The following is a 71,534-nucleotide window of genomic DNA, read 5'->3' on the forward strand; positions in this document are numbered from 1 at the left end:
GGATGAATACCGTCTGATGTCTGTTATTGATGGAGCAGCCACTGCAAAACTAGTCAACTCCCATCTATAACTGTTACTTTTTCTAGTGCTGCTTTGTGCTGAGAGAACATTTTAGTTTACTGCACTTGACCTGTAAAAGACTTTGGTTCTTTGTAATTTTAGGGATAAATTAGGTGGTTAATTTAAAGAAGAAATTTCAATGTTGCCTTTACATCACATTAAAATATAACTTCTTTCAGAAGGATACTAGAAGCACTGATTCATAGTAAAATCTTGTTTTAGCTTTGACTTTTTTGTGGCTGTTTTTTTAAATTGTAAATTACTAGTAACATGTCATTTCTATAGGATGTTTTAAATTATGTACTTTCCATTGGATAGTTAAAATAATTTCATTTTATACGCCAATTTGAGTGGGAAAAATACAAAGCACACAGTTGTCTCCCCACATTAGGAACAGTAGTGTGCATTCGGAATTTTTGCTAGCAGTTGCGAGATGTTTCAGTGAATGAATTAAAACAAAGTCTATTTAACTGACGTGATCTATTTTGTGTCTAAAACAGAGGAATTTATCTTGTCCTAGAAGTTCATGAACTATAAGATCTAAGGTTTTTTTTTAAACAATAAAATGATTTTTTCTTAAAGTATCAAAGTTGGAATTGGCTAAAAGTTAAATAGCATAACTCAGATGTGTTGGAACTTGATGGTACTGAAGCAGCCTTTTTGGTAATAGAAATGACATTTTAAGGGGTAACTGTAAATCCTGTTTTTAGTTCTTTGCCTCTCAGATTCTGTTAACTTAAATTCACTGAATACCCTACCACTAAGGCGTTGCTCATTACAAAAGCATGTTAATTTCAATACAGGAAAACTCTTTTGTAGTTTTATATATGGATTGGGGAAGGTGGCTTTGTTTTACCTTTCCTTTTTATTCCCGCCCATCCTCCAAACTTCCAATTTATATTACTTGTAATGAGAACTTTGGTGGGGGAAAAAAATTATTAAGAGAATTTTGATGTAAAGGCATCTGGTATCTGATGGACCAGCAGGTAGATGTGGTTGGATTGAGAAATTCTGGGTAAGGTAGATGATAGAAGAAAGAGATTTTAGGAGACAGAGTTCTCTGTGGAACACTTTCTTTCATGTTCCTGTAACTAATTGTTCAGTTTTAAACGCTTATCTTTGTTAGTTCTGCTTTTGAAAACTCTGTTGCCCTAGGATTGTTTCTTCCATATGCCAGATGAAGGTTATTGGTTCAGTCATTTTCGGCATTATCGTCACAGATAAAAAGATTGGCAATTATCTCCTAAAAAATCTGAATTATTCCAGATTGCTGCCGAATTTTGCCTAAGAAACAATATGTAAGTATATTTTATAAACCAGAGTTTGTCAACCAAATCTTCTGTTGTACGTCTACCCACAGGCAACTTTGAATTTACTTCTCTAGTTCTAAATAAACATTTCAGCGATTTAATCCCCTAGCTTGGGGATGCGTTATGAAAAGGTTATCCTGGAGTCAAGGGGTTTTCTTTCTTGCTAGTTTTGTGAAAATTTTGTATCAACAGGCAAATCATTATAACTTTTTAGGGGTTGATGGTTTTTAAGTATATTGGAAATTGTGGTGTCTAAGGATGATGTTCAGTGAAGAAAAGGGATTCACTTTTAGAAACTGGCATTGTTTGCTTTCAACTTCCACACTGTATGCTAAGTCCTACATTCCAAAATGGTGGCATTTGCAGACAGGTATGCCTATATACATGGAAGTCTCAAATCTGAATTTTTATCCATCTTAATATGACCATTTCTCTGTGTTGTGAGGTGAACAGATTAAATATATATCTGCCAGGTTGGGAAATATTTTGGTCTACCTTTTCCTGTCATCAGAAGTTAAAGTAATTAAAAAAAATTATCAAAGGTCAAATGTGACTCCTACAGTAAGTTGGCTATCATCAAGAATATTCCATAAAATGTTTTATCTATTGTACAAAATTACTGGGTTTATGGCTGGACGTGGTGGCTCATGCCTGTAATCCCAGCACTTTGGGATTACAGGTTATATACAGGTTGTAACAACGGATACCAGGACATCAGAACATGTGATAAAGCAAATATTTATATGCTCATTTAAAATACCAAATTGCTACTGGACATAAAATACATCTGGAACTTGGGGTAAGAAGAAAGAAAAGTAGTGTTCCATTCTGTTTTCAACTAAGGGTAAACAAAGTCGCAGAGTGTTTTCCCTATAGGTCAAATTAAGGTAACTTGTTTTTATTTGATCATCTGTTGTACACCAGATACCTGGCTAAGGGCCTTCCTTTTTTCTCTTAATCTTCCAAATGTTCTTTGATAATTATCACTATATTATAGATGACAAAGTGAAGACTTAAGAGAAATTACTTTGCCCCAAGGTTACAACACTTAGATGGCTGTCCAAGGGAGGGGAAGAGCCCTGCAAATTCTGTGTCTTGAAGAAAGCAGTGGCCACGCAATAGTTCCGTGCCCAGGAACTCCCAGAACTAGACTTGGCAGCCATAGCCGGGCCAGCCTTTTTTGTTGGACCATTCTTCCTGACTCTTCCTCACCATCAGCACCCTTAAAATGATGAAATCAGGCTTAAGTTGCTTTTAGGTTACACAGACTGGAGTTTAGGCCCTCTCAGGCCAAACATCTTTCCTCTTGTGTGGTGCTAAAATTCTGTATCACCAGACAAGTATGGTAACAGGATTTTTTTGTTTTTGGTTTTGGTTTTTGTGCAAATGATTTCAAGTCTAGTAACATAATGGCTAAACAGACAGATCCATTCAAACACACAAATGTGGAAGGTACTGACACAGAAGGAAAGGCTTTGAAGAATTACTGCCTCAGGAAGCAGTGCCATGGATGTGAATTTAATAGTCTACTTCTTTCTTAAGGAATATCCCAAGGAATGTCAAAAATTAAAATCACCTTTTAATGTACTGGTTGTTGAGTATTTCAGCTTTACCTCAAGTCATTCTGACCACTCTACATCCTGCTTCAAAGTGTTCTGACACTTAGATTTGGAATGGCTCTAAGGATTCTTTGTACTTGAATGTGGTCTGTCAGGCCATGGGTGAGTGCCTTGCACATAGTAGACATTCAATAAATACTAAATGAAGGAATTGCATGCATCTTTGTGATGTTAGTAAAGGGTGCTTGACTACAAAAGAAAATTCAAAGGAATTCCTTTATGCTGTTACTTGAAACCAGGATTAACACTTAAGCAAGTGTCTTAACGTGTTTTATATGCAGTTACTTTTCAGAAGACATGATTTGACCTGAAGTTTACAAAATCAAACATTGTCATAACAGAGGTCTGGTGTTTAAAAATAAAGTGTTTTAGAAAAGCTGATGGGTATGTTTGACAGTAAAGAAAAAAATTTATTAGTATCCAACCAGTGTGGAAGCTGCTGGTTGCCTTAGGCTATTAAACGGATTTTTCCTTTTTACATCTTGTATTGGCATAAGTGACAGATGAGTAGAAACAAAGATGATTTATTTCTTCACTCCATGACTGCTGCTTTCTATTTTGTTGAAGAGATTCCACTGACCAAGTATTTTTTTCTGAAAACAACATTTGAGGCAAAACATAGCCTTAGTTCCTGCAGACTATATTGTTGTATCTATTGTACAAAGTTACTGGGTTTATGGCCGGACGTGGTGGCTCATGCCTGTAATCCCAGCACTTTGGGAAGCCAAGGCAGGCAAATCACTTGAGGTCAGGAGTTCGAGGCCAGCCTGGCCAACATGGCGACACCCCGTCTGTACTAGAAATAAAAATTAGCCATCGTGCCACACACAATCCCAGCTACTCAAGAGGTTGAGGCAGGAGAATCGCTTGAATCTGGGAGGTAGAGGTTGCAGTGAGCCGAGATTGTGCCAGTGCACTCCAGCCTCCAAAAAAAAAACACTGGGTTTACAAGTTTATTAAAGATAGCTTGAATGATTGTTGCCCCATTTCACTTGCATTTTGAAGGAGTTGTTTTCTCTCATTTTAAATTAATATAATCATTTCTATGATTGCTTTTTGCAGAAAGTAAAATTACTCATTTAATTCTTCATTCATATCCACTTAACCTGCAGAAGGCCAATAGAGTTCACTGGGAGTCCTCAATAAGGATCACTGCTTTACCCACCACTTGGGCCTGGCATCATTAAGACACAGTGATGGATAAGGAGAAAACAGAAACCCAAAAGACCATAGTGGGTGGTGAGAGAACGGGACCAGGTTTGAGAGAGACCTGCTCAGGCTGAGGTGTAAACTACCAGTGTGTGCAATGTTGCAAGATTAAGTTATGATTATGAAGAGTGTCCTCTTGGGAAGTCAAAAGTAGTAGTTTGCTGGGCACAGCCCCAGAGTTTACATTTGGAGATCAACTAACACCTGTGAATTATTTTACTGCCCCTTTCACTTTTAAAATGTCCCAGTTTAGATAATGTTATGTGGCCACTCCATATTTAGCCCAACTAGATTTTCATACACTGGCTAATGGTCTTAAGCAACTAGGTGTATACATAGTTCTATTAATGCTTGAGACTGGATTTGGTAGTCAAGAATTGCTATGAAGGAAGTTTGAGACATTCCTTAATGTGGGAATCACTACCACGCCAGTTTGGTCCAACACACATAAAAAAAAAATTGTTTTTAAATTAAGAAATTGCCCCATTTGTGGCAACACATCTGTTGAGATATTTACAGTACTGAGGGGCAAGGGAAACACACCTTTAAACTATATTAAGAGACTTTATTTCTAAGATGTCTATGGGAAATTTAAAGAAACCTAGTTGATTTCTATAGTGAGGAAACTTCCAAATCACGTAGATGGTAAAGATTAAGGGCAGCAGAAATAGAAACTGTTAATGAGACCATGTAAGAAATTCTGCTTGGCCAACCCTGGCAATGTAGTGAAACTCCGTCTCTACAAAGTTGTTTGTTTTTTGTGTTTTTGAGATTAAGTCTTGCTCTTGTTCCTCAGGCTGGAGTGTGATGGCTTAATCTAGGCTCACTGCAACCTCTGCCTCCTGGGTTCAAGCGATTCTTGTGCCTCAGCCCCCCGAGTAGCTGGGATTACAGGTGCCTGCCACCATGTTTTCAATTGGTGCAGTTTCTAAACTTCTCAGCAAAATCACTAATCCAGGCTAATGGGAAGAGAAAAGCAGCAGCAGGGTTTAGTTAGAACTGAACTTTAAGATAATGCTGAAGGAAAAAAAAGTTCTAAAAGTGTTAACAAGGGAAGGTCCATGGAGACCTTAATAGCTAAAAAAACAGTCGTAATTTAATGTATAGAAATAAACCATTTTAGAGTCCTTCTTATTCTGAGGACTACCTCACTGTGTTTATACAGTTAATATGCACTAGCTAAGACTAAAGTATTTGTCCATTCTTGTTTAAATTTCCCCCTAGACTGGTAGGGTCTTAAAGTAACGATGTTTTAACTACAGTCGGTTTATTACAGGTGACCTAAGGGTGCCTGTTGTGCCTTATAAAGGCAAAGACTTTCAATTATCCCTAATAAGTATACAATAGGAGACCCTTTGTTTCCAAGTGCTTTTAAATTCTTGACGCTGATGAGACATTTGCATCGTGACCGGCCAGCAGTAAAATCTTTTAAGCCACGCTTTTTCTGCTTCTCTTGGGCACTTTTTTTTTTCCCCAGACGGAGTCTCACTCTGTCGCCGGGGCTGGAGTGCATTAGTGGGATCTCAGCTCACTGCAGCCTCCACCTCCTGGTTCATGCGATTCTCCCACCTCAGCCTCCTGAGTAGCTGGGACTACAGGCGTGCGCCATCACGACCAGCTAATTTTTGTATTTTTAGTAGAGATGGTTGCGCCATGTTGGCCAGGCTGGTCTGGAACACCTGACCTTAAGTGTCCCGCCCGACTAGGCCTCCCAAAGTGCTGGGATTACAGGCGTGAGTGCTCGGCCTCGGGCACTCTTTATTGAGCAACTACAGGTTGGAGAAACTAGTAGGGCTTCCAGTTTTTTGGTAAACCTATTGTTTAAAAGTGTCTGGTTATCAGATTCCAGTCGTCTTGTTTCCGCCTCAGATGATAAAACTCTAAAATTATGGGATATGAGATCTGGAAAATGTTTCAAAACACTGAAGGGGTACAGTAATTATGTCTTCTGTTGTAACTTCAATAGCATGTATATTTTATACACTTTCATTACCATTAATCATCTCCTAAAACTGGGGAAAACTTCTAAAGCCTCCTTAAGAGTAACCTTACCCATCTATTACCTTATTGCACCAACCTCTTTGTCCTTTTCTGTTTCAAGCAACTTTGAGATCCCGACTTCTCTGTGGAAGCTTAAACCGTAGGTGGTAAAACGTCTGCTCGTTACTCCCAGCAAAACACCGGCTTTTAAAGGCCCCCAAAAGACATGTTTCTTAACCTTTACGAAACTTTTACAGGGGAAACGTAAACCAGGAATTTTACAATCTGGTATAAACTGTCACCCGCCCCCTGTGACTCTATCGCCACACACGCCACCAGGCTCCACACCACAACAAACAGGAGGCAGCGGAACCCACGCAAAGCAGGAGCTTCCCCCGTTTCCGGCGTTCGTGTGGATCTACGTTAGCTGCCATTTAGGCATCTTATGCGTCAAGTGTGGGCCTACGCCTGCAGCTAAGGTAGGCATAAGCAAATGTAGTCCTTCTCTGTGACAATTTCCAAAAAGAAACAGTCTTTGAAGTGACGATCCACTGCTTCCCACAGTAGCCAGTCAGGTCTGGCACAAACCCCGTCCAGCTACTGCACTCATCCAACAGGGCAGTGGCTTTCGCATTTGAAGGGCGGGGCGAAAGGGACCGGAAATGAACTTCTGCAACTTTTTTGCGCAGGCGCAGATGGCCGTCTCCCATTGGTCACCTTGGCTCGGTAGTGGTAGGAGGGACTTCCTTTGCACATGCGCCAGGCTGCTTTTCCGGCTTTGTTGGCGATTGACGCGGCTCTGCGCACCTGCTGTTACGTGCTGAAAAAGGTAGCCGGCGGGCCAGAATTTCCAGTTTCGGTGGCTTCGTGGGCTTTTAGCTTCTGAAATCCGCTAAAAGTGGCGGTTCATTCATCTTCAATTACCTAGTCTGACTGATAGGGTTGCTCAGCATTCTGAAACATTTCGACCTGGGGAGGGGGGCGGTGGTGAAAGAATGCTTTCTGTAGAGAGAGCCCCTCGCGTCACCCCTGCTTTGAAGGCTTTACATATTAACAGAATGCCGAACATTTGTGTCCTGCTTGCTGACAGCGCACAGGATCCTTGTAACAGTATTTCTCAAGTACTTAACAAAACGATGAAAAACTGAAGTCCAACCCGTGCTGCTGATTCCGTATATCTCACAGTTTAAAGACTGTCCAGAAACTTTAAGCTTTCAGAACCGTACTTTTTAAATCCAGTGCGTTTATCTTCATTTTGCTGGAAAGAAAGCCAAAGTACTGGACTGCCTTGTTCAGGGCTGGACGCCTAGCACACCTGCTAACTTGGAGCTTCAGAGCCATGGCAACAAAGGAGTCAGGAGACGCCAGAGCACAGTTGGCCCTCTCCTCATCGGCCAGTCAGAGCAAGGAAGTGCCTGAAAACCCAAACTATGCTCTCACATGTACTCTCGTGGGACACACGGAAGCAGTGTCATCAGTTAAGTTTAGTCCTAATGGAGAATGGCTAGCAAGTTCTTCTGCTGATAGGCTAATCATAATTTGGGGAGCATATGATGGAAAATATGAGAAAACACTCTATGGTCATAATTTGGAAATATCGGATGTTGCCTGGTCATCAGATTCCAGTCGTCTTGTTTCTGCCTCAGATGATAAAACTCTAAAATTATGGGATGTGAGATCTGGAAAATGTTTGAAAACACTGAAGGGGCACAGTAATTATGTCTTTTGTTGTAACTTCAATCCGCCATCCAACCTTATAATCTCAGGATCTTTTGATGAGACTGTGAAAATATGGGAGGTGAAAACAGGAAAGTGTCTCAAGACTTTGTCTGCTCATTCTGATCCAGTTTCTGCTGTTCATTTTAATTGTAGTGGGTCCTTGATAGTGTCAGGTAGCTATGATGGCCTCTGTAGAATCTGGGATGCTGCATCAGGTCAGTGTTTAAAAACGCTCGTTGATGATGATAACCCTCCTGTCTCTTTTGTAAGATTTTCTCCAAATGGTAAATATATTCTCACTGCAACTTTGGACAACACTCTTAAACTATGGGATTATAGCAGAGGCAGGTGCCTGAAAACATACACCGGTCATAAGAATGAGAAATATTGCATATTTGCCAATTTTTCAGTTACTGGTGGAAAGTGGATTGTGTCTGGTTCCGAGGATAACCTGGTTTACATTTGGAACCTTCAGACTAAAGAGATTGTACAGAAATTACAAGGCCATACAGATGTCGTGATCTCAGCAGCTTGTCATCCTACAGAAAACCTCATCGCATCAGCAGCGTTAGAAAATGACAAAACAATTAAACTTTGGATAAGTAACCACTAATCCTTTTGGAAATCAAGTAGTAGAGCCAAGTTGGCCAAAAAACTTAGATATTTAAAAAGATGGTTTCTTTTAATTTTGGCAGTTTTGTATTTTTTAAATTATCGATTGTTAAATTTTGAGATTCATATACTACATTTACAAAATGAGATAGTTGAAAAGAACATCTAGAACTCAGAGCTTCTGACTACCAATCTTTTTTGAGAAACTTTTTGTAATCTTTATAGATTTATACCCATGAAACTTTTTTTACAGGGATATATTGCGTAGTGGTGAAATCTGGGCTTAGTATACCCTCACCCAAATAGTATACATTGTACCCAGTAAATACTTTCCCATCTCTCACCCCACTCCCACCTTTGAAGTCTCTAGTGTCTATGATTCTGCTCTCCATGTCCATGTGTACATATTGTTTATCTCCCACTTATGAGAACATGTGGTTTTTGACTTTATTATTATTTCACTTAATGGCCTCCAGGTGCATCCATGTTGTTGCAAAAGACAAGATTTCATTCTTTTTTTATGGTTGAGTAGTATTCCGTGGTGTGTATGTGCGTGTGTGTATGTATATAAGTATACACACCACATTTTCTTTATCCAGTCATCTCTTGATGGACACTTAGGGTCGTTCCATAACTTTGCTATTACGAATAGTGCTGCGATAAACCTATGAGTGCCAGTGATTTTTAAATATAATTTCCTTTGGATAGATACCTACTAATGGGATTGCTGGATCGAATGGTAGTTTTATTTTAGTTGAAAATCTCCATACTGTTTTCTATAGAGGTTGTACAAATGTACATTCCTCCCAAGTGTATAAGCTCTGCCTTTACTCTGCATCCTTGCCATGACTTTTGAGACAGAGTCTCACTCTGTTACCCAGGCTGGATTGCAGTGGCACCATCTGGGCTCACTGCAACCTCTGCCTCCTGGGTTCAAGCAATTCTCATGTCTCAACTTCCCAAGTAGCTAGGATTACAGGTGTGCCACCATGCCTGGCTAATGTTTGTATTTTTAGTAGAGACAGGGTTTCACCATGTTTGAGGCTGGTCTCGAACTCCTGGCCTCATTTGATCCACCTGCCTCGGCCTCCCAAAATGCTGGGATACAGGCACAAGTCACTGTACCCAGCAATTTTTTGACTTTTTAATAATAGCCATTCTAACTGGTTTAAGAGAGTATCTTATTGTGGTTATATTTTGCATTCCTCTGATGATTAGCATATGTTGAGCATATTTTGTGTGTGTTTGTTGGCCACTTGTATGTCTTCTTTAAAAACTGACTTCTAATCTTGAGACCTATTATTAATTTCATTTGTCTATCACTGGACAATTTCCCATTCCTCTCAGTGACTATCCTAGAGGATCAGTGTATTTGAGAAATATTTGGAAATTGACAGGACAGGATGATTGATTAAAAGAGGGGAGCAAGGGAATTTAGAATAATTCCAGGGTTTCTGGTTTGGGAGTTCAGATGAACAAGTGCATAAGCCTGGGACGGTGGTGGAGGATTGGAAAGACATGCCAGATGCTACCTGCACACTTTTGGTAATATCCTGTGTGATGAGATATGAAATGGTCCATAGAATAAAAACCGGAAAAACACGCCAAGGTTAGGTTCATTCTAAGAGTCTAAAAATTTTTAGTTTTTTTCAAGAAAAAAACCAGAACATTATAAATGGTGTTTCTGAAGGACCTTTCACTACCTTTTTAGATTGTGCTTGTGATTTTCAGGCAAGCTAAATGTCTGATGAAGACTGCTCTTCTTGGTTATGTGTCTGACCTACTAATTCCTGCCCATGCTTCAAACTCAGTTCAGAAATCACTGATGGGGCCGGGCGCGGTGGCTCATGCCTGTAATCCCAGCACTTTGTGAGGCCGAGGCGGCCGGATCATGAGGTCAGGAGATCAAGACCGTCCTGGCTAACAGGGTGAAACCCCGTCTCTACTAAAAAATACAAAAAATTAGCTGGGCATGGTTGCAGGTGCCTGTAGTCCCAGCTACTCGGGAGGCTGAGGCAGGAGAATGGCCTGAACCCGGGAGGCGGAGCTTGCAGGGAGACGGAAGTTGCAGTGAGCCGAGATAGCGCCATTGCACTTCAACCTGGGCGACAGAGGGAGACTCAAAAAAAGAAATCACTGATGGAACCATCCACTGCCTGCCTGCCTGTAATCACAGCTGACAGCTGAGTTAGGTTTTCCTGTCCCTATTATTTATCAGTTTGTATTGAAATGCTTTCATGGGCTGTGTTTCCAGATTATGAGTTCTGTGGAATCAGGAAGTATGTCTCTGTATTGTATTCTTTGGCATTTTTGTATAGTAAAGGGACTCAAGTAATGTTTGAATGACAGTGAAGGATACAACTTCATTCCTTGCCTGCTTTGATAAATTTTAGTAATAAATTCCCAAAACTATCATGATGATTAAAAAGTAACCGTAACCTCATACATTAACTGTATTCAAATAGCACTTACAGGAAATATAAAGTAGAAAAATATTTCTGCCCACTTTACCTATGGAGACATGATAAACATGCAAAAAAAAAACTAGAAATTAAGCAAAAAATAGTACATTTAACTGAAAGCAACAAGGGCAAAACTGTCCTATTTTGTAGTTTATGGTACCTTATAGTGCTCATTAAATTTTGTTTTCTTGATACATTCTGAGGAATATGAGATATCAGAGTTACTAGTAGGGGATGAGTGCTATAAGGCTGGTATGTGAGGGTATTGGGAGAAGTAGGGTTAATTAGGGGCAGATCTTGAATTCTGGCCAAGAAACTGGTATATAACCCATAAAGAGATAGTCACTATACGTTATCAAATAGGAGAATGACACAGGAGAAATGACTGTGTAAATTCCTGATGCATAGTAACAGTTGTGAGCTTCAGTTTAATGAAATATTTGTAATAAGAACGTTTGGCCAGGCACCACGGCTCATGCCTGTAATCCCAGCACTTTGGGAGGCTGAGGGAGGCGGATCACCTGAGGTCAGAGTTTGAGACCAGCCTGGCCAACATGGTGAGACCCCCGTCTCTATGAAAAATACAAAAATTAGCCGGATGTGGTGGTGCACACCTCTAATGCCAGCTATGGAAGAGGCTGAGACACAAGAATCGCTTGAACCCAAGAGACGGAGGTTGCAGTGAGCTGAGATCATGCCCTGCACTCTAGCCTGGGTGCCAGAGCAAGACTGTCTCAAAAAAAAAAAAAAAGGTTTCATTAAATTAAAGCTCATCAATGTTACTACGTTTATAATGTAAATCTCCAAGATACAACACATTTTTGTTGTATTGCTCTATGAAGTGGATTACTTATTTTTAAAAGAAGTTCCGCATTAAAATGTATCCATATTTAAAACATTGGTGTAGGTGTCTCAAAGTAAGAGAAACTAATTTTCTAAAATGTACAAGAAACTATGCTTTTTGATAATAAATTTGCAAGTGATAACTTGATACCTACAAAGAAGCTAAGGCCAAATTAAAGTATATGGACAGACATCATAAACATCCTCAGATAGATTATCAAGCTATAGGTAGTATGTTACATTTTACTGGGTATTTTTATTTGGGAAAAAAGTGCCCAGCTGCATGTATTTTTAATCTCTCATAACTGAGAATCAGCATGTTGGTGTGGCTGTATGTAGTAGTCATCCCTTACCCTCTGGGGATATATTCCATGCTTTATGAAATGGATCCTCATACCACATCCTTTTTAATACAGGCTCGTTGCAACATAATTCCTGGATTTTCAAAATCCAGCAAACACGGATACCTCTGCTACTCTGTTTTGGCCTTCATAGCTGCTTCCTCTCTCAGACGAGCTTTCTTTTCTAAGTTCAAGCTTGTTAAAGTCTTGGAATATATCCCCAGATGCCTGAAACTGTGGATAGTACCCAACCCTGCATATACTGTTTTTCGTATACATACATACCTATGATACCGTTTATTTTATAAATTAGGCACAGCACAATGCACTTTGAGGCAATTATTAAATAAGAGTTACCTGAACACTAGCACTGATTCCACAACAGCTGATCTGATAACAGAGATGGCTAGCACATATGGTGTGAATACACCAGACAGAGGGATGATTCACATCCCAGGTGGATGGAATGGATTGGCAAGAGATTTCATCATGCTACACTGAATGGTATGCAATCTAAAACTTACGCATTGTTATAGGAATTTTCCATTTAATATTTTCAGACCTCAGGTAACTGAAACCACAGAAAGCAAAGCCGTGAATTAGAGGGGACTACTGTAATGACTTGTCATCCATGAATAATTAAGAAGCATGTGAGAATCTATGTTTAAAATAGAAACCTGTATTCATACCTAAATATGAAACAACTCGATATCCCAAGGTCAAACTGTAAATGAGATATACATGAGGTGCAAATACTTCTCTTTTAACAATAATAATACATGAGATTTTTGTAATTGAGAAATTTAGCTTCTCAGGTGGTAGGAAAACAGCCAGTTGAGAATTCTAAGGCATGAAGCTAAGAGGGTGACTTGTGTTGACCCCAAGCAACTCCATGATGCTGGGATTTCTAAGTCCTTAGAAATTCCTGGCTGGACCTTGTCAGGATGTTTAAAAAACTGTTCTCCTAAAAGCCTCTATTTGGCAGCATGTTCAAAGATTATAGAATGTGGTCTGCCTGCTTCTCAGGGCTTGCTCTATTAGGGAGCAGCCTCCCCACCAAATACACCAAGGCATTTGAGAAGGCTGGCCCTCCAAGCTGCACCTGGGCCATATACTCAACTGGCCTTCCTTATCTCTACAAAATGAGTTCGCCTGTGGAGAGGTTACTTTGGTAATGAGAAGAGAAGTAAGATACGGTACCTACTTCTCTAAAGAGTTGGTATTCAAGTTGAAATAAATTGTTTCATTTTTGTCCAAAAGGCTGAGAGGCTACACTTTACTTTGATCAAAACAATAAAACACAGACAGTCATTATTTAAGAAAATTTATTTCTACTTCTACAGCAGAAATACGGAAATGGTACAGGTTTGGGCAAACCATGCTTTATGAAATGGATCCTCATACCACATCCTTTTTAATACAGGCTCGTTGCAACATAATTCCTAGATTTTCAAAATCCAGCCAACACGGATACCTCTGCTACTCTGTTTTGGCCTTCATAGCTGCTTCCTCTCTCAGACGAGCTTTCTTTTCTAAGTTCAAGCGTGTTAAAGTCTCGTTTCTTTGGGCAGCCTAAAGCAAAAGAGATTTGAACAGCTGATTTGTATGCTGGTCAGGGGAGGGTATCTTTACCTTGCATTGACGACAGCAGGTTAACAGGGCAGTAGAGGCATGGAGTCCTCTGCTGTTTGGACACTGGGCATGGCAGTCTTCTCCATGTGCTTCAACTTCCTCGTATGCTTCAACTTCCTTGTACTTATCCATTCAAGCATAAGTAAGAAGTGCCACACCTCTCCTTTTTCTTCCCTTCTGGCCCCTTTCTTTCAATCTTTATCCTCTCCTTTTCTCTTATACTTTCTTCTCATTCCACCCCACTTCTCTTTTATACTAAATACCTTCTCATTGCCATTTCTATCCCATTTTTCTTCTTTCACTTTTCTTTGTTGCTACCATTTCTCCTTCCCCAATTTATCTGCATACTCAGACCCTTCTAGTTCCTCACTTCTCTTTTACCAAAAACATTCAGCTTTGCAAATTCCAGACTTTACCAAAATACTACCATTGACGATTTCCACGATTATCTGTACTACAATTCCATCCTTTGAGTGGGGGAGGCAACCGTCCTCTTCCCTCATTTCCCTCTCCATGTAAATGGTCAGATTTCTATGAAGCTTACATACAGGCCAGTTTCAAAACTTTTATACCAAATAAGTGAAACTAGTACCCTAAGCTGATATTTCCTCCTATTTGCATAATTTCATATGTAAAAGAATTGGGTATATGGAGGGGGAGGAGAAAGGAAAGTTGACGGTGAGAGCAAAATACACAATGGCTAATTTTTCTCTTCCAAATTACATTAAGTTAAAAAGTTCTCCATTCCAGTAGCATTTATGGAAATGGAAATTCCATAAAACTAAAATGTTACAATTTCATGGTAAAGAACAAGAGAAGAACTCTCTGCAGTACACAGCATGTAGCCCTGGATGATGCTAGAAGTGATTCCAGGTGAATAATTTGCTTCTGGAATATTTAAACTCAGCAGTACAATTGAGTATACAAAAGCAATGCAAATTTCTCAGAATCCTAGAAGTTTACAGTCCTGTCCACATGTTTCTGCTGGTTTTAACCTGAGAACTATGCATGAGAGGTCAAAGAGGGAGACAAGAAAAAATGAAGTGGGGTAGAACAGAGTTTTCAAGAGAACTTCACCCAGCTCAGCACATCTGCCCCTTTGTACTCCCATGAGGTCAGCCTAAAATGGTCAGTATTTTCATTTAACTACAAGACTGAAGACAGCCAAAAGTACATTTCCTTTTACTTTGGAATTACTGAGGATAAGAAAGTTAAGAGTGGGTATGTAGAAGAACATTTTTAGTATCTTAAAGTAGTTGTAAGACATCTCTTTCCACATGGAAGCTGTGATATACAGAATCATACATGGTATTAAAAGAAGAATTTGACCAAAGCTGCTGAATATAAAAATAACTATAGCTTAATAGCAAGATAGTATAATATGAGGTTTGGTATCCTGCAAACTTAGGTCTAAATTTTTATCTTGCCACTTGTTAGCTATGTGAGTTTGGGAAAACTATTTACCTCTTAGGGTTATGGGGGTGATTAAGTGCCTGTTACATAATAAGCACTCAATAAATGGGAGCAATTTTCCTATTACCTGAATTGGGTCTAGGTTCACATTGTGGCTCGTCATTAGGGACATGTGTGGCCTTGGGCAAGTTACTAAGGCTTTCTAAGCTATAGTTTTCCTCATCTACAAATGAGGCCCTAATAATACTTATCTTACAGTGTTTTTGTGAGGTTCAGACAAGGTATCAGCTAGAAAAGTACCTGGAATGCAGTGAGTGTTCAATTAGTGATAGCTATTAATTATCATAATCTGTGCTAAAGATTTCTGGACTTGCATTCCTATGTACTGCTTAGGAGCTATGGTCCTTAGACATATGGCCCTGTCTGGCTGAGCTTCAAATAAAGAACCCTGCTAGGAAAGCTCACCATGATGAAGGCAGTTATGGTGAGGGTAAATACACTTGGGTACCAAGAGCAATCTGGAAATATGCAATGGGTTATTAAATATGCCAGTGTCATATTTCTTAATTTACATTATGACATCTGTCATCAGAAACACTTTTTAAATTTACATTACACAAAATGAATTTAGTCCTTCTTCACCACGCCAAAGTTAGGATTTGCTATTTATCCCCAAGGATGACATTCCAGGCTGGTTCCCAATATGTCTTATTTTTTTGGCTTATCTTTTCTCATGTAATGTAGAAAGTAGGCTCCTCTTCTCAGAGGGTAAATACAAGGGTCAGTCCTTTAGTTATTCTAGGTTTTTGGTGGAGAACATACACACTGGATAGAGAAAAACCCCTTCTCACCCTCTTGCCCTCGATAATCATGGCGATGCATCCTATCACTGTCAGGGCAATCATGAGATAGCTGATCTTCACGCGGATCTTGTTCTTTGCAGCATCAAGCATCTCCAACCTAGTAATACAATGAAATCATGAGAGAAAGTTATTAACTTTTCCCTTTCAGAAGTTGTGCAGGAAAAAAGTTGTGTATAAATTCAAAATATTGTAGTGTCTATAAATATATATAGGGAGACCTAGAGATCTCTTTAAAAAGGGCCTAGAGATCTCATAGGACTTTGGGGAGGATAAAGCATTTTTAATAACCCATTTATATATAAAATACAAGATAGCACACAATTAAGTACAAAAGTAAGAATAAAAAGTGAAGTCATGAACAAAGCCAAAAAAAAAAAAAAAAAAAAACATGGGCAAGGCATATTAATCTATACTTGCTATGGTGGACCCCAATTTCAGCTCTCAGGTTTCCAACCAGCCTATAAATGCTGAAAGTGAAACAGGTAGCCATTTCTCCCTGAGGTTCTTGAGAAGATGTTATGTGATCTAGTCATCATCTGAAAACATCTTGACAACAGATACTACAATAAGATTCATATGTTTCAACACAAAGCACAATTCAGAAAGATCAAACATTGGAGAAAGTTAACCAATGTGCTCCATATACCCAGCTTTTTTCTGTCTTGAACCCTGAATAGATTTGAGAATATCTAAAATAGTAGGAAGGCCCTTTAAGCAATGCTCCTTAATATTTATGTTTTTAAACTAATGTCTTGCTAAAATTGAGTGACAGTGAACTTGATATTGTGGTCTTTGGCAGGTGCCAAAGTGCAGCTTTTCTAACCTATCCACTGAATACAGACCCATGTGCCTTAAAAAAAAGTTGATGGTTGGTTCATCATTCTTGTGTGAAACCTAAGAGGCTTAACATAGAAGAGCCTAAAGAGAAGGCCAATCTACCTTGGTGATTTTGCAAGCAGGCAGTGAGTCATGCTTCTATTTTTAATTTACTTTATTTAAAGAGATAGGGTCTCACCATGTTGCCCAGGCTGGACTCACAATCTTAGACTCAAACGATCCTCCTCCCTCAGCCTCCTGAGCAGCCAGGGCTATAGGCATGCATTGCCACACCTGGTGGTCACGATTCTGTTACCTCGGTGTCTGGCAGAACCTCAAGGCAGGGGATGTGGAGCCCTTATGGGGCCCAAGATTAACTTCTGGTCTTCTCAGTAGATGTGTAAATAGGAAGTGATTATCTCTAGATGATGGGATTGAAGTGCTTTCTTTCCCCTGAGATATTTAACATGTATTACTTTTAAAATGGGAGAGGATTACTTTAAAAATGCTTGGAAGGAGGCAAAGGATCTGGGATGTTGCAGGTGGAAGGAGGAAGATGAAAGCATGTACAATGTGATGTAGGAGCTGGGACCTGTGAAGCAGCACATGGACAGGGTTCTCCAGGCATTTAAGCTGGGCCTGCAGGCTGGCAGGAACCCAATACAACTGCTAAGGACTGTCAAATTGGTCAGTTAGGAGCACGTGAGATTCCACTAACCACAAACTGACTTCCCATGTTGATGGTATTTTATGGGATTTGAAGTGCCATGATCCTCATGAAAAATAATCCATCCCATAGGGAGTAACAGGAACGGGCAAGTTAAGCAGTGCCTGTTCAGAACTACCAGTGCAAGGATAAATGGCTGCCCAGGCCCAGAAAAGACCCTTCCAGAGTGATTCATGAGGCAGTATTTTGGGCCTGAGGGGATCTTGGAACCAACTATTAGGCAGACTGAGGAAGGTGTTCTACAACAAAGCCTATACAGCATCTGTTACGGCCATGGGTGAATACCAGCTTATTTTCTGTTGGTATAGGAAGAATGAGGGCGTAGGCAAGAACCTGATGTCATGGTTATTTCCAGTATTCTCTTATTACCCAGAAGAATACATGACTTGAGCTAAGAAAAACCAGGGCTTTCCTGCTGAAATAATTCTAGTTAAAGTAATGTGCTATCAACTTGACTGGCAGAAGCAGAAAAGCTCTATTAAAGTTGTTGTAAACAGAAACTAAATACTACATATTTCCCTGGGAAAGAAATCCTGAATGAGCTCAGATCATTTTCAGTCATGACTTGAAACCAGAGACCAGAAGATCCAGGAATAGTTTCTTGCTGACAGGGAACTTCCAGGAGCTTTGTCCAAAGTCCCTGTCCCTGAATAGGATGATGCTTCACAGGAGATGACATCTATTTCTCAGAATCTCTTTTTAGCCAAGGTGCCAGCCAGTCAGCGTCTTTAACATGAGGCTAGGGCACTGGTTCTCAACTAGGGGAGATTCCCACCCCCCTGGTGCCCCTTGGACATTTGGCAGTGTCTGGAGAAATTTCTGGTTGTCAGCGCTGAGGCAATGCTATGGGCATCGAGAGGGCAGAAGCCAGGGATGCTGCCAAACATCTTCCAACAAATAGGGCACCCCCCGCCACAAAGCATCATCATCAAGCCCCAAATATCAATAGTACGGAGTTGAGAAACTGAGTTGGAGGAACCTGCACTCATTATCTACAAACTCTGAAAAATTTCCAAGATCCCAGCCAAGATCCCTTCCCTTAGGTTTAAGGAAATTGGTGACAGGAAGCACTCCTTCCTGAATTCCAGAGTGTTGCAATTAAATACTTTTATGTCTAAGGTTGAGTACTTAAATGGATTTGGGGGAATATAGTCATTGTCAGTGGTACTTAATTTATATACCTAGATTAAAAACAAACTTTAGAAAAGTCACACTTCTGTAGCCGGGGGATGAAATCAAATAATCAACTGACTTCAGAGTACCTGACAGTTCTTCACTAGTCACTATGTAACATACCAATGATAAGACACAGGTTTTCTAGCATTGTTTATATTCCAAGTACTTACCAAAGATAAAACATTTGGAAAAGTGAAAACTGTTTTCAAATTTGGTTGAAAAGTTTTAAACAGCTGGAACTCAGAGACATTGTTTTTCCCTTACATTAGTGAGAAATGAAAGCTGCTTGTAATACTAAATTCAGCACTCACGAGACAGTCTCTGGGATTTCATCTTCCTTTTTGAAGCGACCTGACCATATCAGCATCTTTTTCTGCCAATCCGTAGGTTTGTGTAAAGGCACTCTGTGGCTGTAAGTGCCTACGAGAAAAACCAAACAAGGAATCTTACGTGTTTGAGATTATAACTCTCAAATTTAATAACAGAAAATGGTATTAGTGCTTTTAACTAGTCACTAAACAGAAACAGTGAGAAACTTCAAGTTAATTAGAGCTTTATTTGAATGGAATTTCTTAGGATGCTTCATTTTCCAAATAAGATTATAAAATCCCATGAGGTAAAATAAAAGCATTATTTCCCAATATAAGCCTCATCCATTGAAAACTGAAAGAACATCAAGAACAAAAATATGAAGTAAGGATGAACAAGGAGGGAACAGTGAGAAGCTTGTCTGACTTCAGTAGACTAAGAAAAAGTTTGTAAGGTACAATCAGATTTTACCAGAGCTTGAATGTCAGGCTAAGGGGTTTAGAGTTGATTGGGAACTACTGTACATTTTGAAACACGGAAGAAACTAATGTTTTAGGAAGGCTTACTATCTGTACAATGGATGGAGAGAGAAAAGGGGGACAGGGTAGAGTGGGCAAAAAGTCTAAATGGGAGACTGTAATACAAGGGTGAGGGGATATAGTCTGAACCAGAGTTGCAGCAGTGGGAAGAGAGATGAAGTCAGTCTGAGGATGACTGAAAGCATGTGGAGACTGCTTAAGACAAAGAGGAAGGAGTCACGAGAACATCAAACTTAGATTACTAAGACAACAGCAGTATTGTAACTAAAAGAAGATGGGAAAAGACCCAGATGAGGAAGGAAAGAGCATGAATACTACTTAAAAGATTTGTTGAGTCTGAAGGGAATATACGCCATCTGAGTCATTTCATTAATAAGTAGGGACTAGACTAGAGATAAAAATCAGTGCAAAGGGAGAGCCAGTGAGGGTAATAAGCAGAAGGTCCTACTTATATTTTACCTAACACATAGTATCTTAATTTGGTTCATCTTTGGAGTTCTTTAAAACATAATTTCTGGACTACTATTTACTTTGGTACATCCATTCTCCTAGAGAAAGCTCCAGTCTGGGCCGGGTGCAGTAGCTCAAGCCTGTAATCCCAGCACTTTGGGAGGCCGAGATGGGCGGATCACGAGGTCAGGAGATGGAGACCATCCTGGCTAACACGGTGAAACCCCGTCTCTACTAAAAAATACAAAAAAAAAAAACTAGCTAGGCGAGCTGGCGGGCGCCTGTAGTCCCAGCTACTCGGGAGGCTGAGGCAGGAGAATGGTGTAAACCCGGGAGGCAGAGCTTGCAGTGAGCTGAGATCCGACCACTGCACTCCAGCCTGGGTGACAGAGCGAGACTCCGTCTCAAAAAAAAAAAAGAGAAAGCTCCAGTCCAACCGTAGAGGCAAGATGAAAATGACAAATGGTGAAAATGAAGAAACCACTGTGCATGTGCCCATGACCAGTAGGAGTACAACACTGGAGGTCTGCTGTAGGAACATGGGCCTACATGTGAGTAAAACATGAGAAGTATGATGTAGGACATGAGCCTGCATGTGAGTAAAACATGGGAGGTATGATGTGGGAACATGGGCCTCCCTCAGGCCTCCCATGTTGTATGATGTAGGAACATGGACCTCCCTCAGGCCTCCCACACTGTGCTCATATTGGTCATGTGCACATGCACAATGTAAACACAATGTGTTCTCTCTACATGGGAGGGTATGATATAGGAACCTCTCTCTTTTGGGTTCTTTTGATTCCAAGTTTTCCTACTCCTTGGGAGCTATCTACTTCATAAATAGAAAAAATAAAAACTTACGGGATGGAGCTCTGGGACTTTCCTGTGGTTTTATGCAAAATCCATTTATTATCTTCAAATGAAAGCTTCTGGTAAGCCTTAGAGATGAGGAAACATCTCTTTCACATAACCTAAAACAGCTTCCTAAAAAAGAGAGAAAAATGCTTCAAAGAAAGAAAATGTGATGTTTTCTCAAAATAAGAAATACCTGCAAGTTACGTTTCATTTATAAAAATTAGTTCATTTAGGAAATGAATTTACTATATGTAAGATACACATACTATATTTAAAGTGCTATGCCTGATGCTCTTTTAAAATATAAATGTTTTATTGATTAGGAAATTAGGAATTTACAACATAAAAATGTTACCAGCTGCAAATTTTAAATAAGTACTTCCCACATGTGTCTTATCATAACAATGGCTCTGGTGGCAATATTGTGTATTATGGCATCAGGGCTGTTGAGGTGAAGATTAGTAACCTCCCAAAAGTGATAAACTAGGTCACCAAGTTGCCAATACTATGCTGATAAACTGGTTAGGGGGCTGCAGTGGTTAGCAAAAAGTAACTCTAGAAAGCCTTGCTCCTTGTAAGCCACAAATCCCTAATTAGAAATCAATTTTAGATGTAGTTTTGAACTAAATATAACTTTAAAACTATATATATAAGAATATATGTAGTTTATTTTAAAAATTTAAACTCAAAGCACAGATAGAGAGTAGTATTACGAACCCCTATATACTCCTCACCCATTTTCAACAATGATTGCTATATGGCTAATAAGTATCATTTAACCTCTATAAAAACCCTGGAAGACAACCTAGGCAATACCATTCTGGACATAGGAATGGGCAAAGATTTCATGATGAAGATGCCAAAAGCAACTGCAGCAAAAGCAAAAATGGACAAATGGGATCTAATACATTTAACTTTTACTGTGCAGAAACTAAACAGATTCTGCAGAGCAAAAGAAACTACCAACAGAGTAAACAGACAACTTACAGAATGAGACAAAATTTTTGCAAACTATGCATCTGACAAAGGTCTAATATCCAGCTCTATGAGGAACTTAAACAAATTTACAAGAAAAAAAACACCAGCCCATTAAAAACTGGGCAAAGGACATGAGCAAATACTTTTCAAAAGAAGACACACATGCAGCCAACAGGCATATGGAATAACAAGTAACATCACCGATCACTAGAGAAATGCAAATCAAAACCACAATGCAATGCCATCTCATAACCAGCCACAATGCCTATTATTTATTTAATTTTTAGATATATACTATTTTAATCAGACTACACTTTCAACATTTTACAGATAAAATTATAATCACCTAAGCTTTTAAAAAATAAAAATTAGGCACAAATACACATATTCATAATTGCACTGGCAAACAGTTCCTACGAGATATTTAAATCTTTGTGAAAAGATAGCCCCCTTCTTTTCCCATGTGCCCTCAAGTCAAGCCTGATCTCTCTCCCTGTCACCCATAAAATCTCACTTTATGTTCCATGAACCAGGATCGCATGAACTAACCTGAAAGAAAAGGAGTTCTCTGTCTATATAATAATGTTGGCAAAATAAATCAACATATGTTTAACAAAAGCACACAAAATAAGAGATGCAATCAGGCGAATATTATTAAGTCACTCATCATGAACATAAAATTGTAATTCTACTTTTGTAAATTTTATCAACAGATTCTCAAATGCCACACTTGATGTATACATATAAGAAGAATAAGAAAAAATAAATGAAAAATGCATTTTCAGATATATTAAACAAAATCAGTTTTATGAAAATAAGCAAAGTAGTATTACAGTTATTACTCAACTTTCAAAAGGTCACACAAATATAAGACTTGTTGGCAAATATTAGGATAAAACATTTTCATATAAATATCAAGTATATATGGAAAGCAAAACATATTTAAGATATAAGATGTATTTATGATTTAAAATAATCTGTGCACATCATGAGAATATTCAAGACTCTATTGAATTTTTCCCCAAACAATGAACATCTGTATATAGTAACTATATTCTCAGTCTTGCTTTTTTTTTGAGACGGAGTTTCGCTCTTGTTGTCCAGGCTGGAGTCTAGTGGCACAATCTTGGCTCACCGCAACCTGTCTCCCAGGTTCAAGCGATTCTCCTGCCTCAGCCTCCCAAGTAGCTGGGATTACAGGCACCCGCCACCATGCCCGGCTAATTTTTTCGTATTTTTAGTAGAGATGGGGTTTATCCATGTTGGTCAGGCTAGTCACAAACTCCTGACCTCAGGTGATCCGGCCACCTCAGCCTCCCAAAGTACTGGGATTACAGGCGTGAGCCACCGTGCCTGGCCATTCTCAGTCTTTATTTATTTACTAAGTTCTGGGATACATGTCCTGAACGTGCAGGTTTGTTACATAGGTATACACATGCCATGGTGGTTTGCTGCGCCCACCAACTCGTCATTTACATTAGCTATTTCTCTCAATGCTATCCCTCCCCTAACCCTCCACTCCCTGACAGGCCCTGGTGTGTGATGTTCCCCTCCCTGTGTCCATGTGTTCTCATTGTTCAACTCCCATTTATGAGTGAGAACACGTGGTGTTTGGTTTTCTGTGCCTGTGTCAGGTTGCTGAGAATGATGGTTTCCAGCTTCATCCATGTCCCTGCAAAGGTCATGAACTCATCCTTTTTTATGGCTGCATAGTATCCCATGGTGTATATGTGCCACATTTTCTTTATCCACTCTATCACTGATGGGCATTTGGATTGGCTCCAAGCCTTNTAAACTAGCTATTTCTCTCAATGCTATCCCTCCCCTAACCCTCCACTCCCTGACAGGCCCTGGTGTGTGATGTTCCCCTCCCTGTGTCCATGTGTTCTCATTGTTCAACTCCCATTTATGAGTGAGAACACGTGGTGTTTGGTTTTCTGTGCCTGTGTCAGGTTGCTGAGAATGATGGTTTCCAGCTTCATCCATGTCCCTGCAAAGGTCATGAACTCATCCTTTTTTATGGCTGCATAGTATCCCATGGTGTATATGTGCCACATTTTCTTTATCCACTCTATCACTGATGGGCATTTGGATTGGCTCCAAGCCTTTGCTTTTTTTTTTTTTTTTTTTTTTTTAATGGAGTTTTGCTCTTGTTGCCCAGGTTGGAGTACAATGGTGTGGTCTCAGCTCACTGCAACCTCCACCTCCCAGGTTCAAACAATTCTCCTGCTTCAGCCTCCCAAGTAGCTGGGATTACAGGCACCTTCCACCATGCCCAGCTAATTTTGTATTTTAGTAGAGACGGGGTTTTACCATGTTGGCCAGGCTGGTCTTGAACTCCTGACTTCAGGTGATCCTCCCACCTCAGCCTCCCAAAGCGCTGGGATTACAGGCGTGAGCCACCGCGCCTGGCCAGAATGGCTACTATTAAAAAGTCAAAAAATAAGGGATGCTGTGGAGAGGTTTCAGAGAAAAAGGAACACTTATATGCTGTTGATGGGAGTATAAATTAGTTCAACCATTGTGGAAAGAAGTATGGCGATTCCTCAAAGACCTAAAAACAGAACTACCACTGGACCCAGCAATGCTATTACTGGGTATATCTCCAAAGGAATATAAATGTTTTATCATAAAGACACATGAATGTGTTTGTTCATTGCAGCACTATTCACAACAGTAAAGACATGAATCAACCTAAATGTCCATCAATGGCAGACTGGATAAAGAAAATGTGGTCTTTTCTTTAGGCCGGGCACAGTGGCGCATGCCTGTAATCCCAGCTACTTGGGTGGCTGAGGCATGAGAATTGCTCACTTGAACCTGGGAGTTGAAGGTTGCAGTGAGCCTAGATCATGACAGTGCACTCCAACCTGGGCAAGAGTGAGACTGTCTCAAAAAATAAATTAAAAAAATAAGAAAATGTGGTACATATACACCACAGAATACTACGCAGCCATAAAAAAAGAATGAGAGCATGTCCTCTGCAGGAACACAGACGGAGCTGGAGGTCATTCATTATCCTTAGCAAACTAACACAGGAACAGAAAACCAAATACTGCATGTTCTCATTAATAAGTGGGAGCTAAATAATGAGAACACATAGACAGAAGGGAACAACAAACACTGGGGCCTACCTGAGGGTTGTGGGTGGTAGGGAGGAGAGGATCAGAAAAAGTAATGAATGGGTACTAGGCTTAGTACCTGGGTGACAAAATAAACTGTACAGCAAACCTCTGTGACATGAGTTTACCTATGTAACAAACCTGCACATGTACCCCTGAACTTAAAAAATTTTTAAAATATCATTTCACCTAAACTCTAGCTATTATCTACCCCTACTGGATTGTTTTAAAGCAAATCCCAAATATTAGTTCATCCATAAATACTTCAGTATGTATTTCAAAATCATATCTGAAATATTAATATAATTTTAAAATGTTCCTTAATATCAGTATATTATGATCAAATCCTATTAAGATGAAATTTCTGATAGGCTCATTTTTTTTTTTAGTTGGCTTATTCAAAATAGGTGCACAAACTGAATATGGCTGATGCTTCCTGAGTTTCTTTAAATCTATAGGTCTCTCCTCTTACATTTTTTAAAATCATTTATTTGTTAAAGAAACCAGTCATTAGTCCTATAGAGTGTCCCTCAATTTTAGATTTTGCTTATCACACCCCCATGGTGTTGTCCAACATACTCTCCAAACTCCTCTATTCCTTGTAAACAGATTTTTGAGGCCTGAAAGATTCAGATTAGATCTTTTAGCAAGAATATCATAGGTGGTAGGTACTGTGTATGTCTTATTATGCTACATCAATAGGCATATGCCAATTTTGTCTCTTTTCATATTAAGATTGATCAGTAGATGCTATTAATCTGATTCACCTTTTATAAGGTTCCCCATCAACCTTTCATCTATTTTTTTTTTTTTTTAGCAGACAATGGTGATTATTACCTAGATCCATTTATTTCATTAGGGATTGCAAAATGGTGGTATTCTCCCCTTTCACATTAACTATTTGGTTATCTTAAGGCATAAATCATGCAGAAAATGTGGAATAAATGCTGGATTATTGCCCTTTGCCAGTTTTCAAATGAACAAATTGGTTTTCTTGCAACTGCCTTATGTTGCATTTTTACACCTGTGATGTGCTCTAGACTATTTCAGTTGTTCCTTTTAATCCCATCTTTAGTTATTGAGAACCCTTCTAAATTGGCTCTGAAGTCCTTTGAACATATCCTTAGTGGTAATTGATAGCTTTCTTTCTGACAAGATATTCCAGACTGATTTTAAATGTTTTCTGCCCCTGAGTTGGAATCACACATTCCTACCAATGGGCTCTGGTTCTTTTAAAGAAATGTTTTTAGAGACTCCTTATGGGGGGCTCATTTTTTTTCAGTTTGTCGCTGTTTTTGCCTCTTCAGTGAATAAAGCTAGGAAATACCTTCATAAAATAAATACATTTAAGAAATTAGTTTTAATTAGGAATTCTTACCTTCAGCTTTAGCATGAATAATTTTAATTAATTAAAATCAGAAGCAGAGACAACCAGAAATAGTTTTGATCAGGTGGGAGAAAGGGTGAGTAATTCTGATCTTGGGATTGTGGTGCAGATGAGGCCAGGTCTGGTATAAGCTCCTGAGATCACAAGACATCTAAGAGCCCCTGAGTCTCTAGGATGTGGAAGAGTGGAACAGAAATGAAAGCTGGAAAGGCACCAGAGATAAATCTGACTAGGGCTTTGCCACTATATGATGCTCTAGATGATAGAAATTGAATGCCCAAGACTTGTATTGAATACAGTAAGAGTGTGTGCCCTCAGACCTTTGTGGTTAAAAATGAATTTGCTAGTGGATAAAAAGACTGTGCCTTGGAAGTTCCAAACTCCCACTTGGGTGTCTTGCAGTCTCAGAGTTTGGAGCAATAAGGGGAGGTAAGAGAGGCAGTAGGAGTAAAACATGGTTACAGAGGCAGTTTTCCCAGTGATAGTGAAAAGCATCATTTCCTCACTTTTCCCCCTTGCTGTTAAAAATATATATATATCTTTTGAACATAACAAGTTAAAAGATACTACTGTGGACTTCTCATGGAAATATGTTCATGTTTAAAATTTTAAAAATAATACTTTTATTGATAGATAATTCCCTATCATAAAACTCACTTTTAAAGTGTGAAATTCAGTAGTTTTCATGTATTCACAAAGTTGTGTATTGATCACTACTATCTAATTCCAGAAGACATTCATCAACCCTGAAAGAAATCCTGAATACGTTAGCAGTCATTCCGTTTCCTCTTTCCCCCAACCCTAATTTGATTTCAGTCTCTATGGATTTGCATATTCTGGACATTTTATATAAATGGAATCATGGGGGGAAAAGAAAGAGAGATCAGCCTCTTACTGTGTCTATATAGAAAGAAGTAGACATAGGAGACTCCATTTTGTTCTGTATTTGAGATGCTGTTAATCTGTGACCCTACCCCCAACCTTGTCCTTGCAAGAGACATGTGCTGTGGTGACTCAAGGTTTAATGGATTTTGGGCTGTGCAGGATGTGCCTTTGTTAAACAAGTGCCTGAAGGCAGCTTGCTGGTTAAAAGTCATCACCATTCTCTTAATCTCAAGTACCCAGGGACACGTACACTGCCAAAGGTCACAGGGACCTCTGCCTAGGAAAGCTAGGTATTGTCCAAGGTTTCTCCCCATGTGATAGTCTGAAATATGGCCTCGTGGGAAGAGAAAGACCTGATCGTCCCCCAGCCTGACACCCATGAAGGGTCTGTGCTGAGGAGGACTAGTACAGGAGGAAAGACGGCCTTTTGGCGGTTGTTGGCAGTTGAGATAGAGAAAAGCATCTGTCTCCGGCCCGTCCCTGGGCAATGGAACATCTTGGTGTAAAACCGGATTGTATGCTCTGTTTACTGAGATAGGAGAAAACCGCCTTACGGCAAAAGGTGGGACTTGCTGGAGCAATGCTGCTAAAAGGTTTATGGAGATGTCTGCATATGCATATCAAGGCACAGCATTTTCCTTTAAACTTATTCATGTCACAGAGCTCTTTATTCATATGTCTTACTGCTGATTTTCNAGGAGGAAAGACGGCCTTTTGGCGGTTGTTGGCAGTTGAGATAGAGAAAAGCATCTGTCTCCGGCCCGTCCCTGGGCAATGGAACATCTTGGTGTAAAACCGGATTGTATGCTCTGTTTACTGAGATAGGAGAAAACCGCCTTACGGCAAAAGGTGGGACTTGCTGGAGCAATGCTGCTAAAAGGTTTATGGAGATGTCTGCATATGCATATCAAGGCACAGCATTTTCCTTTAAACTTATTCATGTCACAGAGCTCTTTATTCATATGTCTTACTGCTGATTTTCTCCCTACAGTGATCCTATTATCCTGCCACTCCCTTATCTTTAAGATGGTAAAGATAATTATCAATAAATATTAAGGGAACTCAGAGACTGGTGCCGGCGTGGGTCCTCTGTATGCTGAGCGTAGGTCCCCTGGGCCCACTTTTTCTTTCTCTATTCTTTGTCTGTGTCTCATTTCTTTTCTCAAGTCTCTCGTTCCACCTAACAAGAAACGCCCACAGGTGTGGAGGGACAGGCCACCCCTTCAGAATCATACAACATGTGGTCTTTTATGACTGTCTTCTTTTACTTATATTTTCAAGGTTCATCCATGCTGTAGCGTTTGTCAGTACTTGATTCCTTTTTATTGACTAATTTTATTCCACTATACCAGAGTTTGTTTACACATTAGTCAACTAATGGACATTTGGGTGGTTTCCACTTTTTGGCTATTATGAATAATGCCGTTATAAACATTTGTGTACAAATTTTTAAGGAACATGTATTTTCGTTTGTGGGGTATATACTAAGGGGTGAAATAACTGGGTGATACAACTCTCCATTTAATCATTTAAGGAATTACAGGACCATTTTCCAAGTGGCTGTAACATTTCACATTTTCATATCATGAGGGTTCCAATGTCTTCACATCCATATCCACATCTGTTGTTCTTTTTGATTATAACTGTCCCAGTAGGAATGAAGTGGTATCTCATTGTAGTCTTAAGTTACATTTATGTAATGAGTAATAATGAGGATCTTTTCATGTACTAATTGGATATTTGCATATCTTCTCCAGAGAAATATCTATTTAGTTCCTCTGCCCATTTTTTTTAAGTAGGGTTATGTCTTTTTATTTTTGAGTTGTAAGAGTTCTTTCCTTATCTGATATATAATTCACAAATATAGTCTCCCATTCCATGAGTATCTTTTCACTATTTTGATGATGTCTTTTGAAGTATAAAAAAATTTAATTTAGGTGAGGTCCAGTTTATCCATCTTTTCTTTTAATGCTTGAGCTTTTGGTGCCATACACGAGGTCACAAAGATTTACTCCTATATTCTAGAATTTTATAGTTTTAGCTCTAATATTTAGGTCTGTGATGTACTTTGAGTTACAGTAGTATACTTTATGTGGAAAGGATCCAAATTCATATTTTGGCATGTAAATATCCAGTTCTCCCAGCACCACTTGTTTAAAAGACTATTCTTTCCCTCACTGAGCTGTTTTAGTGCAATATAGAAAATCAATTGACCGTAAATATGAGAGTATATTTCTGGACTATCAGTTCTATTCCACTGATCTAGATGTCTGTCCTTATGCCAGCACCACACAGTCTTGATTATTACAGCTTTGTAGTTTTTAATCAGGAGGTATAAGTCATCCAACTTGGCTTTTCTTTTAAAAGATTAGTTCGCCTACTCAGGGTCCCTTAAATTTCTGTATGAATTTGAGGACAAGCTTGCCAATCTCTGCAAAGGCCCCAGCTGGGATTCTGTTGGGGATTGTGTTCCATCTGTAGATCAATTTGAGGAATACTTTCATCTGAAAAATATTAAGTCTCTCGAACCATGAACATGGGCTGTCTTTCCATTTATTTGGGTCTTCTTTAATTTCTTTCAGTAGTGCTTTTGCAATTTCCAGAGTACGTTTTAAACTTCGTTATTCTTTTTGATGCTATTATAAATGGAATTGTTTTTCTTCATGTTTGCATCATTTATTGCCCATTTATCTTGCATACTGCAAAACTGTTCAACATTTAGTCTAATAGGGTATGTGTGTGTATGTATTCCTTAGGATTTTCTATATACATGATCATGTTATCTGGGAATATAGTTTTACTTCTTTTGCCACTTACTGTTTTTCCTACCTAAATTCCCTAACGAGAACCTCCAGTACAGTGTTGAATAGAAATGTTGAGAATGGACATCCTTGTCATGTCATGGCAGAAAAGCATTCAGCCTTTCACCATTAAGTCAGATGTTAGTTGCAGGTTTTTCATTTAATGTCCTTTATCAGGTTGAGGAAGTTCCTTTCTATTCATAGTTTCTGAGTGTTTATAGTGAAGAGAAGTTGCATTTTGTCAAATGCTTTCTCTGTGTTTACTGATGTGGTTGTGTGTTTTTTTCCTTTATTCTATTAACATGGTGAATGATGTTGAGTCAGGAGTCCTAACCTTACATTTTTAGCATAAATCCCACTTGATCACAATTTATAATTTTTCATGTCACTGGATTCATTTTGTAGCATTTTCTTGAGGATTTCTACATCAATATTCATAAGGGATATATATGGGTCTGTAGTTTTCTTGAGTTTTTTTGGGGGGGGGTTTGGTATGAGGATAATGTGGCCTCATCCAATGTATTGGGAAGTGATCCCTCCTCTTTTGTATTTTGGAAGAGTTTGTGAAAGATTAATTCTATCTTTTTCTTTAAATGTTTGGTAGAATGCACAATTGAAGCCATCTGGGCCTGGACTTTTTCTTTACAGGAAGTTTTAAAATCACTAGTTCAATCTCCTGTTATAGGACTTTTCAGATTTTTTATTTTTTCTTGACTTAGTTTTGGTAATTTTTGTCTTTCTATAAGTATGTCCATTTCATCTGGTTTATGTCATTTTTGGCATACAGCTGTTACCCACTCCATGTTATGTCAAACAAGTGCTGCTGATTATTTTCAACAAATGCACCAGGGAGAACACTGCAGTGAATAAACTCCAAGTCAGGTGAAAAAAGACAAGCCCTATGAATGGGGTTTGCAGCGAACTGTCAGACAAGTCAAATAGTAACAATTCTCGAGCTGGAAGTTTTGGAGAACTCTAAACCCATTCCGCCTTCTTCAGTGCCTGTAAGACTGCTGGTTTTCAAAGCAACTGTGATTTGTGAGGCTGCTGGTTTTCAAGGCTATTGTGAAGCTGAGAGAAGACAGGAATAAAGCAAGTTAAAAATCCACAAGACTTGCTGTCCTACCATGATTTCAGTCTTTTTTTTTTTTTTTGATAAATGCTCCTCAGATTGTTACAAATGCCTGGTAATTTTCCAGAGTTCTGGAAAAGTTGCTTCTGCCAACTTCTGGCAGTGTTATCATTGCTTTTAGGTAAAAATGGATTTTCAGAGGTCCTTACTCTTGACACATCTGAAGTTGGAATCTCTATTTGTGGTTACCTGCCACATGGTCTTTTTCATAAAAGGCCTCATTTATATCCTTTTTCAGGGCTATAAATCCCAGAACGCTTTGCCTGGCTGGGTCTGGTAAGCACAACATCTGTAACACCTAGTGGAAAGGAGATAAATTAATTGCTTTTAGCTTGTTTCCTCATTTAAAACGTGGATAATGCAGTGTTTCTTGTACCAAAGCTGATTTGAGGGTTAAACGGAAAAGCAAATATGGGAGCATCTGGTAAGACACTTGAAATACAGCAGGTTCTCTGTTAAGTTTATTTTTTAAAAAATATTATGTAAAACATTAACTTTGATAAAATGCTTCTAGAACACTTTTCAATTTTACCCAAATATAGTTAGGATTTCTGATAAAGGTAATTATGCAGTTATGAGGCCATGGGAAAAGTCTATGAAACTTTTCAATAGCTTTTAATAGCACTGAGGATTAAGACACAATTATTAAATCTTGTGATCCTCAAACTTTAGTGTTTTAGTGTGAATCAGAGGAATGCCTTGTTAAAACACAAATCATGAGGCTGCCTACCTCCAGTTTCTGCATCCACAGTTCTGTAATGGAGGCTGTGAATTCGCATTTCTAACAAGTTCCTAGGTGATGCTGCTACTGCTGGTTCTGGACTATACTTTGAGAACCTAGGAGTTTCTCTCCCCTAAGATGTGGTTAAACATACGTAACATAATATTTACCATTTTAATTATTTTTAAGTGTTCAATTCAGTGGCGTTAAGTACATTTACACTGTTGTGCAACTAATTACTACTATCCATCTCCAGGACTTTTTCATCTCCCCAGAGAACCACTAGTTTAATGTGACCTATAAGGCCCCATCTCACACAATGCTGTCCCATTCCTCCTTTGGCAGGCACTTACAAAAGGAACAAGGTTAACTGGCAGCAAGCTAGGAGGACTCTGCTCTTTAAACAGAAAAAGAATCAATAATTATTTCCTAAGACAGCTGTCCCTCCCCATCCCTCCTAATTAGAACAAAGGCAGTTTAGGAGAACAGAAGACAAACTGCCTCTCAGCTAGCTCAGTTTGAGAAATAATACAGCAAAAAATGCTAACATGTATACTTACTATCAGTGACATCGATGTATGTTGGAGATATTCATTCAACAAAGTACTTCCTATGTGCCAGGCATTGTTTTAGGAAATATACAAAAAAGATAAAAATCTGTGCCAAAAGAACTTGCATTCTACTGGGGAGAAAGTTATATATATATATATATATCTATATATGTTAGGTACTCAGTTATCTCCATAACTTTACTCTTCCTTTGCCCTCAGGTCTTCCACCTCTCACCACCTATAACTCAATGCCACCTAAACCTACTCAATAATGCGCCATCTTCTCTGCCAAACTAACACAAATCTTTGATGGCGTTTCTGATTATTTTTCCAACTTTCTTATTTCTGACAATGAGGCAATACTTCCGTAGTCCTCAACATTAAAAAACTTGTCTTTAAGTCCTTCCTTACTCAGTATCTTCAAACTCATCCTTTCTTCAAGACACTTCCTGAATATATTCCTTTGTTATTTCCATCATCACCTCACACATCAGTTACTGTAACATCTTCATAGGTAGCAGCAGTTCAACTGGTATATAGTTACTGTGTTAATTTTCCAGAAATGTTTCTTGTATTACTTCTCCTGCTAGATCCATTTATTTCATTAGGGATTGCAAAATGGTGGTATTCTCCCCTTTCACATTAACTATTTGGTTATCTTAAGGTATAAATCATGCAGAAAATGTGGAATAAATGCTGGATTATTGCCCTTTGCCAGTTTTCAAATGAACAAATTGGTTTTCTTGCAACTGCCTTGTGTTGCATTTTTACACCTGTGATGTGCTCTAGACTATTTCAGTTGTTCCTTTTAATCCCATCTTTAGTTATTGAGAACCCTTCTAAATTGGCTCTGGAGTCCTTTGAACACATCCTTAGTGGTAATTGATAGCTTTCTTTCTGACAAGATATTCCAGACTGATTTTAAATTCTCCTGCTAAAAGGTTTTTTTGGTTCAAATTCATTTGGTTCAAACTTCTCCAAACACCACACTTTATCTCCTATTACCTCCTGATCAAAATCCAAGGTAATCTTTCCTCTCGTAGCCTTTTTCAGACTCATTATCGCCCCTACATGTGCTTACATCACTCTCACACCCCTTTGTTTCAAGAATCTCAGAATTCTTGAAGCCAATGGTATACTGGAGGGGGCCAGTGGAGACAAGTCCTGATTTGTAGTGTTTGCCAATAACCCTTACCATAGCAGATCTTAAGCTACTAATGTAACATCACCGAATACGAAATTGGGAAGAGACTTGCACAAAGTCAGTGGCTCCAGGACACCACAGCAGCACTTACAATCTGGTCTGTAATCTAAAGCTTTATATATATACTGTTTTGTATAGGTTATTCTGGTGTATTATATGTTTGTTTGTTCACTGCAATAAATCAGCCATAGGAGTGGTGCAGTCCATTCATTTTAGAGCCTTCACAGTATACATACAGGGCATTCATTGTGTACTCAATAAATACTTGGTAAGACCTGGAGAGGAGCAATGACCAAAGCCAAAGGTGGGGGTAGTTAAAATGGGTATGTTCTCATTTAGGGTTGGTTAGCAAGAACAAACAGAACAATAAGGTAGCAGAATGTGATAGAAATAAAATCAGAATGGGAGCCAGGGGATATTGGCTATGTCCCAGGTCTGTACCTGTGTGATCCTTAGCAAGCCGATTCCCTTCTTGGCCCTTAAGTTTCCTCATCTGTAAAAATTAGAGGACTAGACTACCTGACTTCTAAGATACCTCTCTACTCTAATGCTCTGAAATGTCAGTTAAACTAAAAGGAAGGCAGCCCATAGTCCATTACATTGGTAACAATAATGACGATAATAAATTCATTTTCAAATCTGACCAGTCAACAGAGTTTAGGGCAGCAAAACTTTCTTTCAAGAAGAAACATTCTTGTAAGGTCATTCTATTCCTTTGAACTAATAATCATTCTGTAGAAAGATACAATATCTAAAAGTTGTATCTATTTTATTCTTTCAGGAGAAAAGAGGTGTGAAAACTCACCTTATATCTGCAGCATGTTCCAAGATATGTCCTAGCGTCCTTCGTCCAAAAAATATACATTGCCTGTCTACTATGAGCTGAACACCAATAAGTGGTAAGGATTGAGTAAAAACAAAACAGATCTAGTGTTTACCCTCATGAAACCCAGCATAGTGTGGGTAAATGGCCATTTAGTTCCTAATCATCTGTATCAGTGCTTTTTAACTTAAAGAGCATGAACTGCCCTGAGTAGCAGATACAAGCTATGGACCCTCTCTCTCAAAAATGGTACACAATCATAAAAATTTGAGAAGTTCACAGGACCTCTCAAACATGGAAGTGTCCAGTACCACAACTTAACAACCCTGATCTATATCTACAACTACATCTACAAAATAACAAATTCGAGCTCATAAAAGCCTATATTATGTTTGCTATATTGTTTGCTAAGGGAGTATACCAAAGATTGCCAACAGAAACAAAAGTAAAGGTCCGTCATTTATAAGGTTAAGTTTTGATCATCTGAAATTTCACTTACCTAGAGAATCTTATTCCAAATATTCTGGATAAATAAGGGATGCCTAGATTATGCTTTTTTTTTTTTTTTTTTTTTTTTTTTCCCAGAGACAGGGTCTCACTCTGTTGCCCAGACTGGAGTGTGGTAGCATGACTGTATTATAGCTCAACGCAGCCTCAAACTTCTGGGCTCAAATGATCTTCTTGCCTCAGCTTCCTGAGTAGCTGAGACCACGGGTTTGAGCCACCATGCCCAGCTAATTTTTAAAAGCTTTTCGGAAAGACAGACTCTTGCTAATTTAGCCAGGTTGGTCTCAAACTCCTGGTCTCAAGCAATCCTCCGGTATCAGCCTCCCAAAGTGCTGGGATGGCAGGCGTGAGCCACCACACTGGGCCTACATTTCTATTTGATCTATCATTCCTTTGGCTAAGGCTGCTTATTAAATCAGTCTTCTTTCTTGAAAAGCCATTTGCACATGAAGATGTACTTGCATTTCAGAACTAAATCTGCATTTCATGACTCTTTCATTTCAGATTAATGAGACCCAATTAGTCATGACAAATTCAACACGCACAGCCCCTGAATGAACAGTTTGAACAACAGCAAAAAACACAAAAATTCCAGAATTAGAGGGTACCGACTCCTATCCTGGCTCTAACATTTGCTGGCAAAGTGATCCTGGACAAGTCATCTCTAACCTATGTTTCTTCACTTATAAAGTGTGGGAGGAGTAAGACTCACCTGAGAGGGCTGCTATGAGAAATCCATCCAACAAAATAATGTATATGAAAGTGTTTAGCTAGGAAGTGGGTGAAAGGCAGTAGGCTGTTCTGGAGTTGCTCACAAAGCATCAGATATTCGTGGAAGATCATATGGAGAGCTGCTCACATAACATCCTTAGTGTGCTATTAACATTTTATATCTGAAGTAAAATAAATTGTTCTTAAATCACTCAAGGAATTCTGCTTTGGTTAAGTGGTCAATAGTGAAGTTTTCACACATCAGAAGTTTGCAGAGAGGCTTTGGAATTTTCAGGATGCATAAATATATTATCAAAGCAAGAAGGTGAACTACTTACAATACACTCAGTATTAGTTCCAAGATGTCAAAGTTCTTTTCCTGCAGTCCATTTTAACTTTTTTACAGAGCAATGATCCTTTCACTTGCCTTGTTGAAAAGCTTTATAATGGTTAATATGATGTACAGAAGATATTTTAGGTGAATTAGTTCAACAAAACTGACAAAATCAATGAAATCAATCATAGTACTGAGAATTTTAGTGGAGAAAGTGTTTGCTTTTAAAGGAAGCAAATATAGTAATACTCCTTAGTTTGAGACATGTTTTCCAGTCCACTCTCCACTGGAACATCAGATAAGCTGTGTAAAGGATAATCTTGGGGTGGGGAGGGTTATATACCAAACTTGTGAAACTATGCAACATTCACTTTTTTTTTTTGCATTATTTCATTTACATTTACAATATACATTTATATTATTTGAATAGCCAAGTTTGGGGCTGTTTTTCCTTTAAAAATTGAATTAACATCTTTTTAATAATGTAGCGCCATTGAACAAAAGATCTCTGGTACCTAGAAAAGAGGCAAAATGCAAGCCCTCTGATTTCTCAACCCCTACTATGCCAAGGCTCTGCTGGTTCTCCCAAGAAAAAGAATTAAGTTTTCATTACCTAAGTCCAAAACAGTCATCACACAAATGTCTACCACCAAAACAAACTGCAGATCCTTCAATTACACACTTTCCTCCAAGAAATTCGAATCAATTAATTGTATAAGTGTTTAAAAGCAATGTATCCTCCATTTTAAGAAAATTATTATTATTAATCTGTAAGACCTAAATCGTTGGCTTAATCAGACATTTAATGAGTGGGGAAACTTCAGACTGGAGGTTTTCTGGGATAAACTCCAGAGAGGAAGGGGCAGGGAAGAGGGAAGACTCAAGTAGAGGAACAGATAGGGGTAGTTAGGGTGGAAAGCTAAATGAATGGGTAAAAGGGAAGTCTAGGGATAGTAGGTGTTTTACAGACTGAGCTCAGGGGAGTCTGAGGACTGGGGTGAGGAGAAGGGTAGGCACGTGGGCAGTTAAATTGGTGGGAGCTGAGTGGATGGAGATGAGGGTAACTCACGGGCAGTCTCCAATATCTATCAGTAGCTGCTCACCTAGTTCTCTCCCACACTGACAATAAGGAAGCAGGATTCCGAGCAACCGAGAAAGTGCGTCATGGAATGGAGCCACTCCGGGGCCTAGGAAGGCTTCAGGATTCCCCCACCCGCAGCGGCTGGGCCAGCTGCCCTACCTCCCATAGCCCGACCGGCGTCTCACCCGCTGCCAGGAGCAGACCGCGGAGCCTCCCCATGGCCACCTACTACTCCGCCGACCAGCGCAGAACTTCGCCGGGGACGGCGGCGCTGGTGAGCTCAATGTCACCCAGTGCTGGAGAGGGAAGGACGCAGGCGGCGCCGGGGGTGGGGCGTACGCGACGCTGTGGACCGGCATGCGCCAGTGCGGGGCGTGCAGGACGTGCGCGACGCGCTGGAGACCGGCGGCGCCAGCGTAGTGCCCCTGGGGCCGCGTTCCGAGCCAGTTTTGGAAATGGTCTTGTGGAGTGTGGCTCCGTGAGTTCTTGCCCTAGCGGATATGCATCCATGGAAGGACCTGTGCGAAATAGAAGGGAAAAGTGCAACTTTCGTGAGCTGTAAACGCCCAAAATACACCAGATAAACCAGTATTCCAGTATGCCGCTCTTCCAGTGTTTTCAATGAACATAAGCTTTTATCAGAAAACACGTAATTAGACTCAGTGCTCAGTGACCTTTTGGCTTTGGAGCATCCCTCAGGCAAATCTGAGAAATTAACGTGTATGTTTTCAATTTGTTTTCTATTTACCTATTTTCTAAAAACATTTGATAATCTCCATCCTAAACACCTTACTCATACCCACCCACTCTGCCAGAAATGCCGTTTTTTCTTGACGTTTCTTAGTGGTCCCAAATGCTTAACAAAGACCCCTCTGCTCCAGGGTCAAGGGAGGAAGACAGGCACTGGAGTGAGAGGTATTAGGTCTCACTTGCCTAGATTTCCTTCAACGACCTGGTAGGGGAACGACAAGGAAATTGTTTCCCTTTTGTGAAGATGGGATTGGAGTAAACAGTCCCTTCAAGTTTTGACAATCTTTGATCCATGCATCTGGCCCAGTTCCAGGAGGGCATGTTAAAGGGGTTAGGACAGCAGGGTGACAGGTTTCGAGGTGGATGCGGACCACGTAGAAGTCAAGTCTTCCACTCAGCTTTCCTAAGGATTCTCCTAGTGCTATATTTTTTGTCAGGCGGCTCCGCGGTCACCTTTGCTCCGCGGTGATTGGCCTGCAGCGGGGTCCTCGTGTTTGTCCAATATGGCGGCGCCCAGTGGCGGTGTGAACTGTGAGGAGTTCGCCGAGTTCCAGGTGATGGGGTTTTCCTCATGTGGCAGGCATGTCCCTCCTTTTGTCCCCAGACCCTATTCCCTGCTTTGCGAGGGAGTATGAACCAGCTTTGGAAAAAGCGGGCAATTCAAAGCTGTTTTCTAGAGCCATTGGAGGTCATGAGGGGCGCGGGTTTGGCCTTAGGGAGCAAGGCTGCTCTGTAGGAGGAGGGAGGAGGGGGGGTCATAGTTCTCTCTGCGGCTCGCAGGCCTTGAGTGGGAAACTCTGGGTAATCCGCGGTGGTAAAGCTCGGGATCCGTGGATAAGGATTGTAACAATCTTGTAGCAGTTCCCTGAACTCAGTTTCCAGCTTCTGCCATTCGTCTCGTACTTTTTTAAGTAGAGTTTTTGTGGGAAAGAAAAAGGTGAAGTAGAGTTATTTAGTTGATAAAACAAACACTTGGTACAATTTACTATTTTTGTGGGACAAAACGTATGGAAGCTTGGAGGGAGGATTAATTCTAGTACCTGCTCTAGTGTCATTGCCCATTAGAGAAGATGTTATATTTAAAGGTTCTACCTTTTTATGTTCAAATATCAGAGATCTAGGGCTAATTATTAACCCGTGAATTCAAGAATAGGGATCTGGTTTTGACCAAGTTGCCATTAAAGTTATCTGTTCCAATTCAGTCATAAGTGTGCTTCTGTTTAGTTACAAAGTTGAATTCCAAAATCATGATCTTAAGTATGTATTGCATTAACTAACCCAAGATACTGTAGTAATTGACCTATCTGTAGTAAACTTTGTACTTTGAACGGTTTGAAGGTAGTGGTATTCTTGAATACTGCCTCAGCCTCCCTGTAGCAAGGACTACAGGCACCTGTCACCACGCCCGGGTAATTTTTTAAAAGAAATTTTGTAAGACAGTGTCTCACCAAATAATCCTCCAGCCTCATCCTCCCAAAGTGTTGGGATTACCGGCATGAGGCACCACGCCTGGCCTAAAGTGTTTAAAATTTTTGCAATTCTTATTTTTTCATTACAAAAATTAGATTTAGTACATCTGGAAAATATCCTATTTCCAAATTGAAATAAAATCCAGAAAAGAGTGTTTAAAATCGAGTGCCTAGAATCCCATTTTAGCACGCATTCAAGAATTTATTGGATACCGCATTAGTCTGCTAGGGCTGCCATAACAAAATACCACAGACTAGGTGGCTTAAACAATAGAGATTTATTTTTTTCACAGTTCTGGAGACTAGAAGTCCAAGATTAAGCTGCCATCAGTTTCTAGGCTACACAGTTTGATTTAAGGGGGGAAAAATGCCATCACAATTAGTTATAGTGAGACCTCTCTTCCTGGCTTGTAAATGGCTGCTTTCTCACCATGTCTTCTCTATGTCACTATCTCTTCTCTGTGCCTGCACATGGAAGGAAAAGGATCTCTGGTATCTCTTCCTCTTCTTTTTTTTTTTTTGAGAGAGTCTCGCTCTGTCCCCTAGGCTGGAGTGCAGTGGCACGATCTTGGCTCACTCCAACCTCCACCTCCATAGCTGGGATTACAGATGCCCCTCACCACGCCCAGTTAATTTTTGTATTTTTAGTAGAGACGGGGTTTCACCATGTTGACCAGGATGGTCTCGAACGCCAGACCTCAGGTGATCTGCATCCCCCTTGGCCTCCCAAAATGCTGGGATTACAGGCGTGAGCCATGGCGCCCAGCCTATCTCTTCCTCTCCTTATAGGAACATCAGTTCTGTTGGATTAGGGCCCCACCCTTATGACCTCTATTTAACCTTTATCACATACCTCAAGGCCCTATCACCAGATACAGTCATGTTGGGGATTAGGGATTCATGAATTTTGGGGACACACAATTCAACCCATGACAGATACCTACTAGCTTCCTGGCACTTGCGAAAACCCAGTAGGTGGAGTATAAAACAAGGAATGTAATCTAAGTAGGGCTATAAAATGTGGAAAATATTGGGAAAAGAAAGAATAAAATGCTGAAAGAATTTAGAGAGAAACAAATCAAGAGATATAGTTGAGTTGGGCCTTAGGCAGGCAGGGACTAGGGGTATTCTAGGCAGAGGCAATAGGATAATAGACAAAAAGAGTTTTATGTATTTAAGGGAAATAGAAAATCAGTATTGCTAGAACACATTATTTACACAGGGTCACACTGGGATTACACAAGATTGCAACCAGATTTGTGGAAGACCTTGTGTGTCAAGTGTCAGTTAGGGAGTCCTTTTTGGACAAAGGGGTGAGATGATCAAAGAGGTGCCTTAGGAAGATTCATCACTACTGCCTATGGCTTTGTTTAGGCCCCTGTCATTTTTGGAACTAGCTTTGCAACAGGCCTTACTATCTTCTGGCACTTTTTTCTCTACTGTATTCCCCCTTCAATCTAATCTCCATAATACTGTGGCATATGCTATTATATTCTGAATTTTATAATCTAAGCTATGTTTTTAAGTTTTAGGTTCATATGACTAGATCTAAACATCTTATATGCCATCTTAATATGGCATATAAGACCTTTTAAAATCCAATCCCAAAGTGCCTCTTGTCATATCTCTTACCATTGTCCTCATACATGTCTCTTTCTTCCTACCCACCCCCCAACACTTCAACATGCTTGTTTAAATATTAGTATTTCTATTAGGAACATTAATTGACATAATTGATTTTGAATCACATTGTAATTAGGCACATACTAAATATATTACTTTCTAGCATCAATGATGGTTCCTTTTATACTTATGGGGCTGCTTTCTTTTCCTGTCCTTGGGGATGTTAGGTGTTAGAGGACTCTGGCAGTGTTTCTGGTTTGGGGGAAGCACTGTGGGAGCTTTGTTGTAAAAATAGAGTTTGAGGAACCAAATCTGTCTGAAAAGAGCATCATGTAAAAGGGACCTTGATGTCAAGTACCAATGACGTTACTTCTGGGTACTGTCAGTCAAAGAGAGAGGAGAGGAAAGATTAAGGGAGTTCCATATCATTATTTGGAGTACACTGTATTTTAGTTATACAATGACCACTTTCCTACTCCTCACCCCTATGTACCCTGAAAAATATGTAGAATTATAAAATTACCTGAGAATGAATCTTAGGAATAGACTATAGTATAATTGTAGAGGCAATAGAAAGTTTTCTCTTCTCCTGCCCACTTCTAAATATAGGCACTGCTTCAATACCTAAATTGCCTTCCAAGAGGATGAGAGCTTTACCCTACCAATTAGAGAGAAGGCATAAAATGCATTCCAAGAAAAATGCCTGTATAATTTCAGAGTCAGCCTACAATGAGAGATTCATGATAAATCAGATCTCTTGTTTTGAGGAAGATGAAAGAAGAAGCTGGGGGTACTACAGAATTTATAAAGTTATCTTTGGCTATGATTTAACGTTGAGAAGCTCATGAGGGTTCTACACAAGATGCAGTTTTCAGAGAACCATTGAACTGTGTGTATTTCTGTGGACAGGTGTTGCCGTTTATTGTGTATGATGTCTGTTCTGTTCGGGGTGTCTTCTGTATATTTTCTTGGTGAATTTGTGTGGACAGGAGTGTATGCCATTGGGGCTAGGCCTCAGGTAGGTAGTCAGTAATTCCTTATGGATGATCCACATAATTAAATGGCAGCATTTTTGTGCCTGCATTCACCTTCATTTGCTCATAATCTGTGAGGGCAGCCCGAACTTTTGCCTAGAACCTCTTGGAGTTGCCTTAAGAGCTTTGGCACTTTTTTCCCTGTGAAGAAATGTGAGCCTGGTGAGATGGTTTACAATTCTTCTCCTTCTGCCTTTTCAATTTTGAAAGAAATCACTTCCTGTCTCATTACACCACAAAAACAGTGAGGGACCACTATGTTGGACCACACATTTGCTGTTCTCAACAGGTTCCTATAAATAAAATTCTAATCTCCCTCTTTTCATAACTCAAATGATTGAATAAATGGCATGCATCTACTACTTTATCACCCACACTTTATTTTGCTGCAATGTTCCCTTCCCCAATCATTTTACCTCCCTTTTTTGCTCTCTCTTTAGCTTTTCTGGTATCTCTTCTGTGACGTTTAAGAATGGCATACAGTTTTCAGCAATTCCTGAACAAGTACGTTATCAGTTTAGGGATTGTCATTATATTTTCTAGAATACAGCACTGTCCAATAGGACTTTCTGTGATGGTGGAAATGTTCTGCATTTATGCTATCTCCATATGGTGGCCACTAGTAGCAGGTGGCTCTCGAATACTTGAAATGTGACTACTGCAATTAAGGAACTAAATTTTAAATTGCATTTAATTTTAATTTACATAATCTCATGTGGCTAGTGTCTGCCAAGTTGAAAGCCAAGCTCTAGATCATATATTGTTAATTCTCTAGTACACACAGAAAAATTGATATACAGTCATGCTCCACATAATGACGTTTCAGTCAGTGACCAACTGCATATACAGATGTGGTCCCACGAGATTATAACACCATATTTTTACTGTACCTTTTCCATGTGTAGATATATTTAGATATACAAGTATCACTGTGTTACAGTTGCCCACAGTATTCAGTACAGTAACCTGGTGTATAGGCTTGTAGCCTAAGAGCAATCATCTATACTATATAGCCTAAGTGTGTAGTAAGCTGTAATACCATCTAGGTTTGTGTAAGTACATGCTATGATGTTCACACAACAGAATCACCCAATGACACATTTCTCATAATGTTTCCCTGTTATTAAGCAATACATGACTATTTGATAATCCACATTTGTAGGTTCCATCGGTAAGACAATAAAATTGATGGACTCATTACCTAGTTAATGTGGATAGATTCCCATTGCTATGTAAGAAACTTAGTAGTATGTCCAAATTGTTTTATTGGAGATGAATCGGGCTAAAGTGATTAAGGTCTAGCCAGTGTTCAAACTTAAAACTGGTTAAAGTTCAGAGTCAATAAAAATCCCAGGAAATGTCAAACGACGTAATCTCACCTGGATTGCTGCAGTGTCTAACTGATCTTTTGACATCTACTGTAGTTCCTCTCCAGTCCATGTTCCACACTTTAACCTAAGCAGTCATTTTAGAACACAGATCTGATCGTGTAAGCTTAATCATAACAAAAAATACATGTTTGGTTCCCTGTGGGTCTCAAAAAAGACTAAAATCCTATCATATGACCTCTAATAATGGACCTCATGTTACACCATGTTTTATCTTTCTCTCTGTACTTAAGCCACATTACCTTTTCAGTCCATTAAACACTCTGTTTAAATGGCTCTCTTTAAGGTCGCCCATGATTTCCATCCTCCCAAGTTTAAAAGTTTAATTTCTGTTCATAGAATCATTTGTTTATTCATTACATTTTTTTTTGAGACATAGTCACCAAGGCTGGAGGGCAGTGGCACATCATAGCTCACTGTAACCTTGAACTCCTGGGCTCAAGTGATCCTTCTGCCCTGGCATCCCAGGTAGCTAGGACTGCAGGCACATGCCACCATGCTTGGCTAAATTTTTTACTTTTGTTGAGACAGAGTCTTACTATGTTGCCCAGGCTGGTCTTGAACTCCTAGCCACAAGCAGTCCTCCTGCCTCAGCCTCCCAAAGAGCTGGGATTACACATGTGAGCTACTGTACCTGGCCCCATATAATTCTTGAGTTAGTAACATTCAACACAAATGACCATTCCCTCCTTTAAACCTTTCTTCTGACTTCGGTGACATCACAGAATTTTTCCCCTACTTGTAGATGCTAGAATTCCTTAATTCATTGGCCCCCTTCGCTCTGTACAGTCTCCTTCAGTGATCTCTTCTAGTTCCATGGCTTTAAAGAACATCAGTTTATTGGTATAACTCCACCCCTGATCAGTGTCAGACTGGCATATTCTACTTTCTATTCCACTCTTCTACTCAGATATCTAATAGGCATCAAACGTAACAAGTCCAAAACAAAACTTTGTTTTTTGTTTTTTTAATTTTTAAAATTTTAGATTTAGGGGTACATATACAGGTTTCTTTTTTGAGATGGAGTCTCACTTTGTCACCCAGGCTGGAGTACAGTGGCGCAATCTCGGCCCACTACAACCTCTGCCTGCTGGGTTCAAGCAATTCTCCTGCCTTAGCCTCCCAAGCAGCTGAGACTACAGGCATGAGCCACTGCACCTGGCACTCATAGCCTTCTAATTTACCCATCACGCAAATTGTGAACATTGTACCCAACAGGTAGTTTTTCAGCCCTCACCTTCCTCCTTCCCCTTATCCTTTGGAGTCCCCAATGTCTATTCTTTCCATCTTTATGTCTAGCTACCACTTATAAGCAAGCACATTTGGTATTTGATTTTCTGTTTTGAGTTATTTCACTTAATGGCCTCCAGTTCCATCCATGTTGCTGCAAAGGACATGATTTCATTCTTTTTCTTCTTTTTTTTTTTTTTGGAGACAGAGTTTCGTTCCTGTTGCCCAGGCTGCACCATCTGGCTCACTGCAACCTCTGCCTCCTGGGTTCAAGCTATTCTCCTGCCTCAGCCTCCCAAGTAGTTGGGATTACAGGCACCCACAACCACACCTAGCTAATTTTTTGTATTTTTAGTAAAGTCAGAGTTTCACCATGTTGTCCAAGCTGGTCTCGAACTCCTGACCCCAGGTGATCCACTTGCCTCGGCCTCCCAAAGTGCTAGATTACAGGCGTGAGCCACCACACCTGGATGATTTCATTCTTTTCTGTGGCTGCATGGTATTCCATATATATGTGTGTATACATACACTACATTTTCTTTATCCAGTCAACTGTTGAGGGACAGTTAGCTTGCTGCTGTGAATAGTGCTGTAATCAACATATGAGTACAAGTGTCTTTTTTTGTTTTTGTTTGAGACGGAGTCTCACTCTGTTGCCCAGGCTAGAATGCAGTGGCACAATCTCGGCTCACTGCAACTCCACCTCCCTTGTTCAAGAGATTCTTCTGCCTCAGCCTCCCGAGTAGCTGGGATTACAGGTGCGCACCACCATACCCATCTAATTTTTGTATTTTTAGTAGAGACGGAGTTTCACCGTGTTGGTCAGGCTGATCTCGAACTCCTGACCTCGTGATCCACCTGCCTCGGCCTCCCCAAAGTGCTGGGATTACAGGCATGAGCCACTGTACCCAGCCTCTAGGTGTCTTTTTTTATATAATGATTTCTTTTCCTTTGGGTAAGTACCCAGTAGTGGGACTGCTAGGTCAAATGGTAGTTCTGTTGTTGGTTCTCTGAGAAATCTCCACATATTCCATAGAGGTTGTACTAATTTACATTTCCATCAACAGTGTATAAGCATTCCCTTTTCTCCGCATGCATGCCAATATCTGTTGCCACAACAGAACTTAAAAAAAAAAGTTTTATTCTACAAAATTTTAAACATAACACAGAAGGAGAGGCTGTACCACAAACACTCATGTACCCATTCCCCAACTTCAACAACCAATTCATGGCCACTCTTGTTTCATCTGTTCGCTACTACCACTTACCCCACCCTAATCTGATTATTTTGAGGTCATCCCAAATACCATACCATTTTTTCTGTAAAATTTCTGACTGTATCTCCAAGAGATTATGACTTTCTAACACCATACCATTACCACATACAAACAATGAACAGTAATCATCAGGCAGCCTGAGTTAGAATACAATTCTTGATGTTCCCACTCTTTCCAAGTCTCTTCCTTCCCCAGTCTCCCACCACCATAAGTTAATGGCATTTCCATACATTTAGTTGCTTAGGCCTCAAGCTTGAAAGTCATCCTGTTTTCTTTTCTCGTCCCTGACCACCAATTCAGCAATTTCTGTTAGCTCTGTCTTCAAAATATACCCAACAGTTGGATATATCTGTCTTCAAAATATATCCAACTACCTCTCCTTAGTTTTTTTGTGTGTTTGCCCAGGCTGAAGTGCAGTGGTGCAATCATGGCTCACCACTGCCTCAACCTCCTGAGCTCAAGCAATCCTCCTACCTTGCCTCAGCCTCTCAAATTGTTGGGATTACAGGCATGAGCCACCATCCCCAGCCCAAATGTTCCTATAGTTGGTTCAATCACGTCATTTAGGTTTCAGCTTAAATGCTACATCCTCAGAAAAGCCTTTTTTGATCTCTATCTAAAGTAGCCCCCAAGCACCACTCAGTCACTCTTCATCTCGTTACCTTAGTTTGTTTTCTCTTTCATAGTACCTTTTAGTACCTGAGATTATCTTGTTTATAGGATACTTGTTTAATTTCTATCTCCCCCTTCAGGAATTTTGCTGTATAAGAGCAAGGACCTCTTTTATTCATTACTGTGGCCTTGATGTTTTGAATAGTGCCTGACACATACTAGACATAGGACAATTGGCCCTCCCATATCTATGTGTTTTACATCCATGGATTGAATCAACCGTGGATGGAAAATAGTCGGAAAAAAAGGTTGCATCCATACTGAACATGTATAGACGTTTTTCTTGTTATTATACCCTACACACTACAGTATAACTAACACCTATTTACATAGCATTTATATTGTATTAGATATAAGTAATCTAGAGTTTATTTGAAGTATATGGAAGGATGTGGATAGGTTTTATACAAATATTGTGCCGTTTTATATCAGGGACTTGAGCATCCTTGGATTTTGGTAACCATAGGAGGACCTGGAACCAAATCCCCATGGATACTAACGAATGACTGTAATTATATTTTGAATGAAGAATGAGTTAATAAATGTATGAACTCTGTGGTACTCTCTCTTACCGCTGCATTATTTAAAGACAAATATTGCTGAGGGCTTTCATAACCAAGAAAACCTCTATCCAAAAGGCACAACTTAACCCTTGGCCTCAGAAGATCAGTTCAGTTTAGCAAGTGAAAAGGAAGGTTTTGAAGGGGAGTTTAAAGGAGACATTTTTTTTTTTAATAGGCCAGTCATAGGAGGTAAAGTGGCAAGGTGGGTCCCTGTCTTCTACTTACCTTTTCTTTTTTTTTTTTTTTGGACTCCCCAAATAGCACTACCATCATTTGTTTGGAATTTGCCACTTAAGCACAATACATATATCCTCCACTATGTATGGTGGTTGCCCAGTGAATATGTTGAGATTATCCCTTAAGAATTCCAGTTTACAGAGAATACTGTTAAAAAAATAGAAAGATACAGGACGAGAAGATAATGAACTTGGTTTTAGACCTGATATTTGCCAGTGTTTTATTAGTCTGAATTATGAGCCTTCTGGAAGCTGTTTCACTTCTAGATTGAGGTATAGAAAAGGCCATTAAATTCACTAATTAAAAATTAATGGAATGATAGAATCTAGACTACAGACTTAGATTGAATGGGCTAAGTGGTTTGTAATTGGAAACTACCTAAATGTTCGTTAATGAGAAAGTAACCAAATGAGTTGTGCTTGAACAGGATAGAATACTTATGCAACTATTTAAAATATCTTCAGGGCTGGGTGTGGTGGCTCTTGCCTGTAATCCCAGCACTTTGGGAGACTGAGGCGGGCTGATTGCTTGAATCCAGGAGTTCGAGACCAGCCTGGGCAATGTGGCAAAACCCTCTCTCTACAAAAATATACAAAAAAATTAGCTGGGTGTAGTTGCACATGCCTATGGTCACAGCTATTTGAGGGGCTGAGGTGGGAGGATCACCTGAGCCCAGGAGGCAAAGGTTGCAGTGAGCCAATATCACACCACTGCACTCCAGCCTGAGCAACAGAGTGAGACCCCGTCCCCCCAAAAAAGAAGAAAAAAAAAATCAAGACGTTTCTAGCAACAAGAGCAGAGTGCTCATAATATAATGTCATAAAGCCAGATTTTAAAATGTCACATAGTACCTCAGTTTTATAAAAACATTAATAGGTATGTGTAGAAAAAAGACCAAAGGAACATATTAAAGTGTTGATAATGGTTAACTATAGATGATTTTATTTAAAGTGTTTTCTAACTTTTCTAAAATGAAAGTAATAATTTAATCATAATAAGAATTTTTATTTTAACAAATGGATGAGGAAAGAAAGGAATTGGTTTCAGTCATGGATTTAAGTTTGGGAAAGGTAAGAAGTAGGATAGTATATTGAGGGAGAAAGAATCAAACGTTGCTTTTAATACATATTAATATTGAATGTTAACTTGGATGTTTTCAATAATAAGTGTATTCCTAGTATTATATAATTCTGTTTTATTTTCTTTCGTTCTTTCTTTTTTTAAGAGACAGGATCTCACTATCGCCCAGGCAGGAGTACAGTGGTGTGATCATAGCTCACTGCAGCCTTGAACTCCTGGGCTCAGTGATCTTCCTGCCCTAGCCTCCCAGGTAGCTAGGATTGTAGGCATGAGTCACCATGCCCGGCTAATTAAAAAAATTTTTTTTTTGTAGAGACAGGGTCTCACTATGTCTGTCATTCAGGCTGGTCTCGAATTTCTGGGTTCAAGCTATATTCCTGCCTCAGCCTCCTAAAGTGTTGGGATTACAGGTGTGAGCCACCGTGCCTAGCCATTTTCTTGATGCTTTGTAAGTGACTGTGGTTTTTTGTTGTTGTTGTTGTTCTTGTTTGGATATTTTGTAAATCTGAGAAACAAAAAAGAAAGAGAAAGATACACTGCCAGAAACTTCTCCCAGAGTTTAACTGAAGACGAGATGTAGCTGATGTCTGATGTCCAGCCTCTCTCTAGTGACAAGTGAAAAGAAGTACACTGATCACATGTGGGTAGGAGGGCTATGCTATGTGGGTAGTTACTACCAGTCTTTTTAAGTTCCCTGCCCTTTTGATATTATTTTCTGTTGTTTTTTTTTTTTTTGAGAATTGGAGGCTTTCTGAGGGAAGAGGGATCCTTGGGACATATGAGCTACGGTTACTAAGAAAAAGTAAAAACAAGTAGTATACTTTATTGACTGTATGCTGGAGATGGAAGGAGCATACACTGTTTGCTAAACACCATGCCAGCAAACGGGATTTCAACGTGAGTAAAACAGTCTTAACTCTTAAGACAGTCACATTTGAGCCAAGGAGGCAGAGTTGGTGCCCACTGTTAAGATTACCATTACTTAACCTACCTATCATCCTTGAACATTTTCTTATGGTTACACTGTATTTGGCTTGGTTTCCTCACTCCTGACTTAAAGGATTGTAAAATATCCAAGAGCTTTATTTTTTACTTAAATACTTATTTTTTATCACTAACTTTCCATTCGGGTTATATTCTTTTATTTTAAATACATATAGGAATTACTCAAGGTGATGAGGACAATTGATGACAGAATAGTACATGAATTAAACACTACGGTTCCAACAGCTTCCTTTGCAGGGAAAATTGATGCCAGCCAAACCTGTAAACAACTTTATGAGTCTGTAAGTGTATTTTTTGAGTCTTTTGCTTCTTTCATGTCTTTCTTTGCAGACTGAATAAGAAATCAGTTATCTTGTAACTCAACTGTGACTAAAGGAATGCCATCTTCAGGTTTCTTTGCCTATACCTGATGGTGTATATAAGTTTTGATCTGGTTACTACACATTCAAGAAAATGTGTGACCTTATGCTTGTGAAATCTTACCAAACCTGAGAAGAAATGGTTCTAAAGAATGGGAGCAGTTGTTTTGCAGCCTTTACCTCACGGAGACCTTATGTACAAAGGAATGAAAGAGGAGAGTGAAACAGTGAAGTAAGACAGTAACAAGAGCAAGGACTGTGAGTACATCAGTCCTAAAAAGACAGACAACTGGTATAAAAAAGAATTAAAACCCTTCACACCTTTAAATCTTCTTTTTCTCACTCCTCAGGAAGGGGAATAGAAGCATTTGGCAACTGGGAGAGAAGGAAAGCCAATGGATCAGTTGTCCTTTCCTGAGGCTTTGGTTTCTCAAGTATATTTTTTTCATTGCCCCCCTTTATTTCTCTTTTTTATTCTCCAAAAGCAGAAGGAAATAATGATGCAGCAAAATCTTTTTCATAGTTTATTTACCTATATTCTTTCATTAATGCGGAAGCTAAAGTTCAAATGACACTTATTATTTTAAGTTCTACCACAAGGTTATTGTTTGGATTCATAGTCATAAAGAAGGCATCCTTAAAACCTAAAGTGCCTCTCTCAAATCAGTTTTGGACAAGCTTATCTATGTCAGTTAAATTCAGAGCATTAACTACTGATATTTTTGTTCTGTGTTAAAGTGTGTTATTTTAAATGAGCAGGTAAGTCTTGTGGCTTGAGAAAACCATAAGGTTGTGGACTTAATGAGTGGAATTCAGTGTCCAGAGTCGATAGTATGGGACCTAGTCCTAATTGGCTATGAGGTTGTTTGACAGTTCACTTTCTTTGGGTACCTCTGTCTGAAGAACTAAAATTTATGGTCACTTTGGTGATACTCCCTCTCTCACCTCACTACTCATATAATTTCCATAATCTATAAAATTGTTTCCATTTACAGTCTTCCTATTAACCTAGATGTTTATAGTGTAGTGATTAACAATATGGATGCTAGATCTAGATTATTCACATCTGCTACCTCCTAGCTAGGTGACCTTGAATATGTTACATAACCTCTGCCTCAGGTTTTTTTTTTGTTTGTTTGTTTGTTTGTTTTGAGACAGTGTCTCACTTTGTCACCCAGACTGGAGTACAGTGGAAGGATCTCAGCTCAGTGCAACCTCCACCTCCTGGGTTCAAATGATTCTCGCACCTCAGCCTCCCAAGTAGCTGGGACTACAGGCACACGCTTCCACACCTGGCTAATTGTTTTTGTATTTTTTGGTGGAGATGGGGTTTTCACCGTGTTGGCCAGTCTGGTCTCGAACTCCTGACCTCAAGTGATCCACCCACCTCGGCCTCCCAAAGTGCTGGGATTACAGGTGTGAGCCAACATGCTCGGCTGTCTGCCTCAGTTTTAATATTTGTAAACTAGTATAATAATAGTACCTAGTTCATACAGTTGTTGGCGCATTGAGTTATACAGTGCCTACAGTACTCAGTGTTTTGTATATAAATATTGCTGGTCAGGTGCGGCAGCTCACGCCTGTAATCCCAACACTTTGGGAGGCTGAGGTGGGAGGATCGCTTGAGTCCAGGAGTTCAAGACCAACCTGGGTGACATAGCGAAACTGCATCTCCACAAAAAATACAAAAATTAGCTGGGCTTAGTGGCGTGCGCCTACAGTCCCAGACACTTGAGAGGCTAAGGCAGGAGGATTGCTTGAGCCCAGGAGGCAGAGGTTGCAGTGAGCCAAGATCACACCACCACAGTCTAGCCTGAGGGACAGAGCAAGACCCTGTCTCAAAAAATGTTTGCCGCTACTGCTATCATTTTTTTTAACAGGCCCTGTGAGAGTCACAAGTTGTTATTTTTTATCTCCTTGTTGAGTCAGGATAAGCTTGCATACTAAATTTAGAACTCTTCTGTTTTGGAAATCCTGTGTGTGTGTTTGGGTTTTTCTCTGTATCTTTATCCTGGAAGGATTCAGCAACATGTATATCAAGTAAAGCTTAATTTTTCAAGTAGCTTTGTGCCAGGGATCAAGCCTGCAGCAGAGTGCCCATACCAATAAGTACCACTGAGTTCCCTTAAATATTATGTCAGTCAAGAAGCAGAACTCTATGAAATGTCCAAGTTGCTCATGTTCACCCTGACTTTAATCCCTGGCCCAGCTTCCTTCTATAGCTGAAGAAGGGATATTTGCCTTTTCAAATAGCACTTCTTCCTAGGAGATGATCAGTAAAGTTATTATGAAGCACTTGTTTAAGAAATTTCAAAACTCAAAAGTTACTCAAGATAAAACTTATAAATGTCAATGAGATCTCATTAGAGCATATTCCCTTCAATATGTGACTTTTTTTAGCTTTACATTGTTTATTCCCATGGTAAACATAAAAATCAGTACTGAACAATAAAGTCTACGAACTTGAAACAGTGCTTTACAAATGCAGATTTTGGGGTATTATCAAAATGTGGCTGTGATTATGGAAGTACGTTTGAAACACGACCATGATACTTTATGAATCAAGATGGGAAATAAATGAGAACTGTTTTTATTAATTCGTTGCATTAAGATGGAGGTTATCAAAGAGTTGTTCTGTCAGACATCCTTAATTTCAATCAGCACACACAATTGATGCAACTACTAATCTGTGCTTCATATATAAGTTTTCCTTATCAGTACTTATACTTTATAATCTTGAAAAGGGCTCTGTCTTCCGTAGGTAAATGTAGCATTCTTTGTTATTCTTTATTGTAGTGAAATCTTCTATACATGACTTAGTTTATAATTTCTTTCACTTGTTAACAATGTGAGACAGAAAAAAATATGAAAGGACAAAGAGAGGAAGAATAGCCGTCCGTGGCCAGGCGTGCGCGGGTGGTTGTAGAATAGAGGAACACATGAATGGAATCACAGGAAAAGTCAGTGGTGTAAGGTAGACGAAACTGAAGTGAAAAGCCCAGTGTGGGGAATGCAGGAAGCCGAGGGCAATACCGGGAGTATATTGAGGAGGAGGACAGCCCCAGACTTCATACCTTCCACCCTCAGAGATGCTGCTGGTTATGTTTTTAGATGAAGTAGCTGATTCAACACAATCTTCTCTTTCATGGTTTCAGTCATCAGAAATTGTTTTAGAAAGTATTAAATTTGTATAGTCTCAAGAATTTTTTTGAAAAGCACTAAAATGTGATAAATTGATGCATTTTTCTCCTTTCATTCCTTTGTTCTTTTAGTTGATGGCAGCTCATGCCAGTAGAGACAGAGTCATAAAAAATTGTATAGCCCAGACCTCAGCAGTAGTAAAAAACCTCCGGGAAGAGAGAGAAAAGAATTTGGATGATTTAACGTTATTAAAGCAACTTAGAAAAGAGCAGACAAAGGTAAGTTGAACAGAATTAACATTTCTCAGGCAAAGTTTTTCCAACTGTGGCCCTCAAAGTAAAATTTTTAATATGAAAATTTTGGCATACGAATGCTTCAATTTTAGTGGGCTTTATTTTATTATGGTTAGATATTAATTGGTAAATTAATGCGCACGTCTTGAACAAATGCAACATAGCAGCTTTGTCTAAAATGAGCACAGTCATAATTTATTTTCATTTATTTGTTTCTTTCTATTAAAGACAAGGGATCACTATAGGTGAAGTACCACATCAGAAATTCTGGGGAAATCACATCTGTATAGTATCTCCCTTTTGAGACATAACTTGAGAAAAAACATCTCTAATATATTTTGAAAATAGCTCCAGTTTCATTCTGTAGAAATCTGCTGAAATGTAATATAGACTATTTAACTTCAGGATATTACCCTCGTTAGCCATAAAAATATAGTGTGATTTAAATACAACCAGATGCACTTGTACCTCATTATAATTGATTTCCCTACTGTGTAAAATTGCTAGGGATCTTTGGCCTTTTCTTGGACATGACTTTTCCCATTTCCTCCCCATTCCTGCCGTGTTTTACTTTTAAGAAAACAGGAAGTACCTACCTAGGATGTGTCAGAGGAAGCCTTATTTTCCCAAGTCAACTATAATGTAGATAGGGTGTAGACTTCAGAATACAGTTAATGCAGCAGAACTGTTTCTTTACAGGCCTTGTGTGTGATGAGTCAAGGAAAAAATAGAAAAATACAGCATATTTTATTATGTGGGATTTATTGCTGTCTTTCTTTTGAGGGGTCTCTTAGCGGCAACTTTTTATCTTGTATAATTTCAAACTTACAAAAAAGTTGTAAGAATAGTACAAGGAACTCCCATGTGCCCTTTACCTATATTCACTTATTATTTATATGTTGCCCCACCTGCTTTACAGTTTATTCTCTTCACCCTCCCTCTCTCCTTCTCTTCATCCTTCCCTGCCTTCCTCACTCTCCCTCTCTCCCCACACACCTGTGTGCATAAATATATTTTTTCCATGAACCATTTTGAGAGTATGTTGTACACATTGTGCCACTTTACCCTTAAACTCATTAGTTATTTCGAAGAACAGGGACTTTTCCTACAGAACCAGTGTACAATTATCAAAATCATGGTTTTTTTGTTTGTTTTTGAGATGGGGTCTCACTCTGTCACCTAGGCTGGAGTGCAGTGGTGCAATCTCAATTACTGCAACCTCTGCTTCTGAGGCTCAAGCAATCCTGCCTTAGCCTCCCCAGTAGCTGGGACTACAGGCATGAACCACCACACCCAGCTCATTTTTTGTATTTTGGGTAGAGATGGGGTCTCGCCATGTCACCCAAGCTTGTCTCAAACTCCTGAGCTCAAAGTGATCCACCCTCCTCCACCTCCCAAAATGCTAGGATTATAGGTGTGAGCCACCACACCTGACTTCATGTTTGTATTTTAAGATGGCATAATAGGTGACTTATGGATCCTTGTGGGATTGAGTCATGCTTTTCATACTGCACAGTCATGAAGTTTGCCCTTTGTTTAGAAGATGTAGCTAAACTGTGAAAAGGGGACCTCATCATCTATTGAAAACTATTAGTAGAAAAGAAAAGAAACCTCTTTCCTTGTAGCTGGCTGCACACAAGGTGAGTAGGCCAGGCTGCTGCACTTTCTCGATCGTTCCGCCAATTCAGGATGTCTCACTGGATCCAGGACTCAGCCACTGTCTTTGCTGCTCTCTTTGTTAATGACTACATCAGGTCTGTATTCGATACCTGCTCATGCAACAGGCACTGGTGGATCCCTTGGACAGTGACCTAATGCAGTGATGTTGATCTTATTCCCCTTGCTGTTCATGAAGGCGTATAGATTATTTATTTATTTATTTATTTACTTATTTATTTATATTTTTTTTGACATGGAGTCTCACACTTTCGCCCAGGCTGGAATGGTGCAATCTTGGCTCACTACAACCTCTACCTCCCAGGTTCAAGAGATTCTCCTGCCTCAGCCTCCCTAGTAGCTGGGATTACAGGTGCCTGCCACCACGCCCAGCTAAATTTTTTTGTTTTTTGTATTTTTAGTAGGGACGGGTTTTCACCATTTTGGCCAGGCTGCTCTCGAACTCCTGACCTTGTGATCCCCCCGTCTTGGCTTCCCAAAGTGCTGGGATTACAGGCCTGAGCCACTATGCCCAGCTGGCATATAGATAATTTATATAAAACTGGTGAAAGTCTAGTAATATTGGAGTTTGTATTTCAATGCTCTTGAAGGTGTTGACAAAGGAAACTGCAGGGCAAAGGCTGTTAAATCAGAAACTGAAAAGTCAGTGTTTACAGATCAAGTCAAACAGAATAGAGTGACTAGTTAGTGAAGAGCAAAGTTCAAAACTCTAAACTACTGAGTGTTTGGGAGTGATTGTGACACACAATTTACTCAGCCTCCAGATCTGCCCTTGTGTCTTTAGGGCCCAGATAGAATCACCAGGATGACCACTGCAAGGAGGGGTTGAGAAACCAATCAGTGAGTTGCATGAGATTTGCTTTCTAGCTTGATAACATATAGGGCTGGAGGTAACCATGGGTTAGTACATAAGCAAATAAGGAAACGTGAATTTTTTTTTTAATTTTCAAGTTTGCTATGAAGATTATGGAATCAGAAAGAGCTCTTGGAGATGGTACAACTCTACCTCTTCATTTTCTGTCTGAGGAAAAAGACTCAGAGATACTAACTGACACCCCCAAAGCCACAAGCTAGTAAGTGGTAGAACTGGGACTTTAACCCATCTCTTCTGACCCTGGATTCAGTCAATTTCTTTAAGTTGTGACTAATAGTCAAATACTTTAGTGAGTATATTTTATTGATAGACAGATGCCAGTCAGAAACTCCCCACTACTTTACCTGAACCTTTCTAACTCAAAAAAAGCACCTTTCTTGCTGGACCTCTGTAACTGCTGTCACATGTTAGTGGCCTTAAGTTTACCTGTTGAAGACCTAGAGACAACTGTCTCAAAGGTGACAGTTTGTTGGTAGCACTGATAAAATTATATTAGAAGTTGGCTGTAATATCTGCAATGTTGTAGAATTTTAAAAAATAATCCAAAGGCAGACAGCTCTAAGGAAATAAATCCCACCTACCTTGGTGGCTTTGTAATCTTGTTCTGAAAATTCTGATTTTGAGTCTGTAAAATAGAGCTGATACCTAATAACTTCTTATTTTTTTTGAGGAGGGGGGTGGTGTGGGGAGGATTCAAGGATGTAAGAAAGACCTTGCATATTGGCTGCTACAAAGTAGCAGTTTCTTTCCTTTATGAGTCTCTGACACTCCATATTTGTTGCATTAATCCTCTTTGTCATATCACCAACCAGTGGTTTCTAGCTTTTGTTTCACTACTGCTTAAGGGCAGGGTGTTGTGGCAGGGGAGGATCCCCTGTCTCAGCGTCAGTGTATTCTCTTTGGACAGTTCTAATTGTTCCAAGATTTTCATATATATTGTGAAATTCTGCTCCCATAATATATAAGTACTGCTTCTTCTTATTCTCTCTGGAGTTACCCAGGATAATTCTGAACCCTTTTCTACATAGTATCCCTTTAAATATTTGAGAGCAGTTTTGAAGACTATCTTAGTGACTTTCACACTGTTCCTCAACTGAAATTATTTCTTTGGCAGTCAGTCCAGGCTTTGTCAGAGAAGTGGAGCTTTAATGATTTTGGTCTGTATAGCTGATTAAAAGGGGAACTTAGGTTGCATTGGTGGGCTTCTTCAGGCTTGTTACTACTGCACAGCACAGGACTAATTGTCAGAATGCAGTCCTTCTCCTTGTTCCACTGTTCTTGCCATGTGTACAGGCCTACGCTTTGACACCAGTTCTGAATCTAAGAAGGGAGTTTGCAAGGGGCCATTGGACCTGTACCAAGTTCCATTCTTATCAGTGTTGCCACGAATGTCTCAAACCTCCTGCCTGAACTGCGCTCCTGGTTGGCCAGGGTCTTTGGCCTGGGTGTCAGATTCATGCTTGCCCAGATCTTGTTGAGCTCTCTGGCATTTTATTCCCAAATCTGGTCTGGGTTCTTCACTTTGGCCTGAGGAAGTCATCCTGGTGTTAAACTCTTAGGTGGCATCAACCTATATTTCATGCTTTTTCTCCTCATTTTCCTGAATATTTTCAAGCCTTCTGCCTGGAACTAGCCAGCTTTTTCCCCTTCAAGTCCTCTAACAAAATGTTACCGGGAGTATTGTGAGCCCTGCTCTCAGGGCCTGGCAATGGAATTGGCTACTTTTCTCTCGGAGTAATTAGGTTGGCAATTATAAAGAAAGCTAAAGACTTGGCATTTTTAGCCTGAGACCTCTGACTGTATGGTTAAGGTGTGAGGAAGCGCATGCCTTTCTAGATCACTTCCACCTATATTCTCTTTCCTCCCTGAGGTTCTTTTTTTCTTAATTCTCTATTCAAATCAGGTTTACACTTCCTTGTCCTTTTTTTCCTCTGTGCTATCTTTGCAAATCTGTAGTTGTATGATCAATCTCTAGAACTGGAATCATTGGGTTCAAGGACATGAGAATGTACATTTCCTGTGAGTCTTGACAAATTGCCCTCCATAGAAGTTGTAACAATTTATACTCTTACTAAGAATATATAGGAGTATGTCTTTTCCCATACCTTCACTAATGTTAGGTTTTATCAGACTTACTCATTTTGTCATATTATGGCTTAATTTGCATTTCTTTATACATTAGTAAGACTGGCATTTTGTATGTCTTCCGTGAACTGACTGGCCTTGGGATTTTTTTTTAAAGCTCTCAAGGTGATTAGAATATGCAGCAAAGTTTGAGATTAGCAATTGATTAGATATGGGGAAAGTTGATTGTGTCAAAGAAGCTTCCAAACTCTGCCATTAACAGACAAAAATACTAGAGCAGCAGCAGGTTTTGTTGGGTAAACATGAGTGTGGTTTTAGCTCTTTAAATTTTATAACTTCAATTTTTTTCTTGCTCTTTAAATTTTATAACTTCAATTTTTTTTTTCTTGCAGTTGAAATGGATGCAGTCAGAACTGAATGTTGAAGAAGTGGTAAATGACAGGAGCTGGAAGGTACAAAATAACGTTGGTGTTTGGAAAGAAGTAGCAGGGAAACTGAACTAACAAAGGGAAACCAAGGGAGGGGAGTAAAGAGTGCCTTGAGGCTGTAAGGAGAGTAGAGATCACTCCTTTACATTTATAGTTGAGGGTTGTAACCTTTTGGGGGGTGGGGGAGGGAGAGCAGGATTCAGTTAGCATCTAATTAGAGCCATTTTATAACAATTAGCTTTACTGGGCCAGGCGAGGCGGCTCATGCCTGTAATCCCAGCACTTTGGGAGGCCAAGGCGGGTGGATGACCTGAGATCAGGAGTTCAAGACCAGCCTGGCCAACGTGGTGAAACCCTGTGTCTACTAAAAATACAAAAATTAGCCAGGCGTGGTGGCTCACACCTATAATCCCAGCTACTTGGGGGGCTGAGGCAGGAGAATTGCTCAAACCCGGGAGGCAGAGGTTGGAGTGAGTTGAGATCAAGCCATTGCACTCCAGCCTGGGCAACAGAGTGAGACTCCATCTCCAAAAAAAAAACCAAAACAAAACAAAATTAGCTTTATAAGCATATGATAGAACTAAATGAGCTGCCATCATAACAACATTAAAGGCATTCTCTATGTCTCCTAACACTAATTACAGGCATAGTTGACATTTAGAGTTACTACTCAGAACCTTCAAGGAGGCTATTTGTTAAAATTAGCCTTTTTGAGCTCAGTTACTTTCCGTAAGTTTTCCTATCATTAGGTAACCTATACAGTTGCTTCTCTTCTAACTTATCTGATCATAAAACTTGTTATTATATGTAGTTTTACTGGTATCTGATAATAAGGCTTTTGATCGCTCATAGATTTACAAGCTCCTTATTATCATTGCATAGTTCTTGTTAGGAACAAGATTAGGGGACCAGATCCCAGAAACTTACATATAGTCAAAATTCATAAAACTCTGACTTTAGTTTTCTGAAAAAGTGTATCCATTTACCCCTCTCTAAAACTCTAAAAGATTTACAAAGGGCAAAAATCTATTAAATCTGAGAAAATGTACTGAAAATTCTGTTTTATCATTTGAATTTAACTACTGGAATGTTGTTAAACTATATGCTTATAAGAGAGGTTAGCTGAACCAAAACCAGAATGTACCAGCTTGCTGAGACATGAACAAATTGCAAAATACAAATTGACTTTCTTTGCTTTATCACATTTCTCTATCTTATCCTCTTTGCTGAGGTTTCCTATTCCTGCCCTTTCCACCAACATGATAAGGTGTCTGTCACTTGAGAGGATTTGGCAATATTTTCCCATTTTTACTCTCTGGAGAAATCATATTTACTCTTGGGATTGGATGGGGAAGGGGTACAGTGAAACATCTGGCTTGAAACAACAAGTGCAGAAGTTTATGATGTATGTAAAATGTGGTGGGAAGAGTGAACTACTTTGGATTTAGTATTAGTTTTAAAGAAAATATGGTCTGTCCACTCCACAGAAGATGAGGCCCGTACTTGTTTTAAAAAGAGGAAAATGTAGCCATTGTGCTCTGGTGCAGTGGGCCAGCAGAAGTGGACAGGAAATCATTTGGGAAAAGGATTTGGAGAGGCTCAGCCAAGTTGTATATATCACCCCAACCAGTGTGTCCAGGCCACTAAATTGAAGCCTCCCTCTTGTCTGATTGGGAATTTCAGGGAAATGTCAGGGCTGGAAATGAGTGAGATGAATCGTAAAAAGGCTAGAAAGAGTCTATATAATTTCTGCATATTTTCTTTTAATTGTGAGATGCATATGCCAAAGATATGTGACACGTAGAATTTAATGAATATTAATGAAATGAACATTCATGTATCTACCACTCAGCTTAAGAAACTGAATAGTAGGCCAGACGCAGTAGCTCACGCCTGCAATCCAAGCACTTTGGGAGGCCGAGGCAAGTGGATCTCTTGAGGTCAGGAGTTCGAGACCAGCCTAACCAACAGGGTGAAACCCTGTCTCTACTAAAAATACAAAAAATTAGCCGGGTGTGGTGGCAGGTACCTGTAGTCCCAGCTACTCGGGAGGCTGAGGTGGGAGAATTGCTTGAACCCAGGAGGTGGAGGTTGCATTGAGCCGAGATCACGCCATTGCACTCCAGCCTGGGCAACAAGAGTGAAACTCCATCTCAAAATAAATAAATAAAAGAAATAAAATAATAACAATACCTCACAACCTCTGTGTTTTGATTTTTCTTTTATTTTTATAATAGTCAATGGCAGCCAACATAGGTAGTTTGTTTTTTTTTAACCTGAAAAGTGATTTGTTCTTTACGTTAATGATGTATGGGGTACATTCTGAGAAGAAATTCTTTTCAATTTCAGAATTGTTTTAATTGGACACTTAAAAGTTTTGACATGTGATTTAAATTTTTTTAATATTAATAAAAATTTTAATTAGTAATATACACAAAAAATTTCTACTTTCTGTCCCCCTTCCCTCAGCCACCTCCTTCTTTCCCCCTTCTTCTCTGAAAATGGGGGTGTAATTGCCCCCCTTCAGGGATACACCTTTTTCCTGAAATTTTGTTGGGGTTGTGGTTTGTTTTTTCCAACCTTTTTGTTACACAAGTGAAAAGTGTACTATTCACACTTTGTTTTCTTTTTCCCTTAATAAATTCCTTGGAAGATCTTTTTTAAATAAAGAACAAATAAATTTATTTTTTAAACCTTGCTTGTAAATTCCCATTTTGAAAATAACCCATAACCAATTTTTATTTAACCATAGTTTACTCCATGTGGACCAATTTTAGTTTTATTTGAAGCCCCATTCCCCTTTATTTTAAACTTATTTTAGAAATATTTTTTTGGGGTGGTAGTTTGGTTTTAAAAATGGTTTCCAGAAAATGTGGGAAAGTTGAAATGTTTTTGCCTAGTTAACTTAAATTTACCTGGCTCTTTGAGGATTTTTTTTCCCTTTAAAGTAACTTAAAGTTTTTATTAAAAATTATTAGAAATTGTTGTAAATTACAGTCCCCCCAAGGGGCCTCTGTGCCATTTCCAGCACCTCAAATAAAGTTCAGTTTTGAAACTAGTGGACGGAAAACCTTCTGTTTTCCCTAAATCGGTTTTGGAACCTTAGGACAAAATGGTAATTAAACCTTTTTGAAGCAATAACTAAATTGAAATTTAGTTCCAGGGCTGATTATACAGGAAATAACTCAATGAAAACCTTTTTTATTCTTGTTCCAATTATTTTTAGGTTGTTTTAAATGGAAACCCTTTGCCCGAATTCCACTTTTCAAGGCCCCCTTCCAAAGAATGAAAATAAAAGGAGAGGAATTCCCTTTTTTTTTTTTTTTTTTTTTTTAAGGACTGGGTCATCTCATAAGAGCTAAGCATGACAGATATCAACAGGGCGGGCTTCCTAGGATGATTTCTGAGCCAACAGTCCAAGACCTTTTGTTGATTTCAGCCCCACTTAGCCAAGACCTCAAATATAAATAATTCTGATAATTATGGAGAAATCAACTGCTATTTTATACTGATTCTGTAAAAAAAAAAAAAAAAAAGTTTTGTAACTATTAAAATAATTTTCTGACTCAGTGTACATATTTATTTGATTGTTTTCTATGTTGAGACAGTTCTCTTTTTATTTATTTATTGAAATTTTAGTTTTCATTTTTTAGTATCCTGTCAGGTTGTACGACAGTTCTCATAAGAGAATTTGCATGCACTTTCAATATCTGATTTGTATTGTACTTTTTTATTTTTATAAATGTATTGGCATGGATGTGGACCTTTTTGGTTATTGATAAGTTTATTCCTTGATTATCTTTGTGGGTTGATTATAAAAGGGCGGTGTTATAAGCTGGACACTGTCCAAAGAAGTTTTCTTTTAGTACCTTAACTGATCTTGTTTTCAGATGTAAAAACTAATTTTTGGTGGAATTCTTTCCTGGACAGTATTTCCATGGTCATGGAAAAGGAAAGCAGAAATTCAGGAAAGGGAAAAGCAGGGAAGAGCTTGCATGAGAGCAAATGAGTTAGTAACAAACCTGCTGTAATTGCAGGATTTGGTCGTTGCAAAAAAAAACCACTTTCTAGTATGGAATGGTTATGTTATTAGTTTTCTATTGCTGCTTTACAAATTATCACAAACAGTATTTTACAGTTCTGTAGGCCAGATGGGCAGATTTGACTGACCTTTTTTTTTGTTTAGGGTCTTAAAGCTGAAATCAAGTTGAGTGCCAGGCTGGGCTTTGTTCTGGAGTCTCTAGGGGAAGAGTCTGCTGCTAAGCTCATTGAGTTGCCGGATCGTTGCATCATGGGCCTGAGGTCCCCATTTCCTTGCTGACTGTCAGGTGCACTCTCAGCTCCAGGAAGCTACCCACATTTCTTGACACGTGATTCCTTCCATCTTTAGGCTGGCAATGGTGCATTCAGTTCTTCTCATACTTGGAATCTGTCTGACTTCCCTTTATGCTACAAACCAGATAAAATGATTTTAAAGGGCTTGTGTGATTAGACCTACCACATCTTTTTGCTTAACTCAAAGTCAACTGATGAGAATCATAATTACATCTGCAAATCTCTTGCCAGGTTTTTTAAAATGACAGACACCAAGTCCCATATTCATGGTCTGAGGGATATCTTGAGCCAATTTAGGACTCTGCCCACCATAGTGATTTAAACAAGCCACCTGGCTGTGGCCCAGTTAGATTAGCCAGCTAGGTCTCTGGTAGGCCTGTGTACATTGACCACCATCAGATTATGCATTTAGAAATGAGTGATAAAGATATAAAGTGCCCACCATTCTTTGAACAAAACTTTTTGAGCACTTACTATAGGTCAGACACTTTTTGTGGAGATTTTAGTTTAGTCTCAACAAAATTTCCTAGAGGTCCGCAGTGAAAATGGCTTATATAAAGTTGAGTAAGTAATTTTGGGTAGATAAGTGAATTGAAAAGATGGATACAAGAATAGAAAGACGAAGATCTCCCTGATTCTGCTGCTCAGGAGGGAATTCAGATCCTTGGAAAGGATTCATTAACAGTCTTTCCAGAATTTCAGGTCGGCCAAAATACCATCTAGCTAATCCAATTATGTTAGTAGAGTGCCTGAATCATTCCAGTGTAACATTTGAAAAATGTGCAATGGTGGCAGTGTGGAGTGATAGTATAAATGAATAGGTTTGGTGTGATGAATGGCATTTAAAACCTCAACTAATGAAGGAAGATGGATGACATTGCTTTTGAAAGTTGAGTTGCCTGCTGATAAAGTGTCCTGTGTGTAATTACTGCCTTAGAACAATTTGTTGATTCGCTTTTGTTGCCTGAAAGATAGGTAGGATTCAGCAACTCACACACACAGAAAAGAAGTAGAAGGTGCGAAAGTTCACAGATGAGTTTGGCCCTTCCTTGGCAGAACAGACAGCCATATGAAGAAACACCTATGATGATACATTTGCAAATTCTTTTAACAAATATTCGAATGCCTTCCTAGGCACTATTAACCACTATTGTTACATCACTCAGCAAAACAAAAATACCTGGTTTTAAAGAGCTTATATTTGGTGAAGGAAGACAGCAGTAAGTTATATGGTATGCTAAAATGTGATAAAGTTCTATGGAAAAAAAATAGAGAAGGAAATCAGGAATGGGGTGGAGAGTAGGTTGCAAATGACTGTTTTCAGCTGCCTGGAAAATATAATGCCCTTGTCTTTGAAAAGTTGCTTTAACTTAAGACTGAAATGTACCAAGGAAGTGCAGTAATAAAAAGGGTGTTTTCTAATATGTCATTCTTTTATAAGTAGTACTCTGGACTAGGTGTGGTGGCTCATGTCTGCAATCCCAGTACTTTGGGAGGCTGAGGCATGAGGATCAAGAGCCCAGGAGTTCAAGACCAGCCCAGGCAATATGGTGAGACCCAGTCTCTTAAAAAATTTTTTGAAATGGTGCTTGTCTGTAGTCTCAGCTGCTCATGAAGCTGAGACGGGAAGATCTCTTGAGCCCAGGAAGTTGAGGCTCCAGTGAACTATGATTGTGCCACTGCCTTCCAGCCATGGTGGCAGAGCAACATCCTGTTTTAATAATAAGTTGTACACTGAAGATACTAGTTTGGGAAATGTAGTGATAATGTACCCAGTGCTGCTATAGTAGTCACTGCTAATGTGCCAGTGTCCAGGAGTGATAAACTTGTAATCTTGTAAACTGGGAGATTAATCAAATGTGTGAGCCCTTTTGAAACCAAGAAAAATGAACATTCTATCTAGAGTTAGGTGATCTAACCAAACATGTTAGAGATTATTTAGGTTACTCATGATTTCTGTGTGTATTTAGCCTTGTAGAATACCCTTGATGAACTTGATTGACCCTTAAAAAAGAATCTTTATTATTGAGCATAAACATTGAAGAATAAAGAAGATAGAAAGTGATGCCTCCTCATTGGGGTAGCATTTCCAGGACAAGCCTGATTTTAGCCCATAGAATTACGTTGGGAAGGAAATTCAAAACGTTAACAAGAGGTTTAGACAAACATGACTTCCAGCTTCTGAAGGCAATGGCCAGCTGGGGGCACCCCTGTCCAAGGGGAGAGGACTTGCCTGAGGTGCATTTGTATATCTCCTGGTGCATTAAGAAGGGATAGGTAATCTACTGGCGCTTAAAGATAATTGCTATGATTGAATGATTTTCCCACTCCAGTTTTTAAAACCAGCAAGAAAAATTTCTCCTGCTTAAAAGCCCCCAGTGGCTGGCCAGGCACAGTGGCTCACACCTGTAATCCCAGCACTTTGGGAAGCCAAGATGGGCGGATCACTTGAGGTCAGGAGTTCAAGACCAGTCTGGCCAACATGGTGAAACCCCATCTCTACTTAAAAAACAAAAATTAGCCGGGCATGGTGACAGGCGCCTGTAATCCAAGCTACTCAGGAGGCTGAGGCAGGAGAATCGCTTAAACCCAGAAGGCGGAGGTTGCAGTGAGCCGAGATTGCGCCACTGCACTCCAGCCTGGGTGACAGGTTTTTAACAGATTTGAGACTCTGTCTCAAAAAAAAAAAAAAAAAAAAAAATTGCACCCCCAGTGGCTTCTCAGTGCCTTGAAGACAGGTACAGATTCCTTAAAGTGGCTTAGGAAGTCCATCCTCTGTCTCCTGCTCACCTCCAACCTCACTGCTCGCTATGCTGCACTCTGTTCCCCACTAAACTTCTTTGTGCTCCAAGAAAAGACCCAGTCTCACCTCTGAACATCTGTGCATTCTCACACTTCCCTGGCCAACTCCTACCCGTGCTTCAGGTCTCAGCTATCATTTCCTTCAGCAAGGCTTTCCTGACCTCTCAAGTACAAGTTATGTGTCCCTTTTATGCACATCCACAATAACACCTCTATCATCATCTTTATTACACTGTTACAATTTCTTGCTTATCTCTTTCCTCCACCTGTTTTTGAGGGCTGCCACTGTGCTTCTCAGTGTCTGAGCTGGATGACACTGCTAGTTTCCTACCCTATATCCATTTTTCTCTTCCTTACCAAGAGAATCCTGGTTTTGTTTAAGGGTAGCATTGTGCCCAGCTTCCCCTGCAGCTCCAAGTATCAGTCAGACAATCCTGGCCAATGAGATAGGCTAGGGCATTTTTGAGAAACATTTACAGTGCAAAGAGAACTGTCCCTTCCTCCTCTTTTCCTCCTTCTTTCTACCTGGAATGTGGTTAGGGTGGCTAGAAGTGACAAGGATTAGGGCTGTTTGCCTATGTGGTGACAAAGACGAAAGACGACGAAAACCATGTTAAGGACAGCTGAACAGAAAGAAGGAGAAGGAATTGTGTGTTGTCATTCCAGCCCTGGGCTACCTGCCTTCAAACTTGTTATTATATGAAGGTGGTGAGATATTATGTGAGATGTTGTCATCTGTTCATTTGGGGATGTAACAGGGGTGCATTCTATTACATGCAGTCAAATGTAGCCCATAAGTGATACACTGCTCATATATTTGTTCAATTAATGAAGATTATAATAATAATTGCTGATTTGCCAAGTGCTTGCCACAAATTAGGCTCCATTCTAAGTACTTTCCATGACTGCCTCATTTGGGAGAAGAACCTTGGCAGATTCTATAGGAAAATTCTGGAGAATACTAAGCCCTACATGAAGAAATAGCCAGAATCGTGTGGAAGAATTTGGGAGAAATCTCTTATTTCTCTAAAATGAAACTTAGCATTAATAGCTAGCCCAACCAGGACCTGTCCATTACTTGGTTCCTAAGGGTGGGGGTCAGATCTCTAACATATTGCAACATGTTGGCTAGGTGCGGTGGCTCACACCTATAATCCCAACACTTTGGGAGGCCAAGGCAGGCAGGTTACTTGAGCTCAGGAGTTTAAGACCAGCCTGGGTAACATGGTGAAGCCCCATCTCTACCAACAATACAAAAAAATTAGCCAGGTGTGGTGGTGTGTGCCTGTGGTCCCAGCTACTCTGGAGGCTGAGGTGGGAGGATCACTTGAGCCCAGGAGGCAGAGGTTGCAGTGAGGCATCATCACATCACTGAACTCTAGCCTATACAATACAGTGAGACCCCATCTCAAAAACAATAATAATTAAAATAAAATAAAAGATTTCAACATGTGAATGCCGTTCCCACCTTGCTCAATTGTTCAACCCACACTAAATCTCTTCCCCTAATTAATCTCTCCCTACTTCTCTAAGGACAGATATGCTGGTCAGTCTATGTATCTCTATCTGGCTGTCTAACTCTATCTATCTGTCTGTCTATCTATCTATCTATCTGTCTATCTATCTATCTATCTATCTATCTAATCTGCCTTTCTGCTTTTTATCTACCTATCCATCCAGTTATCCATTTGTCATGTGGATTAGATGCCTGCCACATCAGAGCCCTTTCTAAGGAAGACTGACCCACAGCTCCTACTGAAAAAGCACCCCCAGATGACCCATTTTACACTAGGTTGATTAGACTAAGGTTGGGCAGCTCACCCAAGAACTGCTAAACCTTAAGTTGTCCAGTGTCCTGTGACATGTCTTGGGGCAAAAAGAGGATCTGGGCAATCAAATTTTTCGCAGCTTTGAACTGAGAAATACTGAGAGAATTATGTAGTGAGCAGGAAGTGAGGCCTGAAGGAGAGGGGTGATGAGGCACAACAGGGGCCATGGAAGCTCAATGTTCTGAGAAAGCAGAAGCTGTAAGGATGTACACCATAAGGTAGAGAGGAGTTATACAGAGTAGAAGAAAGAACGCCAGTTGAAACTGGCAGAAAAGTAGACACAAAGAGAAGTACAGACAGCTGCTTAGGGAACAGCTGAGACCCATTAATGATGGAGCCCTAGAACAAAAACCCATTACCACAGCTCCTCAGGTTCTTAGAGCTGCCTGGATTCTGATTCTGGCTGTGAGACCCAGTTCTGTGTGGGCCCCTTTCCTCTAGGAAGCCTGGCTGTTTGGCATTTTCTAGATTTCTAAGCAAATGCCTCTTTATAAAGAATCCCTGTGACATAAAATAAATTCTCTTGAACCAAAAGAGCCTATCTAAAACATTCCCAGTAAGCTAGCATCCAAGCAGTATCTCCCTGTTAAATAATCCACCGACGTTAGCACGTTATTTTCCTCATGAAATACTTCTCATATTGTTAGAGCAGCAGGGATGGGCTTGGATAGCTCCTTGGGTGAAATTCGTCACTGTGTCTGAACTTCAAGTCCAACAAGGTAAGCCTCTGAGCCTCCAGGGCCCAGGATGAGTCTCTGGAACTCACCAAATGAGAAACTAGACAGATAATGATTGATTCTCTCCCTCAGGTAGGGGAGGAAATCTGTTTCCCAGAAAGAACAGAATAAGCCCTGCCCACAGCCCTGGGCACAGTCATACCCTCTGAATCTTCACTTGGCGCAATACCAGTGGCCACACACTGTGCCAAAAACACAGTCTGTGGCAGAAAATTCTAGGAGTGCCTGCTAGAGTAGGGATTGAGTCTCTCAACTCTGCAAGGCAAGAGTACATTCTCTGTCTCTCCCTTTGGGGTCAGGCAAAATAATATTTGCGATAGAGTACAAATTCTTGCTTCCAGATTCCATTTCAAATTTGGTGGGGAAAATATTTCGGAGATGTAATTTTTTCCTTTGGTTGCAAGAGTACTGCTGAGGGAAGACCATTTTTTTTGAGGGGAAACTTGTTCCTTTAACAGCTGTTAATGGCCAAGAAACTTCCAAACACTCTTTCCATCAGCAGTTTATCAAGTTGCAGGTCTATCTTTTTCTCATTTCTCTGAGAATCCCAACAAGTGGAGAATAAGGCTAATTCAAACACTACCTCCTAATCCTTTAGAATAAGCTTTTTTTTTTTTTTAATCATCTTCTGCATTAAAGTTGATTTTAAATTATTCCAATTTTTCACTTTTTAACCAATTTGTAATTCATTATGGTATATATGAAATTTGTATCCAAATTGTTGATTGTATTCCAAAATAAAATGCAGTATTTCAACAGCATTTAGTAAATAAAAATATTTTTTTACATTGCTTTTATTCTATCTGGCTTAAACAAATTTGGCTCACATTTATTTTTTTCCTTTGGGGGAAAATCCTTGCTCTGTCACCCAGGCTGGAGTGCAGTGGCGCAATCTTAGCTCACTCCAACCTCTGCCTCCTGGGTTCGGGGAGGTTCCTGCCTCAGCCTCCTGAGTAGCTGGGATTACAAGCAGGTGCCACCACACCCATCTAATTTTTGTACTTTTAGTAGGATGGGGTTTCACCATATTGTCCAGGCTGGTCTCTAACTCCGGACCTCAAGTGATCCGCCCACCTTGGCCTCCCAAAGTGCTGGGATTACAGGTCTGAGCCATCACGCCTGGCCTGGCTCAGTGGAATATTTTGTAATACATTTTATACTTTAAGATATATTTTTAATTCAATTAGAGCTAGTATTTCCATTAAACCTTTTCTCTTTATATCACACTAGCACTCAACCCTGGCTGACATCAGAATCACCTGGACTATTTTCCAGAGATTATTTTTTAATCGATCTGCAGTTGTACCCCACCTTGGATATTTTGGTGTTAATTTATAAATTAAGAGACTCTAATATGCAGGCAAGATCAAGAATCACTGCACACATTACTTGATATTTTTTCCTATTTATTTTTATTTATTGTTATGTTCTCTTTAACATGAAGTATACCTAATCAGCAACAGGATATGTTTATCTATTTGTTCAAGTCTTTTATTTTGGACCGTGAATTATTGTAGAGTCACATGTTACTGAACAATGGGGACACCTTCTGAGAAATATGCCATTAGACAATGTTGTCAGTGTGCAAACATCATAGACTATACTTACACAAACCTAGATTGTACAGCCTACTACACACCTAGTCTGTATGGTATAGCCTGTTGCTCCTAGGCTGCTAACCTGTATAGCATGTTACCATAGTGAATACAGGACAGTAGGCAATCATAACACAATGATGAGTATTTGTGTATCTGTGTAAACATAGAACAGGCACTCTGGGATACCAAGACAGGAGGATCACTTGAGCCCAGGAGTTCAAGACCAACCTGGGCAATATAGCAAGACCCTATCTCTGCAAAAAAAAGAAAAGAAAAGAAAAAGAAAGAAAGACGAAAATCTGCCAGGCATGGTGGCATGTGCCTGTAGTCCAAGGTACTCAGTAGGCTGAAGCAGAAGGATCTCTTGCACCCAAGAATTTGAGGTTGCAGTGAGCCACGATCATGCCACTGCACTCCAGCCTGAGTAATAGAGTGAAACTGTGTCTCCTAAAAAAATTAAAAAAGAAAATAAAAAACATATAGAAAGGTACAGTAAGAATCAGTATGAAAGATTTTTAAATGGTGTGATAAATGGAGCTTGCAGTACTACAAGCTGCTCTGGGTGAGTCAGTGAGTGAGTGGTGAGTGAATGTGAAGTCCTGAGACTCACTGTGCTCTCCTGTAGACTTTATAAACACTGTACGCTTAGGCTATACTACATTTATTTTAAAATTTTTCTTTCTTCAACAATAAATTAGCCTAAGCTTACTGTAATATTTTACTTTATAAACTTTTAAATTTTAAATTTTTTTGACTCTTATAATAACATTTAGCTTAAAACAGAAACATTGCACAGCTGTACAAAATATTTTCCCTTATATCCTTATTCTAGAAGCTTTTTTCTATTTTAATTTTAATTTTTTTACTTTTAAGATTTTATTAAAATGAAGATACAAACACAGAGATTAGCCTAGGCCTACACAGGGTCAGGATGATCAATATTACTATTTTCTTTCTTTCTTTTTTTTTTTTTGAGGCGGAGTTTTGCTCTTGTTGCCCAGGCTGGAGTGCAATGGCACGATCTTGGCTCACCACAACCTCGGCCTCCCGGGTTCAAGCGATTCTCCTGCCTCAGCCTCCTGAGTGGCTGGGATTACAGGCAAGGTCCACCATGCCGAGCTAGTTTTTATATTTTTAGTAGAGACAGGGTTTCTCCATGTTGGTCAGGCTGGCCTCGAACTCCCGACCTCAGCTGATCCACCCTCCTTGACCTCCCAAAATGCTAGGATTACAGGCGTGAGCCACCACGCCTGGCTGAATATTACTATTTTCAACCTCCACATCTTATCTCACTGGGAGGTCTTCAGAAACAATAACACACGTAGAGTTATCTCCTACGATAACAATGCCTTCTTCTAGAATACCCCCTGAAGGATTTGCCAGAGTCTGTTTTACAGTTAACTTAAAAAAAAAAGTGCAAGGAGTACATTCTAAAATAATGATAAAAAGTGTAGTACAGTAAATACATAAGCCAATAACATAGTTGTTTATTATCATTATCAAGTGTTATGTACTACACATAATTGTATGCACTATATTTTTATATGACTGGTGGCAAGGTAGGTTTGTTTACACCAGCATCACCAAAAACATGTGAGTAATGCATTGCATTAAATTTTACTATGGCTACGATGTCACTAGGTGATAGGAATTTTTCAGCTGCACTATAATTTTATGGGACCTCATTGTATATGTGATCTGTCATTGACAAAAACATCATTATGGCAGTGCATGAGTGTCATTCTCTTTGCATAGGTTTTGTATGTTGCTTATTAGATTAATTTTTAAATGTGTGATGTATTTAGACTTTCCACCCCAAAATCAGGTTAAAGTAAATCTAATCACCCTAATTATGGAGTTTCAAGTATCTTTGATC

The 71,534-nt window shown here is 39.5% G+C and overlaps 4 protein-coding genes and 1 long non-coding RNA gene across 14 annotated transcripts in view; 3 read left to right on the forward strand and 2 right to left on the reverse strand.

Annotated features, from left to right (window-relative positions):
• The window catches only part of KPNA1 (karyopherin subunit alpha 1), a 101,788-nt gene extending 98,830 nt beyond the window's left edge, over window positions 1–2,958 (forward strand). For all 3 annotated transcript variants that reach the window (XM_017858199.1, XM_017858197.1, XM_017858198.1), the window contains one exon: window positions 1–2,958. This exon is cut by the window's left edge and continues 2,048 nt beyond it. The gene's annotated coding sequence lies outside the window, so the exon portion shown is untranslated.
• A 3,948-nt stretch (window positions 2,959–6,906) lies between these two features.
• On the forward strand, window positions 6,907–58,460 carry MIX23 (mitochondrial matrix import factor 23). 7 transcript variants are annotated; one of them, XM_017858208.1, is made up of 6 exons: window positions 6,907–7,007; window positions 34,498–34,615; window positions 49,656–49,781; window positions 53,132–53,278; window positions 55,922–56,043; window positions 58,322–58,397. In XM_017858208.1, exons 3-6 carry the CDS (start codon window positions 49,671–49,673, stop codon window positions 58,323–58,325), a joined length of 384 nt encoding a protein of 127 aa, XP_017713697.1. In that variant the 5' UTR covers window positions 6,907–7,007; window positions 34,498–34,615; window positions 49,656–49,670; the 3' UTR covers window positions 58,326–58,397. The 7 variants fall into 7 exon arrangements, with proteins under 7 accessions (XP_017713697.1, XP_017713698.1, XP_017713699.1 ...); XM_017858209.1 differs by lacking the exons at window positions 6,907–7,007; window positions 34,498–34,615 and adding an exon at window positions 37,612–37,892; XM_017858204.1 differs by lacking the exons at window positions 6,907–7,007; window positions 34,498–34,615 and adding an exon at window positions 38,377–38,476.
• WDR5B (WD repeat domain 5B) lies at window positions 7,002–9,027 on the forward strand. Its single transcript, XM_017858200.1, has one exon. It carries the CDS (start codon window positions 7,518–7,520, stop codon window positions 8,508–8,510), a length of 993 nt encoding a protein of 330 aa, XP_017713689.1. The 5' UTR covers window positions 7,002–7,517; the 3' UTR covers window positions 8,511–9,027.
• FAM162A (family with sequence similarity 162 member A) lies at window positions 13,464–37,511 on the reverse strand. 2 transcript variants are annotated; one of them, XM_017858201.1, is made up of 5 exons: window positions 37,358–37,511; window positions 20,942–21,064; window positions 19,094–19,202; window positions 16,052–16,160; window positions 13,464–13,727 (listed from the first exon to the last, which is right to left on the reverse strand). In XM_017858201.1, the coding sequence occupies exons 1-5, from the start codon at window positions 37,389–37,391 to the stop codon at window positions 13,635–13,637; spliced, it is 468 nt and encodes a 155-aa protein (XP_017713690.1). In that variant the 5' UTR covers window positions 37,392–37,511; the 3' UTR covers window positions 13,464–13,634. The 2 variants fall into 2 exon arrangements, with proteins under 2 accessions (XP_017713690.1, XP_017713691.1); XM_017858202.1 differs by having other exon boundaries at window positions 37,332–37,411.
• On the reverse strand, window positions 30,791–37,324 carry LOC108519297 (uncharacterized). Its single transcript, XR_001882599.1, has 2 exons — window positions 37,195–37,324; window positions 30,791–31,538 (listed from the first exon to the last, which is right to left on the reverse strand). It is a non-coding gene; the product is annotated as an uncharacterized LOC108519297 (long non-coding RNA).
• Window positions 58,461–71,534: the final 13,074 nt, after the last annotated feature.

This window comes from Rhinopithecus bieti, unplaced genomic scaffold (assembly GCF_001698545.2).
Source record: "Rhinopithecus bieti isolate Rb0 unplaced genomic scaffold, ASM169854v2 scaffold_48450, whole genome shotgun sequence".
NCBI classification, from domain to species: Eukaryota; Metazoa; Chordata; class Mammalia; order Primates; family Cercopithecidae; genus Rhinopithecus; species Rhinopithecus bieti.

Excerpts from the sequence above, each read along its gene's own strand:
- FAM162A (XM_017858201.1), bottom strand. The coding sequence starts at position 37,391 with ATGGGGAGGCTCCGCGGTCTGCTCCTGGCAGCGG. Across the intron at positions 21,065-37,357 it reads CGGTCTGCTCCTGGCAGCGG|GAAGCTGTTTTAGGTTATGT; the intron begins GTGAGACGCCGG and ends TCTCTTTTTTAG. Across the intron at positions 19,203-20,941 it reads AAGTCCCAGAGCTCCATCCC|GCACTTACAGCCACAGAGTG; the intron begins GTAAGTTTTTAT and ends TTTTTCTCGTAG.
- WDR5B (XM_017858200.1), top strand. The coding sequence starts at position 7,518 with ATGGCAACAAAGGAGTCAGGAGACGCCAGAGCACAGTTGGCCCTCTCC.
- MIX23 (XM_017858204.1), top strand. The coding sequence starts at position 38,426 with ATGGCGGCGCCCAGTGGCGGTGTGAACTGTGAGGAGTTCGCCGAGTTC. Across the intron at positions 49,782-53,131 it reads GTAAACAACTTTATGAGTCT|TTGATGGCAGCTCATGCCAG; the intron begins GTAAGTGTATTT and ends TTGTTCTTTTAG. Across the intron at positions 53,279-55,921 it reads TTAGAAAAGAGCAGACAAAG|TTTGCTATGAAGATTATGGA; the intron begins GTAAGTTGAACA and ends TTAATTTTCAAG.